General features: G+C 36.8%; 1 protein-coding gene across 3 annotated transcripts; it reads left to right on the top strand.

Annotated features, from left to right (window-relative positions):
- The first annotated feature begins 19,784 nt into the window (after window positions 1-19,784).
- Window positions 19,785-51,650, top strand: LOC122018510. 3 transcript variants are annotated; one of them, XR_006121800.1, is made up of 2 exons: window positions 19,785-20,270; window positions 50,865-51,182. XR_006121800.1 is itself a non-coding variant. In XM_042575847.1 (2 exons), the coding sequence occupies exons 1-2, from the start codon at window positions 19,962-19,964 to the stop codon at window positions 49,689-49,691; spliced, it is 483 nt and encodes a 160-aa protein (XP_042431781.1). In that variant the 5' UTR covers window positions 19,797-19,961; the 3' UTR covers window positions 49,692-49,886. The 3 variants fall into 3 exon arrangements, 2 of the variants coding, with proteins under 2 accessions (XP_042431781.1, XP_042431782.1); XM_042575847.1 differs by lacking the exon at window positions 50,865-51,182 and adding an exon at window positions 49,518-49,886 and having other exon boundaries at window positions 19,797-20,270; XM_042575848.1 differs by lacking the exon at window positions 50,865-51,182 and adding an exon at window positions 51,217-51,650 and having other exon boundaries at window positions 19,798-20,270.
- The last annotated feature ends 20,439 nt before the right edge of the window (window positions 51,651-72,089 follow it).

Below are 72,089 nucleotides of genomic sequence, written 5' to 3'. Positions count from 1 at the left end.
ATACCCCTCAGATCAGGAATAAAACACCACGTCGTCAACAACGATAACGAATTCTGATCCAATATCCTAGGGATATCCAAGTCATCTAGTCCATGGAAACATCTAAGGCTCCGCAAGCACTAATGGTAAAACCAATACACATAATGTCCGTATCACAGACATTCCCAATCCATAAGATCCTCGACAATAAACAGATCTGATCACCAACGATATAAATCACCAAAGAATAGATCCTCCAGTGTGAGAGCAACGCTCCATCACAGAAAATACCATATATGTGGGAGCAACGCTCTACCACAATAAATCCTCAATACGTGTCTACAATATATATAAGGGAGCAATTCTTCACTACAAGAAATCCACAATATGTAGGAGTAACACTCCACTACAAATAATCTATAACATGTATCTGCAATAGATATGGGAGCAATGCTCCGCTACCAACAATGCGAAATATGTATATGTGGGAACTCCGCTCCACCACAAACGATCCATAAGTGTCCAAGGCACCTAACTATCCAACTAGAGGCTGCACGAGATCACTCAACCACATATCATTGTGGGCAGCCAAAGGTATAAACAACCTAGTAAACAAATCAAACTCATCCTCAAATCTATCAACATCGTAGTGAATCACTCACTGATAAGAATATGGGTTGACAGGGTAATCCAACAGATAACATAATGCAGACACTCTACATCCTGCATTCAACATAAGTAGAATCATGCTGCTACCAACAATACACCTGACACACTTGCTCACACAACATATGTGTGATCGACATAATCCTCCCATTTGTACACACCAAACGCACTCATAGCACAGGTATAAATCAGTGTGATACCTCCAACAAAACCTACCGAACCCATGTGCATATATCAACATAGGTATAATTGACAATACACCTCAAACAACCTCACATGACATATATACACCTATGCCAAGAGTATAATCAACGTAATATTTCCAACAAAACCTAATAGACACAAGTGCATCCACAAATCAAATATAATCAATAAAATACCTCGAATATTACACCAACACATCTGCACATATCACAACTCAAATTAAATCAATAAGATACATCCAATAAAACACTCAACATATGTGCACATTCCACAACATAATTTTTAATTGACAAATACCTCCAATAAACAATCAGACATGTATGTCTAACCACTCGGGTATAATCTACTAAAACCCACAATAATCATATGTATAAAGGTATACGACCCAAAAGATAAAGTCAGAATTCAAGAACATCAAGACACTCTCATTTTTTTTTTTATCCTCAAAAATATCAGCCCACATAATATCAGATGAATCAGTCTCTACTCCTCATGAGAGCAAGTTAACATTCAAAACATCAAATCACTATTTATCAACATAGTCCAATATCAGAGAAAGTAAACATCAATTTTATCATCCTGTTAACTAACCACAACTAACTAGATTTATTAAAATCTCATAGACACACTCAACCGTAAACTCTCTAGCACCCGATCTATATCTGATCACCAACTATAATCTTCAAACATGTGAATATCATACATGACACTCACTATGTCACCATCAACGATAACCCAAATAATAGATCATCAAAATAATTATCCACTAATAGATCATCAAAACAAATATCTAGTAATAGATCATCAGACAACCACATAACATTTACTCTCATAAATCATTAGAAATCAACACATCACAATATCTGATCTCACAATGTTCCTCAACCTCAAATCATTCTCAACAATGATCAAACATGATAACTCCCCAAATGACCAATTTTCATCGTAACGGATATCCTAATATCCAAAAGATATGAGTATAAAAACTCTACTAGCTAAGTCAACAGGAATATGTAGGTATCATCCATTAGCTAGCTAACAATAGCAGAGGCTGGTATGTCCCTCCATCTCCTACTAGTAGTAACAGCAGCTAAAACTACTTATGGTATGATGGAAAAAAAAATCATTAGAGACTATAATCCTTGATCTCTATTAAGGTCAACCCTGCTCAATGGCTAACCCATCACATGTAATATGGCTACAACAACCAGACAGGTAATAAAGATAAAGTGCTAATAGATGTCCTAACTATCATAAAATAAACATCATACCTATTTGCTGTCTGGAGATGTTCCATCGCTGTCCAGTCCCCAACTTCTGACCTCAAAATTCCGAACGAGAAAATCGCCGGAAGTCCATATAAATCAGAAACAGAAGTCCGAAACATAACCATAACGGAAATCCGTACAAACTGAAATAGACATCCAAAAATCCAAAACACCAAAAGCAGGTATCCATAAGCTGCTCTGATACCAATAAATTGGTATCAGATAAATCTCGAAAATCCAAAATACAAAAATCCAACAAGTATCGCCAAACTTGGCGCTCTGATACCAAGTAAATAAATTGGTATCAGGTTATCCCAAACATCCAACATACGAAAACAAAAGATCGTATACCTGGGCTCTGATACCACTAAATTGTCACGCCCCCATAGGAGTCCCTGTCCGAGAAAATTTCGGCAGCATCTCCCCTGTATGGCGGACAATCTGAAACTTTCTACATATCTCCATACCTCAGCCACATGCGGCTGGAATAATAACAATAAATATAACACAACCACACAAACATTCACGCAGTTATATATAATCAAACAAAGCAGTAATACTCTGAATCGAAAACCACCCTACTCAACTACACTCGTAAAACACAAATCCGACAAACTTACCTCTTCTGCCGTCCAGGCAGGCATGTAGTAAAAACATATCAAATAGAACATCCATCAATATCAAAAGAAAAACATACGATGTCCAAGTATCCAAAATAACCAAGTACACACATAATCAAATAAGAACCAAACTAAATGATAAATAAAATCATCGAGGTCTGCAGGGTTCTAGCACTACGTGCAGTGAGGACTAGCGACTGGAACTCCCTCCGGACAGCATCAACCTGAAAATAACAACAATGGAGGCGGGGTGAGTCCAACACTCAGCAGGTACAATTGATATGCAAAGTAAAGAAATAACTGTTGGAATGTATACTGAAAGCCTAAGCTTTGTAAACATTTATTATGAATAAAGAATCACATTTGGTCTAATTGATTACATTTGTTTGTAGTTGTTCATTTAATTTATATTGTAGATAACATAGTATGTGGTGTCACATACAGAAGATGATGTTATCAGTACCTTATAAATTATAAACAGTAGCTCACGACCAAAATGGAAAAGGAACAAACCATTAGAAGGTCGTAGTGTAATTAGATGATAGTTTATCTTGACTATATAATTACACTAGTACACTCAGAGTGTATTGAGTAGGACCATTTGAGGTCGTTTCTTTTATACTGACTTTATAAAGGAACAAAGACCTCAGTTATTATGGAAGTGTGTGCTCTTAATCCTAATATAATAACAAGCACATATATTTGATATTTATTTCTTTAATTTATCAATGGGTGAGATTTAGTTCGTTGAATCAATAAACCCGATAAGTTGGGAAATGGTATTACTTATAGTGTGTGTTGTTGATTATAGAAGAAGCTGTGTCCTAGAGATACTAGGTTGATAATGTCCTCAAGAGGAGCTCATAAAGATTGTCATGTTAAACCCTGCAGGTGGACTTAGTCCGACATGACAATAAGGTTGAGTGGTACTACTCTTGGACTTAGATATTAATTAAATGAGTTGTCAGTAACTCACTTAATTAGTGGACATTCGATATCTTAAACACAGGGAGACTAACACACTCATAATAAGAAGGAGCCCAAAAATGTAATTTGGGATTGGTGCGGTAGTTCAATGATAGTTCTCTAGTGGAATGAATTATCATTGATAAAATTAAGTTGTGTGTTCGGGGCGAACACGGGATGCTTAATTTTATCGGGAGACCAAAACCAATTCCTCCTCTCGGTCCCTATCGTAGCCTCTTATTTATAGAGTTCTATACCCACCTATACCCATCTTCTATACCCACCAATAAGGGGCCGGCCAAGCTAGCTTGGGAACCAAGCTAGGGCCGTATTATTGGGTGGTCGGCCCTAGCTTGAACCCAAGCTAGTAGGGCCGGCCAAATTAAAATAAAAAAGAAATTTAATTTTAATTTTTATTATTATGTGGAAGATATATTTTAAAGAGAATTAAAATTAAAATATCTCTCTTGTAAAAGATCTACAAAAGATTAAAGAAAGAGATTAGATCTCTTTCCTTATTTGTAGATTGGAGAGATGTTTTATTTTCTCTTTAAAATTATTCACATGTTAATAAAATTAAAATTATAGATATTTCCTTTTATTAACCATGAAGAGATTTTAAAGAGAAATTTTATTTTTTAAAATTTTCGGAAACAAATTAGGAAGTTTTAATTGTTGATTAAAACTTGTCCTCTTTTGTTTCCAATGATGTGGCCGGCCATCTCAAGTTAATTGGGAAATTTTGTTTTATTTTTCTCAATTAATTCATGTCAAGAAAAATTAAGAAAATTTTATTGTAATTAAATTTCCTAATTTGCCTAGGCCAAGGAATATAAAAGAAGGGGTGAGGGTGCCTTCATAGGACACAACCTCTATTGTTTTCTCTCCCTTTTTCCTTGGTGTTGTGGCCGGCCATTACCCTCTCCCTCTCTTCCTCTTGTGGTGGCCGAATACTCCATCTCTCTTGGAGTTCTTGTGGTGGCCGGATACTACTTGGAGAAGAAGAAGAAGAAGGAGAGAAAGCTAGCATCTCTTGGAGCTTGGTTAGTATTTTGATTTTCTTCTTTGGTGAAGTTCTTCCTTTGTGGCCGAACCTTGCTTGGAGGAGAAGAAGGTGGTTGGTGGTTTCTCATCTCGGTAGATCGTTGCCCACACAACGTCCGAGGTTAGAAGAGGAATACGGTAGAAGATCAAGAGGTTTTTCTACAAGGTATAACTAGTAATTTCTATTTCCGCATCATGCTAGTTATTTATGGAAATAATACCAAATACAAGAGGCTTACGTTCTAGAATTTTGAATATGTTTTTTCGAAGTTGTGTTCTTTTGTTTTTTCTTTTCCTTGTGATTTGATTGTTCTCTTTGGTTAACCTAAAGTTATTTTAGGAAATTAAATATTAGCTTTCTATTAAAGGTTTTGTCTAGTCGGTGGTGGTTGCTCCCATATCCAAGAAGGCCATGTGCCTCGCCACGTCGATCTTGGGAACCTTTATGGAAATTAATATTTAATGAAATTAATAACTTAAGGAGACTTGGGTCTAACGTGTTAAGTTCCGCAGGAGATCCAAGTCAAAACCTAAAGAACAAATAGATTAAGTTTTGGATCAAGCGTGTTAAGTTCCGTAAGCGATCCAAAATTTAATTTAAAAGAACACATGGTAGCTAGGAAAGGTTCGACCTTTGTACAAAATTTTTGCACAGGAACTATAGGTTTTCAGTAGCAACCAACAATTGGTATCGAGCTAGGGTTTTACCTCTGTGTATTTGGTATTTAGTTTAATTATGCACATGTATACATAATTTAGGCGGGATAATAGTAGGATGTGCTAACTTTGTGGATCGAGGATCCAACTATTATGGCTTTTAGTTATTATGTGTGATTGGACCCTTGGACATGTCAAGGGCATTTAATGTGTGTGCATGATTGTATTAAAATACAGGAGTGTATTTAGTTTTATTAGGATTTTATTTTTGATCTAGATACATGTACATTCCTTTTATGGAATATAGGATCAAAATGTAAAATTCTATTTATGTCATGGATCGAATCTTGCAAAGCGTGGAACCTTCTAAGGACCAGAGGCGCAGCGGAACTAAGAGCAAGATGGATGCGGTGGCGGTGGCCAAATATGGCAGCAGCTTGGGATGACAACACACGGAGGAGAATTAGAGATAAAAGCCATAATAGTTGAAAATTAAATTTTCTATTTATTGCTTTTATATTGTGCTATGTTAGTTTACAAGTTTAAGTAGGCTAGCATAATTAAAATTCCTCATTTATAAATAACTAAGTGGGAGAGGATTTTAAATAAATCCCATGGTCTCCATTCTTGGTTTGTAAGTGATGCAAACAAGCTTGCGTTGGCTCGAGTGCCTTCCTCCATAGCGGATGAGCTTGTTTGCGGATCACTAGAACAGACTTATTTTGGATGACTATAGGAAGTTAATTAAGGCGTGTGATCTTCCCCAGCGGAAGGGGCATAATCTTATTAATGGACTTAGTGTCAGTAATGGTATACACTTAGACACATCTAATAGTATCCTCCCAACGGAGTCACTTTGTGTGACCAAATGATACCAACTATTATTTTTATTTGTCAAAAGTTAGGTTGACAAGATAATAAAATTAATGGGTTAAAACCCTCCTTTACAAATGTTGAATTTGTATCGTCCACACTAACGTGGCATACAAAATTCACGGTGTTATGAGGTGTTGGTTAATTTAAAATAGTATTGTTTGAGGAATCAATATTATTCTAAATTTAGAGTTCGACCAAAAGTTATTTGTGATTCTTAGGATGTCTTTCAACCCATTGTCCATCATACTTCAACAGAATAGACTTACTGGACCAAACTACATAGATTGGAAAAGAAACACGGACATTGTTCTTCTTTGAAAGCTATAAATATGTCTTGTTGACGGTGCTGATGCACCCTCTTGGTGAATCTACAGAGAGATTGAATATCATAGGAAATGGGTAAAAGATGAGATGGCGCGGTGTTACATTTTGGCTTCAATGTCGAATGTATTGCAACATCGGCATCAAGTTTACCAACGACCTATGATATTATGAACAATCTCAAGGAACTCTTTAGTCATCAGGATAGGGCTTCAGGCAAGAAGCCATGAGAAAGATAATAACAGCCACCATGCAAGGGTACTCCTGTGAAGGATCATATCCTAAAGATGATGGCTTATCGGAACGAGATACTGATCCTTGGAGGAGAAATTGATGGGAAACCCGGATCGATATGATCCTCCAAGCGCTACCTAGAAGTTTTGAGCAGTTTCGCTGAACTATAATATGAATAAGAGGGTTTATTCATTAGCGGAACTCTTGTGAACTTCAGCGTGAAGGATTATTTAATCACAATGCTCAATTCACTATCTTTGAAAGCGGTTCTACTTCTAAACGAAAGGAAAGAAGAAGAAGAAACAATTGGTTCAACAAAGAAAGTGAATAAATCTCAGAGTACGGGATTTAAAGCTGGAATGAAGAAGCCGAAGGGCAAGTGCTTCATCTGTAAGCAGGCAGGACATTGGAAGGCGGATTGTCCTCGTAGGAACCAAAACAAAGGTATATCTCATACTCTAGTTGTTGAAACATGTTTAGCGGTGTTATCTACCAACACCTGGTGGGAGCCACTGATCATGTCTGCAATTCCTTGCAGGGGTTCCAGGAAACCCGACGACTATCTGAAGGAGAAATTACAGTCTACATGGGCAATGCTACTAAGGTGGCAACTGTTGCAGTGGGAGGCGTCTACTTATCTTTTAGTAGAAATAGGAATTTGGTTTTAAGAAATTGTCTTTATGTACCCAGTTTTAGAAAGAATTTAATTCAGTTTCTAAACTGTTTTTAGATGGATATTCGGTTTCCTTTAATAACGATGTAGTTATTAAAAGAAATAAAGTGATTATCTGTTCTGGTGCATTAGTTGGCAATTTGTATACTTTAAATCCAATTTCTTCCACAAAGCAAAACATGAAATTTATAACTCATCTTCTAATTCTAATAAGAGAAAAGAACCTTCAGAAATGAACCAAGCATATCTTTGGCATCTAAGACTTGGTCGTATTAATTTAAGTAGGATTCGAGGCTTATAGCCGATGGACTTTGAGTTCATTAGAGTTGGAAAATTTTCCAACTTGTGAATCTTGCTTAGAAGGTAAAATGACCAAGAGGCCGTTCAAGGCCAGGGGTATAGAGCCGAAGAAGTGTTAGAGTTGGTTCACTCGGATTTGTGTGGTCCATGTCTGTCCAGGCCAGAGGAGGTTTTGAATATTTTGTCTCTTTCATGAGCGATTATTCAAGATATGGATACATTTACCTAATGCGCCATAAGTCCGAGTGCTTTGACAAGTTCAAAGAATACAAGGTGATGTGGAGAAGCGATTAGGTAAAGTATCAAGACACTATGATCGATCGTGGTGGCGAATACCTCTTAGGAGAGTTTAGGAATTACTTATCGAAGGTGGGATTCAATCCCAATTATCTGCACCGAACACCCAGCAGAATGGTGTGGCGAGCGAAGGAATAGGACTCTTATGGAAATGGTTAGATCGATGATGAGTTATTCAGAATTACCAAATTCGTTTTGGGGATATGCTCTGGAAACAGCAGTATACATTCGAACTTAGTACCTTCTAAATCGGTTTCTTCTACTCCCATAGAATTGTGGAATGGGCGAAAACTCGGTCTAAGACATATTCGAATTTGGGATAGTCCGCACGTGTCTTTGAAACGGAATCTTGATAAGTTAGAATCTCTGAAGTTCGGCGTGTTTGTAGGATATCGAAAGGGCGAAGGTGGTTTATTTTATAGTCCTAAAGACGAGAAGGTCATTGTTAGCACCAATGCCCGGTTTTAGAAGAAGACTATATAATGGATCACAAGCCCGATAGTAAAGTTGTTTTAGAAGAACTTAGAGAGGACATGTCTACTTGAGTACCAACGATACAAGATGAAGTACCACAAGACTGCAACACGTGTCACATGATACACAACCGCAGACGGTGCCTCGTCGTAGTGGGAGGGTTGTGAGGCGACTGAAAGATTCATGTTTTGGGAGAGTCTTGGACTTGATCCGGGTAAACATGAACCTGATCCCGATCATGATGAAGCACTCCAAGATATAGATGCAGCATCTTGGCAAAAGGCAATGAATTCTGAAATAGAGTCCATGTACTCTAATAAGGTTTGGGAGCTTGTAGAACCACCTGATGGTGTAAAAGCCGTTGGATGCAAGTGGATCTACAAAAGGAAAAGAGGGACAGACGGGAAGGTAGAAACCTTCAAAGCTAGGCTTGTTGCAAAAGGGTACACTCAAAAAGAGAGAATCGATTATGAGGAGACCTTTTCACCGGTAGCCATGCTTATGGATTATGAGATTTGGCAAATGGATGTCAAGACAGCTTTCCTTAATGGAAGTCTTGAAGAGAACATCCATATGAAGCAACCAGAAGGGTTCATTGAAAAAGGCAAAGAGCATCTAGTGTGCAAGCTCAATCGGTCCATTTATGGACTGAAGCAAGCTTCAAGGTCTTGGAACATCCGGTTTAATGAAGTAATCCAGTCATATGGATTTATTCAAAGTCCGGATGAGTCTTGTGTATATAAGAAGTGTAACGGAAACGTGGTGGTATTTCTTGTACTATACGATATTTTGTTAATTGACAACAATGTCAAGGTATTATCAGACGTAAGGGTATGATTGTCCAAACAATTTGATATGAAGGACTTAGGAGAATGTGCACACATTCTTGGGATCAAAGTTATAAGGGATCGTAAGAAAAGAATGTTGTGTCTATCCCAAGCTTCATATATAGATACAATCCTTGCTCGTTTTAGCATGCAGGATTCCAAGAAAGGTTTCTTACCTTTTAGACATGGAGTAGCTCTATCTAAAGAGATGTCTCCAAAGACATCAAAAGAGATAGAGGACATGAAAGCAGTTCCTTATGCTTCGGCTGTAGGAAGCCTAATGTATGCAATGCTATGTACGAGACCCGATATCCGTTTTGCCGTGGGCATGGTCAGCAGATATCGAGTAACCTGGACAAGGACATTGGACTGCGGTAAAGCATATATTGAAGTACACGAGAAGGACTAGAGATTATATGCTAGTTTACCAAGCAGATGATCTGTTACACGGATTCGATTTCAATCAGATAGGGATAACATAAGTTTACATCGGGCTATGTGTTTACTTTAGGGAGGTGGAGCCATTTCATGGAGGAGTGTTAGCGAAAATGCTTTGGACTCAACCATGGAAGTTGAATATGCGAGGCAGCTAAAGAAGCAGTATGGCTCAGGAGCTTTCTAATGGACTTAGATGTGATTCTGGTTTGCCCAAAATCATCACAATTTATTGTGATAATAGTGGTGCAATTGCAAACTCGAAGGAACCACGAGCTCATAAGGCAAGTAAACATATAGAGTGCAAGTACCACATGAGATATTGTGGAGCGAGGAGAAGTTGTCATCGCCAAGATTGCATGCGGATAACCTGGCGGATCCTTTCACTAAGGCCCTTCCGGTGCGATCGGCATATGGAGGAATGAGAATCGGATGTATGGTAGAAGATATGGCGACTTAGTCATTAGTATAAGTGGAGATTGTTGGAATGTATATTGAAAGCCTAAGCTTTGTAAACATTTATTATGAATAAAGAATCACATTTGGTCTAATTGTCTACATTTGTTTGTAGTTGTTCATTTAATTTATATTGTAGATAACATAGTATGTGGTGTCACATGCGAAGATGATGTTATCGGTACCTTATAAATTATAAACAGTAGCTCACGACCAAAATGGAAAAGGAACAAACCATTAGAAGGTCGTAGGTGTAATTAGATGATAGTTTATCTTGACTATATAATTACACTAGTACACTCAGTGTATTGAGTAGGACCATTTGAGGTCGTTTCTTTTATCTTGACTTTATAAAGGAACAAGACCTCGATTATTATGGAAGTGTGCTCTTAATACTAATATAATAACAAGCACATATATTTGATATTTATTTCTTTAATTTATCAATGGGTGAGATTTAGTTCGTTGAATCAATAAACCCGATAAGTTGGGAAATGGTATTACTTATAGTGTGTGTTGTTGATTATAGAAGAAGCTGTGTCCTAGAGATACTAGGTTGATAATGTCCTCAAGAGGAGCTCATAAAGATTGTCATGTTAAACCCTGCAGGTGGACTTAGTCCGGCATGACAATAAGGTTGAGTGGTACTACTCTTGGACTTAGATATTAATTAAATGAGTTGTCGGTAACTCACTTAATTAGTGGACATTCGATATCTTAAACACGGAGACTAACACACTCATAATAAGAAGGAGCCCAAAATGTAATTTGGGATTGGTGCGGTAGTTCAATGATAGTTCTCTAGTGGAATGAATTATCATTGATAAAATTAAGTTGTGTGTTAGGGGCGAACACGGGATGCATTTTATCGGAGACCAAAACAATTCCTCCTCTCGGTCCCTATCGTAGCCTCTTATTTATAGAGTTCTATACCCACCTATACCCATCTTCTATACCCACCAATAGGGGGCCGGCCAAGCTAGCTTGGGAACCAAGCTAGGGCCGGCCTTGGGTGGCGGCCCTAGCTGAACCCAAGCTAGTAGGGCCGGCCAAATAAAATTAAAAAGAAATTTAATTTTAATTTTTATTATTATGTGGAAGATATATTTTAAAGAGAATTAAAATTAAAATATCTCTCTTGTAAAAGATCTACAAAGATTAAAGAAAGAGATTAGATCTCTTTCCTTATTTGTAGATTGAGAGATGTTTTATTTTTCTTTAAAATTATTCACATGTTGATAAAATTAAAATTATAGAAATTTCCTTTATCAACCATGAAGAGATTTTAAAGAAATTTTATTTTTAAAATTTCCGGAAACAAATTAGGAAGTTTTAATTGTTGATTAAAACTTGTCCTCTTTTGTTTCCAATGATGTGGCCGGCCATCTCAAGTTAATTGGGAAATTTTGTTTTATTTTTCTCAATTAATTCATGTCAAGAAAAATTAAGAAAATTTTATTATAATTAAATTTCCTAATTTGCCTAGGCCAAGGAATATAAAAGAAGGGGTAGGGGTGCCTTCATGAGACACAACCTCTATTGTTTTCTCTCCCTTTTCCTTGGTGTTGTGGCGGCCATTACCCTCTCCCTCTCTTCCTCTTGTGGTGGCCGAATACTCCATCTCTCTTGGAGTTCTTGTGGTGGCGGATACTACTTGGAGAAGAAGAAGAAGAGGAGAAAGCTAGCATCTCTTGGAGCTTGGTTAGTATTTTGATTTTCTTCTTTGGTGAAGTTCTTCCTTTGTGGCGAACCTTGCTTGGAGGAGAAGAAGGTGGTTGGTGGTTTCTCATCTCGGTAGATCGTTGCCCACACAACGTCAGAGGTTAGAAGAGGAATACGAAGATCAAGAGGTTTTCTACAAGGTATAACTAGTAATTTCTATTTCCGCATCATGCTAGTTATTTATGGAAATAATACCAAATACAAGAGGCTTACGTTCTAGAATTTCGAATATGTTTTTTCAAAGTTGTGTTCTTTTGTTTTTTCTTTTCCTTGTGATTTGATTGTTCTCTTTGGTTAACCTAAAGTTATTTTAGGAAATTAAATATTAGCTTTCTATTAAAGGTTTTGTCTAGTCGGTGGTGGTTGCTCCCATATCCAAGAAGGCCATGTGCCTCGCCACGTCAGTACTGGGAACCTTTTATGGAAATTAATATTTAATGAAATTAATAACTTAAGGAGACTTGGGTCTAACGTGTTAAGTTCCGCAGGAGATCCAAGTCAAAACCTAAAAGAACAAATAGATTAAGTTTTGGATCAAACGTGTTAAGTTCCGCAGGCGATCCAAAATTTAGTTTAAAAGAACACATGGTAGCTAGGAAAAGGTTCAGACCTTTGTACAAAATTTTTGTACAGTGGAACCTATAGGTTTTCCGAGTAGCAACCAACAATAACCCCTAACACTAATCATGCGTACAGTCTCCTAATATAAGAAAGATAAAAATATGCATCTGAAGTAAACAGGAGAGGAACTGTACTAACCAGGACCTGTGTATAAGGACAAACAGTCCGAGTGGTATAGGAATCCTGTATGCATGTCAAACATAGGTATCCAAACAATATGCAGCATATAAATGCAGCAAGCACAAACACAAGCAATAAATGCATCATGCATATGATGCCAATGATGCGTCCTAGTCACCCCTGACGCCAGTCGATCATCTCACACACAATAGTGAGGCCGAGTGGGTAGGGCTGTGACAACCGTGCACTCTGTCGTCACTACTCCTGATGAGTGACCGAGTGGACGGGATGCTGTCGGAGTACACCTATCCTCTTACCCCAAATCATAAATGGGGGAGCGCAATGCTCTCATCTCCCGGTACTCAAAGACGGGGAGGAATCCCTGCCGGATAACACGTTGTGTCACACTACCCATGAGCGGACCAACGGTGCCTAACAGAGTCCCAACACACTCAACCTGAATCGACCACTAACCCATGAGTGGTGGTGTGTGCAGATCCATGTAACTGGCGATGTGCTCAACAATAATGGAGCGGACTATCGCACAGCATGCAATCATGCAAATGGTGCATGACACTAATCACAAAATATCCTGACCTAATCCACATGTATATAAAAATGCATCATAGGTCAACGAATCAAAAACAATCCAAAGGTACTCAGAAGGTATAAAACCTAGGTCCTGAACATGGTCAAGCATGGTATATCACTACCCCTATAAGCATGTATAAACAGGTAAAATATACATGAGATGCAAAATCAATCAATCAATCAAGCATATACCAAGATTTGGGTAGTGATTAACCGAAACAGATAAGAGAACACAATTAATGCAAATTGTTAATTTCATTACTAAGCATATCAAAGACAATAAGTCAAAAGTACCCGCCTCCGAAAATAGAAAGGTCCAATCTGACTCCGAGATACTCGTCTCGCGTCAAAGTCCTGTGTTAAATCGCACAGTTTAGCTAATTTAATTATAAACAAATAGCTAAACTAATTTCTAATCCACTGACCAATTAGGGTTAGTTTCATTAACCCCAACTACACCGTTATACAACTTATAAACCTAAATCAATAATTATTGCTAACACAACTAGCAATAATCTAACACAAAGATCAAAACCATAAACCTTACCTCAAATCAACCGCTGTTGGAAGTCACAAAGTTGTTGCCCAATTAGGATTGTTTACAGCCAGCAAAGATAAATTGTTGCTGGAACAAAACGAACAAACCAAAACAGTAATTAATCCACATTCTTATACATACAGAATTTCCAACCAAGCTACAACAAGGACAATCCATTTTCCTACATCTTACCTAGGTTGACACCCATTGCAGAAGCCAGTAGATACCGAAAGGAGTGGCTGTCCAACCACAGCACAACCCCACAGCAAGTTCTAATGCACCTCACGATCACAATTACAGCCTTGACTGCAAACCCACAGCATAAAACTTCACCTCACGGCTGAGATCACTGCTGGATATAAAAATGCGACAGGAAGGGTTGCTGCTAGAAATCAGAAACACCCCTCAAAGCACATAAACCCCTCCAATCCGTGACCTAGAGTGGCAGTAAGGAGAGGGTCAAGATCAAGAGTAGAGATTACTGTCAAACAATAACCTAATTCCGACCAAACTTACCTCCAAGAATCAAATAGGGCACGCGGCTGGAGACTAGGGCAGAAGCAAGGAATCGGCTGTGTCGCGAGCCCAAAGAGGAGGAGTCGCGATGACCGATTCTCGCCCAAGCGTCGCCGGCGTTAAAGCACAAGGATGGTGGCGTCGACAAGGCACAGGGGTGGCAGCCGGCACTAGGGCTCGGCTGGATCCGCGTCGATGAAGGGAAGAAGGCGTCGGCTAGGGTACAACCCGCGGAATCTAGAGTAAGGTGGCGGCGGCGCAATGAAGGAAATGAAGAAGAGAAGAGTCGGCCTTCCGTTTTGTACACTCGGAAAGGAGCAACCACCGCCGGCGGTTAGGGAAAGGAAGAAGAGAAGAAAACGCACGAGGAGAAGAGGCTCAGGCGCAAAGCTTCGACGAGGAGAAAAGAAAAATATAAAGAAAAGAAAAAGGAAAAAGGAAAAGAAAATAAAACTTTTCCTTATTAAAACTGGGTAGCCTAAACAGGCTTTTTTCCGGGCCCTATCTTGATCCCCGTTAACTCATCCGTACGAGCTCTGAAAATTTCCCGAAAAATTTCCAAAAATTCCGGAAAATTCCCTTATTAATATTCGTCTATTTTCCGGTATTTTACATGGTTAAAGCCTAATTAGTAGTCACTAAGTGCTCAAGGTTTTCCTTGTGTCCAAGTGTTCTTGGTGAGTATTGTGGTGATGTTTCTCCACCCACAAGGAGGTTTGAGTTAGCCGGAGCTTCTGGGGACTAATCCACCGATGGATTGAGGGATCGCCCACCTTACGGACAGCCGTAGAGTAGGAGCAAGTTATCTCCGAACCACGTAAACGAACGTGTTAGCAGTTTACATTTCTTTCTTGTTTATATTTGTATTCGTATTAGTATTTGTTATTGTATTTCCGCTTGCGTACTAACGAATACGTAGGAAGCAATCGATTTGTGGGCACCATCCATTCAACCCCCCTTCTAGTCGGCTACCGATCTCCTACATTAATCTCTTGTAGCTAAGTCATCAACCGAGGAACTTATTGAAGGATCGATAGCAAGCGATAGAGAGGGGGAATGAATATCACTCTTTAAAAACTTTTCTTTTTGTATCGTAAAATCAAATAAAGTAAGCAGCGGAAATTAAAACAGACGACTCAGGTGGTTACTTGGTTCGAAGTCTACGTCGGCTCCCACTCTAAGACCCGCGATCCTTGACTGCATCGTTGGGCAATCTGTTAGTTAGAGCCCTAGAGCCAATCATTTGATGATTGTATTATGGACTTATTGTATTATATTCTTATATAAATAAAGACATTTGTTTTTGGTTATTATACTTACTTGTATTGGTGCCAAATAAACTAAGTATAATAGCGTCCTTGAGTAGAAAGTTCTTACCTATATCAATCGGTTAGTTGAACCGATAGTGAGATGATATTGGGAACACTACTCTTAATCATTCCTAGTCGAGTATTAACATTCAGGGACAATGTTAATGCAATAAGACTAGCATGTAGGTCAACTCGATGACTTGATCTCACAAGTCATGGATATAGAGATATCATGTTGACACATGGGTATGCATTGGAGAATGTATACTGAATGACCCGCCATGAGAAAGTATCATGGATCGTTATATGAGTGTCATATACTTTCTCATGTGGCTATTAGTATAACTACTAGTCCTTGGACCTGAAGTCACCATGGATCCCTACATAAGGAGTTATGCACTTTGGTTTCGTCAAACGTCACCCGTAACTGGTTGGACTATAAAGGCGATTACTGGGTATGTAACGAATTATGCAGAGGGATGTGAGTGATGTAGATGGGATCTATCCCTCCTATATAACGGGAGAGACATCGATATTCTTGATAGAGTGAGACCATGAAGTGCATGGTCATGCCCAAATGAGTCAATATGAGATATTGAACTCATTTGATTTAGTGAGTCTACTTGGAGTTCAAGATTTAGATTGATTAGAGGATGACACGGTCTATGCCTCACATTGATCAATCTAGATGTCTAGGATAGAATGACAATGTCATATATTGTGAGGAGTCACAATTAGTAGTCACAAGGTGATGTTGGATCTCAACATTCTTGTAACTTGGGTAGTAATGATGTGTTGCTAGATACCGCTCATTACTTATGCTTCTAAATGGGTTTAGGAGCATTGCCAACGTTACAATAACTTATACGGTCACACACTTAGGGCAATTAGATGGAGATTAGGTTCATTTGATGAACCTAAAGGATTTGGTTCATGTGATGAACCAAATTGGATTAAGAGTAATCCAAAGTAGGCTAATTGAGTTGGACTCAATTTGGTTCATGTATTGGATGAGTCTAATTTGGACTTAGGCTCATTGAATTAATTTAATTCAATGAATAGAGATTCATTAAATTAAAATTGACTTGAACCAATGGTTAAATTTGATCAACCATGGGAGAGAAGTGGTTAAGTTTGACTTGACTTGAGAGGAAGATGAAGGGTCAATTTTGACTTGACCATTTGCCACCTCATTGGTGAGTTGACAATGAATGGGCCAATGATGATGCTCCACATCACCATGGTTAATTAAGTAGGATGCCACCTCATGGGAGTTACCAAGAATTGTGACTCTTGGTATCCCATGGAGGTTAAAACATCTCTTAATGTGGTCGGCCACATTCAACTCTTGTGAAGTTTCATTTTTGTTTTTGAAACTCCCATCTTCTTCCTCTCTAGTTTTCTTCTTGCTCTCCCTCTCCTCCGTTACTGATCTTTAAGGTTGCTAGCACATCCTTAGAGGTTCTTCTCCATCTCTTGCTTGTGTGGATACACATAGAAAAGTGTCTACTTTGACATTTTCGAGATCCGGTGAACCGAGGATAAGCGGGATTGCAAAGGGCTTCGCATCAAGGGTATATTCCTTCTCCTTTATAGATCTACTGTAGATTGAGGTTTAGAAACTCGTACTCATAATGTTTTTGATATTTTTATCTTCGCACGGATCCGGTGGCGGGGGTTTCGGGGTTTCCGCGAAGCGAAAAAGCGATTTTCGTGGCCCGAAAAACCCAACACAATCCACTATGATTTTTCTTTCTGAAATCTTTGGAAAGAAGCAATCCGTACAAATGCAAGTAGAAGATAGTAACAACCTACTATCTTCTTTTCAATTTAAGTACAAAGCAAACTTAAATAAATATATCGATAAAAGTGGAAGACGAAATTCGGTCGGCACTTGAACGACGTAACAGCTTGTTTGAAGACGAATAGTAGAGTAGCAGCACGAGTAGCTTTACACAGCGATGAACCGGTGAATTGATTGGTTGCTAAGCCTCGGACCTTGATCTCCTTTTTATAAGAATCATCAATGTTCGGTCGATAGATCCTTGGGTTCGGTCGACCAAACCCGCTCCCTTCCTTCTTCGTTGAGATCCGATATTCGGGCATTGATGACATTTAATGGTTCAGTCGATCGATCACCTTGTTCGGTCGAGCAAACAGTGAATTTCTCTGCTCGTCGAGATTCACACTTAATGCTTCATTAATGTAGTGATCATTCGGTCGATCGATCTCCACGTTCGGTTGACTGAGCAGCTTGACCTTCTTTGCTTTGGGTCGAGTCTGCTGTCTGCCATGTCATCATTGTTCGGTCGATCGATCTGCTGGTTCAGTAGACCGATCAGGTTTTGATTGGACTTTGCCCTGTTCTGCTCTGGTATGATTTCTGATCTGAATCAACTTGGTTCGGTCGACCAATCCCTGAGTTTAGTGGACCGATTAGGTTGAACCTGTAAAATAGAGTTAATAAAAAATATATTCCTGCAAAACAAATATTAGCACAATAATATAGTAAGATGCATGAGTAGTAATTGGCAGTAACACTTACTTGATCTCAACTTGGAAATCTTCCCGGTTTCTTCAGTTGGATCAGCCACCTAGGGTTTGTTTCCCTCCGAAACACGACTTTACTGTTGTTTCTCCAGTTGCTTACCTCAATCTACTTGTTAAACCTTGGTCATCCAGACCTGTTTGGACTTTGTCGCTTAGCATTAGATCGATCACCCAGGACTTTTCCTCGGTCTTTGGTCCTCCAAACCTATTGAGCTTTCCTGTTAAGTGTCGAATCCTCTCGACCCACTTGGTCTTTCCGCCTGACTTCCACGATCTGCAAAGTCTTTCATGCTTAGTCGCGACTAGGACTTTCCCGATTGAGTAAACAGCCTGTACATTCAGTTAACTTATTAGATCACAACAAGACTTAACTTGAACTTTTGATAAGATCAAAACTTAGGTTTGATTCTGGTGCACCTTGTACCAATACTTATACCCTTTTTAACTAGAGAAAATGTTGCTCTTACTCTTTCTGAGAATTAATATCGCCTACCTTAACTACTTATTATTAATCATTTAGTTGATGGGGAAAGGGAACAGTCCGATAAAGTAAAAGATTAGTCTCCGTCATTAATTATACAAGTATTATAGCTACATTAAATACATGGAAGAAGAAGAAACAAAATCCTCTGTACTTACAACATCATTAATTAGAGGAATCAGAAGAGTCCCATCAAAAAATAAAGTATAAAAGAATAACGCAAAGGCAAATGAAGAGAACTTTTCTTCGGAGAAAAAAGTGAAATCTAGGTCAATCTTTGGCATTGTCTCTGACAACAATCTCTTTCAGAACCATCAATCTTCTGATGAATAAGTCGGCAAGTAAGCTTTGAGAATCTTGGCGTAGGGTCAATATATATTTTAAAAAGAAATATTTTTTTGGTGTCTTTTAATTAGCAATTTTTACGAATTATATACATATTATTTTTAAATAAGACCTTTAAGTTTCATATAGTCTATCTTTGACGTTTGACGACCATCTTTAATCAAATTTCTCACGAGTAAGTCGATAAGTCAATTTTGAGAATCTTAAAGCAGGATCAATATATATTTTAAAAAGAAATATTTTTTCGTGTCTCTTAGTTAGCAATTTTTATAAATTATACACCCACTATTTCTAGATAAGATCTTTATGTTTCATATAAATTTTTAAAATCATCAATATTCCCAAGTTTTGTTTATTAAATTTTTAATACATTTATTTATATCAACATAACCTCTTCGCTAGATTTAATTTTTTTAAAAAATATATTCAACTATCCACCGTCTTTATTTTGAAACAATCTACTAATTTTTCAACTTTTCTAATTTATCTTAAATTTTTAAGTAATAATAGAAATAATAAAAATAATACAAGTTTAATTTGACGGGCAGCTATCTAGTGATAAGGTTCTGTCCAAATCGGGGTAAATTGCATAACAAAATAGTTAAACGGTCAGTCTAAACCGGAGCAACTTACATAAAAATATAAATGATGATACGATATCGATTCAGGGGCGGATTCTTTGGTCCACAAAGGTTAGACCAACTAATGATCTAATTTTATATCGATAGGGGCGATGATCCTTCATCTGTTAATAAATGAGGGTCATAACTTCCTATCAATCTCTTTATTCCGGTCAAAAATAAATCAAAATAAGAAGATCAGATCCGATCCCTATTCCCTCTCTAAGCACTCTACCATCTAAATTAGCCCATGATAGATGATTATTATATTATTGCTTTTGCTTTTTCAGAAGGAGCACCAAGAAATCCGTCATGGTATCTCCGCCTTTGCCCTCGCCCTCCACTGGTGGCCTTCTCCTCTTCGATCCCGACCTCCCAATCCTCTTCCTCCCTGTCGCAGAGGACGGCCGACGCAGTGGTGGATGAAAAGAATTACTTTCAATGGCGAAACCCCATCGATCGCTCCGGAAAGCATTGTCATTCGTGTTCCTGGCTGGCCACCTGGAGTCCAGTCTCCGATTCTCCCTCGAAGATGCCTCTCTTCCTCCAAAGGGAAAAGGTACTCGTTTCAGAGAAATCACTAGTTTTCATTTCTCTTTTATGAAAATCAATTAGAAATCCCTGGTATTCATTTCAGAGATTGAAATGATACAAATTTTAGAGATTTTACAACAATGCACAAATCTACAAATGTAGCTTAATCAAGGAGGAAACTTGGCAATGACAAGGAATTTTCTGTAAAACTGTGATCATTAAACCTTTTTAGATGTGGAAGTAGTAGATTTTGAATAAACAATCACTTGTCCTTTCACTTTGTTGGTTGCTCCCCTGCAAACTGTTCATGATTTGCATCAACCCAACACATAACAAGAAGGGGATCTTACACCAAACCATCAATGCAAATACAGATGAATTGTGAGGTTACTTGGCTCCCTTTGGATTGTTTTACAAAGCCAGTAGAAATTTGAAGTTGCAGTAGATTTAAGCCTGAATGACTGAAACTCAAATACCTTTGTGTTACAACACCTTGTACTTGGCAATGACAGGACTTTACTGCAGAACTGTGATCATTAAACCTTTTTAGATGTGGAAGAAGTAGAATTTGAATAAGCAATCACTTTTTCCTTTCATTTGTTCATGATTTGCATTGACCCAACACATAACAAGAAAGGGATCTTGCTCCAAACCATCAATGCAATTGCAGATGGTTACTTGCTTCCCTTTGGATTGTTTTACAAAGCCATTAGAGAGTTGAAGTTGCAGTAGATTTAAACCTGAATTACTGAAACTCAAAACACCTTTGTGTTAGAATGACAGGAATTTAGTGTAAACGGTGATCATTAAACCTTCTTAGATGTGGCAGAAGTAGAATTTGAATAAGCAATCACTTGTCCTTTCATTTGTTGGTTGTTCCTCTTGCAAACTGTTCATGATTTGTATCGACTCCCTAGCGGGTACAAAAATACCTCGCTGGTGTGACCTTCTCTATGCAAAGGGTCGTTGCGCTAGGACAAATGCCCCCCGTGATTTACCTCCTTCTTCTATGAGTGCATGGGCTGCTCTGGAGGAGTTGCTAAGGTGCTACAATGATTTGTATCGGCTCAACACATAACAAGAAGGGGATTTTGCACCAAACCATCAATTGTGAGGTTACTTGATCCCCTTTGGATTGCTTAATAAAGCCATTAGAAATTTGAAGTTGCACTAGATTTAAGCCTGATTTGCTGAAAGTCATACACCCTTGTGTTAGAACACCTTGAACACAAGGCAGAACATTGATGTCGGATTATATAAATGCAGATTGTTTTTCCATATTGATTGGGTTAATGGAAACAACTGTTGACTACATTTGACCTTTCAACAAGGCTGCATACGACATAATGACCTTAAAAATAATTTACTAAAGCTATTATTCGTCATCATCATTGATTGCTCACAATTGTTTTATATGAATCTTATTTGTTCATTGTGCTCGTTGTGCATTCTTTAGTCTCCAACTATTCTTTTATCTTCCATTCTAATTTGCTATTCACTTTCCATTAAGATGTCCGAACCTATGAGAAATCCCTAATATTTCTAGAGACATGTTTAAGATGATATGTAGTAACATGTACTTAGACGACCAATAAATACTCCGGTTAGGCGATGTGAAACTATGACAAATACGTACATCAAATGAGGAAGAGGAAGACAAAAAAAAAATATTTGGCTAGCAACAATAAAACAAGATAAAATTTATTTAAATATAGATAATGATATAAATAGGGGATAGAGCCCAATGACGTAGAAAGATCCATATAGCCGACCTCACCTAGTGGGATAAGGTTTGGTTGTACATCTAACTACTTGAATAGTCATATGTTTTGGTTTTTATTTTCTAGTAACCTCAGGTACAATGATATTTCTTGATACCCCAATACATATATTTATATAGTATGATATTGACACATGATAATCATATAAAATTTTCCTTAGAGATTAGTGGATAGAGGACATCACATGAGACTTCGAAAATTCCTCTCAATTCAAACATAGTTGTTAAAAGAGTTCGCTTCACTCACTTAAGCGCAAGGCACAAGCTTCCCTCTTCTGAGAACTCAGAAGTGCAAGAGGTCTGGGAAATGTGCACTTCGCTATGCCTTGCGCAAAAGCGTAGAACTTTCCTCTTATGTTCATTTTTTTTTGTTTTTTATAATTTTAAAGCCCTAAACCTCTTTATTTTCGTTTGCTTTAAACTTGCTGCCTCTTCGTTTGCCTCTCGCCGCCCGTGCTTCTTCGATCGCCTCTTCGAGGTAAGTCTTTGTTAATTTCTGTTTATCTGAATATTTCCAACGTCTTTGGCATCCCACAAGTATCTCGTGATGCTTCTGACGGCTCGGGATGTGTCATGCCATCGTGGGACGGTTTCGGTGACGCCAGAGTCGTCCGACGACGCTTTCGGCACCACGGGACGCTTCCGACGACGTGGGAAGTGTCGCGGGATTCCTTCGGCGACGTCGGACGCATCTGGCTACACCAGTAGCGTCGCTAGACACCTCTGACGGTGCCGAAAGCGTTCCACAACGCCTTCGGTGCCACCAGGGCATCACAGTCGTAATCACAGTACTGTATATGTTTTTTTTTGAGGATTTAATAAATCAAACAACTCTTAACTTAAATGGAGTATTTCGAATAAGTTTTTATAAAACCTACTTAAATTATCCCAATAAAATATATAAAAAAATATTTAAAATAAAAATTCTAATAAATTTTATTAATTAATATAAATCTGATTTAAAATTTATAAAAAATATATTTTAAATATAAAAAATATGATTCATTTATATAAATCAGATTTAAATATATAAAAATAAAAAATTGATTTTTTTTATTAATTCAAATAAATCAGAAATCAGATCTAAAATTTAATTACATAAAAAATATATTTAAAACTCTGAATTTTTTTAATTAAATTTAAATATATAAAAAATATATTTTAATTAAAAAATCTAATAAATTTTATTAATTCATATAAATCAGTAAATCAAATTTAAATATATAAAAAATATAGTTAAAATAATTTTTTTAATAAATTTTATTAATTCAAATAAATCATTAAATCAGATTTAAAATTTAAATACATCAAAAATATATTTAAAATAAAAAATCTAATAAATTTTATTAATTAGATTTAAATATATAAAAAATATATTTAAAATAAAAATTCTAATTAATTTTATTAATTCATATAAATTAGTAAATCAAATTTAAATATATAAAAAATATTTAAAATATTTTTTTAATAATTTTTTTTAATTGATTAATTCATATAGATCAGATTTATATTCTATAATTAATTTTTTTTTTCTGTTTTATATTTTTTGTATTGATTGACTATTATTGATTTCTTAATCTTAACCATATTAAATGCAATAATTTTATCAACTCAAATAGATATTGCTTTGAATTATGCAACATGTTCCTAAAAATCTAAATATTGTCAGTTGTATTTTTTGTGGTAAAATAACAAATAACGGAATTTATTGGCACAAGCTACATTTAGTTGGGGGCAATAGAAATGTGAAAGTTTTCCGAAATATCTCGAGCATGTTAAAGAAGAAATTAGAGAGTTCATGTAAAAAAGGTGTAATTTGAAGAATCAAATGAATGAAATTCCTCGTTATGATGATATTGATGATTTGGAAGAACATGAAGATGATCATCAAACTAAAGTGAAAGGGAAACGACCAATATCCGATCCAAGCATCCATCCTATGGTCCAAGGTAAAAAGTATAAATAAACTGGACCTATTAATCTTTATTTAATGAAAGATGTTGATGAAATTGTTAAACAAAGATATGCAAAAAACAAAGGACAATTTGATGAAAATAAAAAGAAGTTAAGAGATATTGCAGTTGAGAAATTTATAAGATGGGTGTATGATGTTGGAATTCCTTTCAATGCTATTAAATATGATTCTTTTGAGCCTTGTATTGAAGCTATTGGACAATTTGGATCGGGGATGAAACCTCCATCATATCATGAAGTGAGGGTTAAGTATTTAAAGAAGGAGTTGACATATATGAACTCGCTTCTCAAATCCCATGAAGAAGATCATACTAAGTTTGGGTGCACAATCATAGAAGATGAATGGAAGGATAAATAGGGTAGGACTCTTATAAATTTTTTTGTGAATGGTCCCAAAGGAAGCGTATTTGTTGAATCAATTAATGCTTCAGGCTATTCTCACACAATTGACAAGATGTTTGAGTTACTTTTTAAATTTGTGTATCGCATTGGAGAAAAAGATGTGGTTTATATTGTAACAGATAATGCAAGCTACAATGTCAGTGCAAGTAATATTTTAAATTTTTATTACTTTCAATTAATAATTGGATCATATTTTTAATTTTTTTTGACTAAATTTATTTATTTGTTTAGGCCGTCTTTTGGAAAACCAATTTCCACACTTGTACTGAACTCCTGTGCAGCTCATTGTTTAGATTTATTGCTCGAGGAAATATTCAAAATTCGTCATCTTAGAAAATTATATGAATGAGTGTTGATGGTAAATGATTATATTTACAATAGATCACTAGTATTGAGCATGATGAGAGAGTTTATTGGACAGAGAGACATGGTAAGAACCGTAAAGACACGTTTTGCAATTGTTTTTTTTTACTTTAAAGCGGTTTCATGTACAACAAGCAAATCTGAGAAAGATATTTATATTGGCAAAATGGGAAAATAGTCGATTTTCTAAATAGGCTGCAGGAAAACGTGTAGCAGAAGAGATATTGATGTCTTTATTTTGGAAAAATATGATTTTTACATTAAAAATTGGTGGTCCATTGGTGAAAGTATTACAGCTAGTAAACAGTAAAAAAAAGTCTCCTATGGGTTATATTTATGAGTCAATGGATAGGGCCAGAGAAGCTATCGTTGCATCATTTAAGAATAATGAAGAGAAATATGGTAGTGTTTTTGAATTCATTGACAAAAGATTTTCAACTCCATCGACCTTTGCACACAGACGGATATTTCTTGAATCCAGAGTGTTTTTACTCAAACCCTGGCATAGAAAATGATATAGAAGTGATGGAGGGTTTGCACAATTGGATATCTAGATTAGTGAGAGGTAAGGATTTACAATATAAAATCACAAATCAATTGAAAAAATACATGCCAATGGTTATCTGATAAAGAACTTTAAAATCACCAAATAAATTTGTAAATAATATATTGTGCAATATCAATATTGGATGGTTATAAAGTTAATCTTATAATTTATATGTTTTTGTATTTCAAGCTGATTGGTGGTTTCTTATGGTACATCAACGCCTGAATTAAAAATATTTGCAATGAAGATTTTAAACCTCATATGCTCTTCTTCATGCTGTGAACGTAATTGGAGTGTTTTTAACATTAAGTTGGAGTTTTTTAATACATATTAAAATTTATATTATGGACTTAACCTTTTACTTTTTAACTTTTTTTTTGGATACATTCTAAGAAAAAGAAATAAATTGTCTCAACAACAATTGAATGATTTAGTATATATCATCAAGTACAACAGAGCTTTGAGGCGAAGATATGACCTGCGAAATGAGATTGATCATATTACTTTGTCAGAGATAGATAATAGTAATGAATGGTTGTTGGAAAAATTGGATGACAGTGATAAAGATAATGATAATGATTTTATCTATGAAGGTAAAGATTTGAGTTGGAGTGATGTAGCATGAACATTTGGGATTAGTGAAAGTGCATATAACTTTCGATCTCTAAATGAGTCTTCTTCAAAAGGAGCATCATTATCTGCTTCACAAAAAAAAAAAGCAATTTTAAGCTCAGACTAGTATTGTAGATGAAGAGATTAATCTTGATGTTGAAACTGAAGAAGAAGATACTGATGAATACAAATCAAGCGATGGAGCTGATGAGGTAGATTTGAACAGTGAAGTTAAAGAAGATGATTATTTTGATATTTGATATTTCATCTATTACATTTTTAAATGCTTTTGATTTTTTTTTAGTTTTTGAATAATCTACAACTTCAACGAATATTTTATTTATGGCTATTTAGTTTTTTAGACATTTTCAAAGAATTTTAATAAATATAATAGTTCTTTTGTTTATTATATTTTTCCGTAAAACCTGCTTTCGCCTTGCACTTTAAGCCCCTTTTTTTACGCTTTACGCTTTTGACAACTATGATTCAAACCATCCCTCATCTTATATATGACATCTCGATTAATATCTCCTTCCTAATGAGTAATAGATTCAAGATATCTAACACTTATAGGAATTTATTGTCGATTCACTTAGTTACCCTTGAATCTTTTGTTTCATATATTTAGTTTTAGTTCTCTGAACTTAAGATCCTTCACACTTAGTCAATTATTTCGTTATCTCATGGCAGATGATAAAAGTCATGGACATTATTTATTTTCTCATAGTAACTTCAATGAAGCTAATCATACAGTTTTTTTTTAAATTTTTTATTTATTTTAATCGAAAAATAAATTATAACTATTAGGAATTTTGATGATTGATTTGTCAATTACTACTGGAAGAAACTATCTGTTGTCGTAAATTTTCGGGGACTTAGTTGAATTTAAATTATACGAAATAAATTCAACTTATCTGTTGAAATGACCTGAGCTGATAATCTCAGGTTGCCAGCAGTGACTGGTGGTATCTGGTAAGTTCCAAACGAAGGCAGAATAGTGGTCGAGCGAGCTAGCTCCCGAGCAAGCTTGAGACTGGCCGAGCGTAGTGACCGAGCGAGCTTACAGCCTGTTGGGTGAGTAGAAAGATCGAGCAAGTTGAAGGTCGGTCGGACAGCTTAGCCGAGCGAGCTTGGCTATCGAGTGCCGAGCGAGATTAAGGTCGGTCGGGCAGGGCAGCAGAGCTACCAATCAAGCGAAAGGGTGAGCGATCGAGCGAACTAGAGGCCGATCGGGCGAAGAGGCCGAGCGAGCTAGAGGCCGGTTGGGCCAAGAGGCCGAGCGAACTGGGGGCCGGTCGGGCGAAGAGGGCGAGCGAGCTGATCGACTGGGCGAGTTAGAGGTCGGTCGGGCAAAGACTAGAAAGCGACCGGACGAGCACACTTTTGAGTGATTGAGCGGCTGGATGAGCAGAGGAGCTCGAGCGAGCGAACAACCGACCGGGAAGCTCAGTTCGTGAATAGTGTCGCCCGAGCGTGAAAAAGGACCGAGACTTTCGAGAGTCACAGTTTCCTTGAAACATATTTGCCCTTACCTTCGGCTGTGCTTCGAGGCTTAACTAGGGTTGTCTGTTCCCAGGATACAACGGTTGACCGTAATTCTCACCAAGCACTGGTGGTCACGGCGAATTGAGTGACACCCGATTGCTATCACGGGCACTCTGCCGAGCAGGAGTTGCACGACAGAGGAGGGGAATGAAGGGGAGAGCTTCTGTTTGTGTGTCTCCATGTGTCCTCTGCCTGTGATCATAACCTCCTTATATAGAAGCTCAGGCTAATGGGCAGCGTTAATGATCATTATTCGCCGAGCAATAAAATGCCCATCGTTTCACTCGTTATCACTCGACCATTTCGATTCTGCATTAATCTTGAATTTAATGCATCCGTTACACAACAGCAAAAGGTTTACGTGACAAAACGTTGATTGTTCCACTTGGGCAAATTTTGCCTTGACCGGTCCGGCATTCGGCGCGCGCAGGTCGTGTTCGCACACGATTCAACATGGTTCAGTGCAATCAGGGCCCTGGATTTGTACCCCCTACGCACCCACACGTGAGAGAGAGTCTCTCCCCATGTATTTGTTCACATCCTCAATGCATGTGAATCAATATAAACCAACCAACAAGCCATGAAACTCTTAATGTGGGACTAAAGTCCTATTCATAATGGAGTCTTTTTTATCTTCCATCTATTCTCCATTCACATCACTTATATTCAACAATCCCCCACACGAATGGAGATAGAGTATGTGATAACATTCAGTAATTGAGTCTAAGTATAGGATAGGTTGATTTTACCCTTTGAACCTTCCCTTGTGAAGATCTGGTTGCTTAAACATGATGTTCTTGAACTATACTATCGTTTGTATAAGCAGTGACAAATCTTACCCAAGACTCTCCCTGATACAACTCAATTCTCATGAGTGTGTTTGTTCTTGGCCATGAACACGTTTGGTTCTGTGAGAAGCTCTAAGCATTGTGTCTCTAATTCTCTTCGAAGCGGCCCCACTTCTTTTTCACATAGGTAATTTTTTAAGAGTATTCCACATTACTCTTCTTGGATCATTAAAAGTCGTGTGCTTAACCTCCGTCCTTCACTGATTCATTGGGTCATTCCCCCATAGTGTGTCTAGTCAGTGCAAATTAGTTGTCTCTTTGAGCCTAGTTCTTGGGATCTCCAGTCAGCATAGGTTGGGTGTCCTCTACATTGATCGCTGACAACATTAAGCCTATTTCTCGTGATGTGCTCTCAACTAACTCTCGATTTTACCCTTTGGTTAGTGGATCCGCTAGATTATCCTTTGACCTCATATAGTCAACAGTGATAACTCCCGTTGAGAGTAGTTGTCTAATGGTATTATGTCTACGACGTATATGTCTAGACTTACTATTATATGACTCTGTGCCCGACCAATTGCTAATTGACTATTGCAATGTATGCAAATCGTCGGCACATGTTTCGACCAATCTAAGAATTGCCGTAACCATTCAACCTCTTCACATTTGTCAAGAGCTACAAACTCAGACTCCATTGTGGATCTGATTATTATGATTTGCTTAGAAGATTTCTAAGAAATGACTGCACCTCCTAGAGTGAATACATATCCACTCGTAGACTTAGAGTCTGTTATATTGGATATCCAACTGACATCGCTGTATCCTTCAATCACAACATAAATATTTCGTATAATGCAGTCTATATTCACGAGTATACCTTAAGTACTTTAGTACTTTTGTTATCCCTTTCCAGTGCTCAACACTGAGATTACTCATGTATCTACTCAGTTTACTTACTGCGTAGGCCAAGTCTGGTCGTATACAACTCATCAGGTACATCAGACTTCCAATCACTCGAGAGTACTCTATCTGCGAGATACTTTTACCTTGATTTTTTGATAGATGTTGACTCGTATCTATCGGCGTTCGTGCCAACGCAGTATCACCCTTCGTGAATTTCTCAAGAATCTTGCCCACGTAATGAGACTGACTAAGAATAAGTCCTTCTATTATTCTAAGAATTTTGATTCCTAGTGCAAGGCATACAACAAACGGGTCATCCTTCGCTCCTTCCGAGTAGGAGACTTCATCTGGAAGAAAGTAAAGTCTATGAGAGACGTTAGCAAGCTGGAGCCATGCTAGGACGGACCTTATCGAATCACTCACTGACTCGATTGCGAGTCTTGCTACTTAGATGACCCTTAAGGAAAAGAACTCAAGCGACTTTAGAATTCGACACATCTAAGGTCTTATCGTGTCTAATCTTGGGTACTACCGTTCTGTATTTTTTTTCCTTGTGATTCGTCTTTGAAAATATTCACGCACTATCAAGTAAAATTGTAGCATTTTGCTTGCCTATCTCTTCTTGCATAACAACCTTATAACAAGCTCGGAACGCCTAGCTCCATGCTAGCGATTCAGTCTTACGATATGCCAGAGACTCATGACCCTCTTAGCCCCTCGTTAAAAGCTCCGCCTTACGATAGACTCGGAACTCTTAGCCTCGCATTAGCGACTCAGTCTTACGACAAGATCGAGACTCATTGCTCTCTTAGCCCCTCGCTAATGATTCCGCCTTACGACATGCCCAGAATTTCTAACTCTGTGCTAGCAACTTAGCCTTACGACAAGCCCAAGACTCATGGTTCTCTTACCATCTCGCTAATAGCTCCGCCTTACGATAGGCTCGGAACTCCTAGCTTCACGCTAGCGACTCAACCTTATTACAAGCTCGATACACATTGCCCTCTTAGCCCCTCGCTAACGGTTCCGTCTTACGATAGACTCGGACTTCTTAGCTTTGTGCTAGCGATTTAGCTTTACAATAGGCTTGAGACTCATGACCCTCTTAGCCCCTCGCTAAAGTCTCCACCTTATGGAAGGCTCGGAACTCTTAGCCCTGCACTAAGAACTTAGCCTTGCGACAGGCCTAGAACTCCTATCCATACTCTAGCGACTAGCGATTCAACCTTACGACAGGCTTGATCTTGGACAACTTAGCCTTGACTGTTGGTGCAATATCTTTTTGGTCAAGGTTGACCTAGTTGACTAAGCTTGAGTTGGCTCACGCTTGAGTCTTGATATTTGAGTTTCGATGTTTGATAATATGTGGAAATTGCAGGTGCAATCGTTCGATTGGGGAGATTGCTAATGCAATTCCCCTCTGGTCAGGGTTTGACCAGTTTGGTGTGAAGAAGAGTCAAGTAGGTCAAGGCTGACCGGATACTTGACTGGGAAAAGTCTTAACTGGAGGTCAGGCAGATGGAAAGTTATGGTGAGTGAAGGTAGGCAGATGGGAAGTCTTGGTGAGTGAAGTCAGGTGAAAATCCTAGTGAGTGAAGTTAGGTGAAAGTCCTGATAAGTGAAGCTAGACATGTGAAAGTCCCGGTGAGTGAAGCCGGGCAGTGAGAAAATCTTGGTGAGTGAAATCGGGCAGTGAGAAAATCTTGGTGAGTGAAGCCAGGTGAAAATCTTAGTTAGTGAAGTTAGGTGAAAGTCCTGGTGAGTGAAGCTAGACACGTGGAAATCCATGTGGGTCAAGGTTGATCGGACATCTGGTGTTGGGAAGTCCAAGTAGGTCAAAGGATTGACCGGATACTTGGCACGAGAAAATTCAGATGGGTCAAGGGTGACTGGACATCTGGTGGAAGTTCAAGTGGGCCACCGAGAACCTGACACTTGGCACGAGACGATAAATCTAAGTGGGTCAAGGAGGACCACACTTGGTGATCAGAAGTCCAACGAGAAGTTGGCAAAGAGAAAGTTCTGATGGATCAAAAGTTGACTGAACACTTAGCGGTCGTAAGTCTAATAGGGAGTTGGTATGGAACTAGGAAGTTCGGACGTAGTAAACTTCCGAAGGTCATAACTTTTGACTCGGATATCAGAATGAGGTGATCTCGGATGCGAAATGAAGCTCATTTCAAGCTCTACATAGTTTTTCTACTTGCCAATCGACTGACCAATCGATTGGGGGGGGGGGGTTTAATCGATCAACCAATCGATTGGTTGACGCGATTTTGTGTAGAAACTGTCTTGATCGATTGGGTAATCGATCAAAACTTCCCCAATCGATTGGTCAATCGATTGGGAGAGTTTCTGAGCGAACAATGAGCTTCTGAATCGATCAGCCGATCGATTGAAATCTCCAATCGATCAGTTGATTGATTGGGAAGCTAGAAATCGCGCGATAGAGGCTGAATCGATCGACAATCGATTCAGGCGTTTTCCAGAGAGCACAAAGGCGCTCTGAATCGATTAGCCGATCGATTCAAAGCCTCCCCAATCGATTGAGAGTCATTCAATTGATTGGGATTCGACCGTTGCGCAGGTTATAGCCGTTGGCGAGCGTCTTCTTCGTGATCCCTCTCCAGCGACAACAGTGCATTTTAGCGACGATTTACGGGCTCTCCACACACTTTCACAGCCAGTTCTTGAAGGCGCTTGGAGACAAGTGTAGTTATACTTCTAAGGTTCAAGAGACAACAACAAGTAAGCAAAAAGAAAAAGTTTTCATTTGTATCTTTTGTATTTTCTTCTTATGGGTGTTGTATATTGTTGTGTGAGTTTGTACGAGGTTTCTTCGCCTCCGGCTGCGACTGAGGAGTGTTTTGATTAGTGAAGTGTGTGTCGCGTGTGGATTATTGGATTAGTCACCTCTTCTTGAGGTGGATACCAAGTAAATCCTCGTGTTAGCGTTGTAATTTTGTTTCATTCCGCTGTATATCATCACCAAGAAAAAGCAACGAGCTATTCACACCAAGCAATATTTCGACCCTAACATTTACCTCGGACATCTTAGCCTGGCCATACAAGGCACCATCCCAAGTAGCTCATCCTTCCCTGTTTGGCAGCTTGAGATTATCAACACAGGTCACCTCTACAAATAAGTCTGAAATTGATTTTGTGTAATTTCAATTCAATAAATTCCATCTATCTCTTCAAATATTGTCACATAAATTGGAGCTTTACAATGTACCTAAACTCATAGCCTCATGCTATCGACTTAGCTTTACGACAAACCCGAAACTCCTAGCCTCGTGCTAGTGGCTAACAACTCAACCTTACGACAGGCTTAATCTTAGACAACTCAACTTGGCCATACCAGGCTGTTGGTTGCTACTCGGAAAACCTAGAGGTTCCACTGTACAAAAATTTTGTACAAAGGTCTGAACCTTTTCCTAGCTACCATGTGTTCTTTTAAATTAAATTTTGGATCGCCTGCGGAACTTAATACGTTTGATCCAAAACTTAATCTATTTGTTCTTTTAGGTTTTGACTTGGATCTCCTGCGGAACTTAACACGTTTGATCCAAATCACATAAGTTATTAATTCCATTAAATATTAATTTCCAAAATTGGTTCCCGTCTTGGCGTGGCGAGTGGCATTACTTGGATATGGGCCACCACCGACTACAAAACCTTTTAAAGAAAGCTAATATTTAATTTCCTAAAATAACTTTAGGTCAACCGAAGAAGAAACAGAGGAAAAGAAAAATAAAGAACACTATATCGAAAATAAATTGAAACACTAGAATCGTATGCCTCTTGTATTTAGTATTATTTCCAAAATAACTAGTATGATGCGGAAAGAAAATTACTAGTTATACCTTTTAGAAAGACCTCTTGATCTTCTACCGTATTCCTCTTCTAACCTCGGACGTTGTGTGACGATCTTCCGAGATGAGAACCACCTAGCACCTTCTTCTTCCTTCAAGTTTCGGCCATCAAAACTTCTCTAGGATGAAGAGGTTCGTGACCACCACCGTGCTCAGGGATGCTAGAAAGAGGCTTCTTTTCTCTCCTTCTTGGTTCGGTACAAGCTATCTCCATAGAAGGTTTCGAGAGAGGAGAGGAAAGAAAAGGAAGAAAGAGGAGAAAAATAATAGAGTTGTTCATCATGACCTCCTCCCTCTTTTATAATCCTCGATCTTCGCAAATAAGGTAAATTTAATAAAATTTCCTTAATTCTTTTCCATTGAAAAGGAAAAATTATTTAATTAAAATAATTTTCTTTCTCAATTTTATTCGGTAGACACATAAAAGCTTGAGAGTTTTAATTAATTAAAACTTCCTAATTTGTCTCCAGAAATTTATCAAAAATATCCCTTCATGATTGGTTTATAAAAAGGAAATTTAATAAATTAAAATCTTTCTTTTAAGCATGTGGATAAAAGAAAGTTATCTAAAAATTAAAATCTCTTTTAATCTACAAATAAGGAAAGATATCAAGTCTTTTCTTAATCTTTTGTAGAAACTAATAAAGAGAATTATTAATTTTAAACTTTCTTTAAATCGTGAGCATGGTTAAAAGGAAAGTTTTCTTAAAATTTAAAATCCTCCTTTAATCAAAAAGGAAAGATTTAATTTTAAACTCTCTTTTAAACGTGTAGATGATTTACAAATAAGGAAGTTTACCAAAAATTAAAACCGTCCTTTTAAATTATAAGGAAAGAGATTAATCTCTTCTCTTAATCTTTTGTAGAAAGCTATAAAAGGAAATTTTAATTTTAAACTCTTAAAATCATGATATCCACATAAGAAATAATTTTAATAAAAATCCTTTTAATATTACAGTGGTGACCACTAGCTTGGGACCGAGCTTTGGCCACCACTAACTCGTCCACTTGATCTTGTGGCTTGGGTTCGAGCTGGCTGACCCGTTGGATGGGTAAGAAGGTGGGTATCGGTGGGTATAAATCTCTATATAGGCTACGATAGAGACCAGGAGGAGGAATTGGTTTTGGTCTCAAATTAAGCGTCCGTGTTATACAGAACATGACTTAATTCATGATAATAATCATTCAAAAAACTATTATTGAACTACTGATCCCAATTACATTTTGGGCTCCTTCTATTATGAGTGTGTTAGTCTCACGTGTTTAAGATATCAATGTCCCTTAATTAAGTAAGTTCTTGTCACTCGTAATTAATATCTAGCTCAAGTAGTACCACTCAACTTCATCGTCACGCCGGATTAAGTCCACTGGGTTTAACGAACGCCTTAAGACTTCGATGGGGATCTCCGCGTTTCGACGGACTGGGGATTTTCCTTTTATACATGTTGCTATAAGTGATATCGTTTCCGACTTATCGGGCTTATTGATTTATCGAACTAAATCTCACCCGTTGATAAATTAAAGATAAATATCAAATATATGCTTGTTATTAGGATATTAAGGAATGCCTTTTCTTTTGTTGTAGTGTATATAAAGGAGCGACCTCGAATGGTCACTCTGATACTCTAGTGTACTAGTGTAATTATATAGTTAAGATAAACTAATACTAATTACCTACTAACCTCAATAGTTTGTTCCTTTCCATTGTGGTGGTACCGCTTATATAATTTATAAGGAACCGAACATGATCTTACGTACGCACTGCACTACGTATCTGATATAAATTAATTGAGCAACTACATTTATATAAATGTAGACGTTTGACGATGTGATTCTTATTTCAGATAAATATTTATACAAAACTAGGCTTTTAGTATACTCTATAATCTCCACTTATACTAAAAAGTAGCCATGTCTCTGTGCCATACGTCGATTCCACCTTACAGCTCTTTGCCTTGGTCCTTGGGTTATCGTCGATCTGATCTGGCGTGACTTCTCCTTGTTATCTGATTTCTCGTATTGGGTAGTACTTGTGCTCTGTGTGTTTACTTGCCTTATAGACTCATGGTTTCTTGAGTTTGTTCTTGCACCATTATTATTCTGATAAATTGTAATAATTTTTGGATAAATTAGAAATCGTATCTAAGTCATCTTGAGGTAATTAAGTCATTCGACTTTTATGGCTACCTTAGCTTGCCGTATACTCGACACATGGTGGAGTCGAGGAAAACACTATGCTTATCACTCTTCCATAGTTATGACTTTTCCTCTAAAGTAAACCTGAAACCCAAAGTCGACTTATTATTGTCCTGTCAGGTTGGAGTCGAAATCCGTGTAACCGGGGACGAATTAAGCGCCTTGTAAGCTAGCGTATAATCTCTAGCGCCTCTCAAGATACTTTAATATATGCTTTCTGCAGTCCGATGTCCTTGTCTAGGGTTACTTTGATATCTGCTAACTATGCCTTGCAAAAGCAGTTCGATCTCGTCATGTAGGCGTCATTAGGTTGTCTAGCTGAGGCGTAAAGCTGCCTCGTGTCCTCGATCTCCTTTGATGTCATCGTAGACATCTCTTTAGATAAAGACACTCCGTGCTTAAAAGGTAAGAAACCTTGTATGCTTAAAACGACAAGGATTTTCCGATGTATCGAGCTTGGGATAAGTAAAATATATTTTTCTTTCGATCCTTATTACTTTGATCTCGAAAATATATCATTCTCCCAAGTCCTTTATATCGAATTATTTGGACAATCATACCCTTACTTGACGTTTTGATATTGTTTCCACTACCAAAATGTTATCTCGTATAATCTGAGAAATACCACCGCGTTTCCATCACACTTTTGTATACACGAAGACTTATCCGTTTACTGATAAATCCATAGAGTGCGGATTACTTTGATAAATCGGATGTTCGAACAGAGCTTTGCCTCGATCCGTGGGCGATTGAGCTTCATCTGAAATGCTCTTAGCCGCTGCGATGAACCCTTACGGTTGCTTTATATGGATGCTTTCGTGAGACTTCTTAAGGAATCTTTGTCTTGACATCCACTAGCGAATAGATAAAAGAATCACGATAGACTTAAGCGTGGCTACCCGTGAAAAGTTTCCTTTTCATCTGAGCCTTCTTTGAAATTCTACCTTCCTTTCATCCTCTTTTATTATAGACCTTTTTACCAGAAGGCTTTTACGTTTGGTGGTTCTACAACTTCAGTTTTATTAGAATACGTATATTTTAATTACATTTATTTATTACTCTTTGCGAGATGTTGCGTCTTTATCTTGGAGTGTTTACGTCGTATGTCAGGAGATCGGGGTTCGTGTCTTACAGGGATCGAGTCCAAAATTCTCCCAAAACATGAATCTTTTGGGTTGCTATGACCTCCCCTTCTGACAGGCACTTTACTGGATTGTGTATCGTTTGTGATCGTGTTGCGGTTTCCTTGTGGTATCTCGTCTTGTACGATTGGTACTAGATTAGGCATGCCTTTTATTATTTCCTTAAACAAATTTTCTTATGGTAGCGGTTTATTCATAGTCCTTTTAAAAATCGGTCGTTGATGCTATGACCTTATTAAGACTATAAACTACTTTCGTTTTACTAGGATAACCCAGCAAGTGAATTCTCGACTTATCATTGTCTCTCTTACTGCATATGTTTGAATCATCGAATGGCATGAAATAAACACGCTATTGATCTATATGAGTAGAGAGTTACGATTTTAGAAGTACTATATTCACTCCGTTTCCGAGTATATCCTTAAAATGATTTTGATAATATTCTTAATAACTCATCAATCTACTTATTTCCATAAGAGTCCTATACCTTCTTTCTACAATATACCTAGGTGTAGTTAGTTTGGATTGAATCCTACTTACGATAAATGACTCTAAATTCTCCCGAGAGGTACTTGCCACTACGATCTTAGTGTCTTGATACTTTACTTTGTCGTTTCTCGCATCACCTCGTATTCTTTGAAATCAAGGCACTTGACTTACGACCGTCAGTAAATATATCAGTATCTCGAATAGTTATCATAAAATAGATGAAATATTTGAAACAACCTCTTGCTGGATGCTCATAGGATCACACAGAATCAATTTCAATATATCTTTGACTCCATACCCTTAGACTTAAAAGCTTCTTGTTTTTCCTTCAAGTAAGACTTGTAGGTTGGAAAGATTTCCACTACTTAATGAACCCAAAAGTTCATCACCTACCAATGAATCCTACTCGAGTTAATATAACCTAGCCTTAGAAGTCGAAGATATAATTGGTTCGTTTTCGAAGGTTACTTTCTCTTAAAGTTAGAAGATGTGTTACTAATTTCCATTTGTTGCATCGTGAGAGTTATTGGATTTATAAATTGCCATACTAACGTGCGAGCGATAACTTTCCTCTTTTTTAATATGACTTTGTTATTAAAGAGAAATATCAGTTCTTTGAATAGTTTAAGCGAAAACTAGTTCTTTAAACTTGGTGCGTAAAACAATTACTCAAATCCGTGTTTTATTCTTATCGAAAGATAAACATCTCCCACTGCAATTACAGTAGTGCCCATGTGAGCGGTGTTTTAATTTTCATTTAGTTGCGGGTTTCACGGAACCTACGATGATCGATGACGTGATTAATGACATACATATCTACGCTCCAGGGTTACGGTAGATAACACCTTTAAACGTGTTTATTACTAATGAATTAAATACACATATTTGTTCTTGGTTACAGAAGGCAGTTACCTTAATGTCGAGTCTATTTCGATCATTCTGATTGGGATTACTAAGTCTTTCTTATAGTATGACTCTTGGGGATTGTGAACATTTTAAATCCTAAGAATCACAAAATACTTGGTCGAGATCGACTCCTTAAAATCCCGTGAATTTTGTATGCCGCGATAGTGTGGACGTATCTAATCGAAGAGGAGATTTTATTCATTAATTTTATTATCTCGTCGACTTTACTTTATGATGAATAAAATTAATAGTTGATCAGTCTTTGATCAAATATTTGGTCAAAACTTTTGAATTTAAAAATATTGATTCCTCAAACAATATTATTTAAATTCACCAACACCTCAAAACACCGTGAATTTTGTATGCAGCGTTAGTGTGGTATATCAATTGACATTTGTAAAAGGAGGGTTTTAACCCGTTAATTTTATTATCTTGTCGACTAAACTTTTGTGAATAAAATTAATAGTTGGTATCGTTGGTCACAGAATAATAGCGGTGACTCAGATGGGAGGATCTTATTAGATGTGTCACAAGTGTATCACGTTACTTGACACTAAGTCCATTAATAAGATTATGCTCCTTGGTTGGGAAGATCACACTCTTAATTAACTATAGTCGTCCAATGAAAGTCATTACAGTGATCCTGACAGACTCGTCAGTTATGGAGGAAGACTTTCGAGCCGGCCTTGTGACTTGTTTGCATCACCTGAGCCGATAATGGAGACCGTTAGTTTAAAAATCTCTCTCCGCAGTTATTTATAAATGAGGAATTTTAACTATGCTAGCCTACTAAATATGTAAACTAACATGCGCAATATAAAAAGCGATAAATAGAAAAATCTAATTTTCGACTATTATGGCTTTTATCTCTTGTTATCCTCAGTGTGTTGTCATCCCATTTCTTGTCATCGTTGGCCGTTCGGCAAGCTGTTATCGCGTCATCTTGCTCTGGTTCATTGCGCCTACGGTCCTTGAAGGTTCCGCTTTGCGAAGATTCGATCCATGACGTAAATAGAATTTCATTTGATCCTATATTCCTCGAAGGAATGCGTATAAACTAGATCGAGTAAAATAAAATTTACATCCGATCTATATTCCATAAGGTATATACGTATAACTAGATCAAAATAAAATCTAATAAAACTAAATCTGACATATTTTATAATATAATATTGCGCGATAAAATGCCCTGGCGTATCGAGGGTCCATACTACATAACTATAAGCCGTAATGGTTGGATCCTGCGTCCATGAAAGTTATACGTCCAACTATTAACTGCTACTAAATATGTCGTAATTAAACTAATACCAATCTGGCAGGCAAACCAGCTCACGATACGATTGTTGGTTCTCCGGAACCAGAGTTTTCAACATCATTTTATTTGTCCAATTTTGTCTGGTCTGAACCTTTTCACAGCTACCGTATGTTCTTTTAAATTAAATTTTGGATCGCTGAACTTAACACGCGTTTGATTCAAACTCTATTTGTTCTTTTAGGTTTGATTTGGATCTCTGCGAGAACTTAATTTGATCGAAATGGTTATTAATTCCATTATTAAATATTAATTTCCAATTGGTTCAGTCTTGGCGTGGCGGTACGGCTGACCTTCTTGGATAGGGGCACAGAGCAGATTTTAAGAAAGCTTTTAAAGTTAATTTCCTAAAATAACTTTAGTTAAAAGAGAACAATCGAAATCAGAAAGAAAAACAAAAGAATATATCGACAATTGAAATACTAGAATGGTACTCTTGTATTTAGTATTATTTCCAAAAATAACTAGTATGATCGGAAGAAAATTACTAGTTATACCTTTTAGAAAGACCTCTTGATCTTACTCGTATTCCTCTTACCCTCGGACGTTGTGATCTTGGAGATAGAACCACTAGCACCTTCTTCTTCTTCCTGAGTTTACCGTGAAACTTCTCTGGGATGAAGAGGTTCGTGAACCACCGTACTCGCGTGCTTAAAAAGCTTCTTTTCTCTCCTTCTTCTCCTTCTTTAGTCAACCATATCTCAATGCGAAGGTTTCGACGAGGAGAGAGAAAAAAAGGGCTGCACCGAGGAAGAAGAAGAGGAAATAGAGTTGTTCGTCTTGGAGCCTCCTCTGCCCCCTCTTTTATAATCCTTGATCTTGAAAAAAGGTAAATTTAATAAAAATTTCCTTAATTCTTTTCCATTGAAAAGGAAAAAATTATTTAATTAAAATAATTTTCTTTCTCAATTTTATTTGGTCTACGTAAAGCAAATCGGAGAGTTTTAATTAATTAAAACTTCTATTTGTCTCCGAAAATTTATCAATTTCTCGATAATTTAATCCTAACGATTGGTTTATAAAGGAAATTTAATAAATTAAAATCTTTCTTTTAAGCGTGTGGATAAAAAGAAAGTTATCTCTAAAATTAAAATCTCTTTAATCTACGAATAAGGAAAGATATCAGTCTTTTCTTAATCTTTTGTAAAACTAATAAAGAGAATTATTAATTTTAAACTTTCTTTTAATCGTGAACAGTGTTAAAAAAATTTCTTAAAATTTAAAATCCTCCTTTAATCAACAAAATAAGGAAAGATTTAATTTTAAACTCTTTTAAGCAGTAGATGATTTCTGAATAAGGAAAGTTTTACGAAAATTAAATCCTTTTAAACTATAAATAAGGAAAGATTAATCTCTTCTCTTAATCTTTGTAGAAAGCTATAAAAATTTTAATTTTAAACTCTCTTTAAAATCGTGATATCCATAAAAATAATTTTAATAAAATCCTTTTAATATTCTGTAAGCTGACCAAGCTTGGGACCCACTTTGGCGACACACTTCGACTAAATCGTCTGCCAGTCTTGGCGGCTAGCTTGGGTTCGAGCTAGCTTGAGCTGACCACAACGGTTCAGCTGGCTAACCGTTGGATGGGTGAAGGTGGGTATGTGGTGGGTATAAATCTCTATATACTAGAGGCTACCGAGAGGAGGAAATTGGTTTTGGTCTCCGGTGAAATTAAGCGTCCCGTGTTCGCCCGAACACGTAACTTAATTCGTCAATAATAATTCATTCCACTAAAAACTATTATTGAACTACTGCACAATCTCAAATTACATTTGGGCTCCTTCTTATTATGGGTGTGTTAGTCTCCTGTGTTTAAGATAACAATGTCCACTATTAAGTAAGTTACTGACAACTCATAATTAATATCTAGCTCGGTAGTACCACTCAACTTATTACGTCGTAGCCGGACTAAGTCCACTGCGGGGTTTAACGAAGCCTTATGAGCTCTATTAGGGGACATTCTCGACCTAGATCACTGGGACAGGTTTCCTTTTATAATCAACCACACTATAAGTGATATCGTTTCCACTTATCGGCTTATTGATTTATCGAACTAAATCACCGTTGATAAATTAAAGAAATAAATATCAAATATATGTGCTTGTTATTATATTAGGATTAAGAGCACACTTCCATGTGGTCTTTGTTTCTTCGTAAAGTCGATATAAAGGAACGACCTCAATGGTCTACTCGACACTTCTAAGTGTCTAGTGTAATTATATAGTTAAGATAAATTAATACCTAATTACACTACGACCTTCCAATGGTTTGTTCCTTTCCATCTTGGTCGTGAGCTACTGTTTATAATTTATAAGGAACCGATAACATGATCTTCTGTGTGTGACACCACACACCATGCTATCTACAATATAAATTAATTGAGCAACTACATTTATCATAAATGTAGACATTTGACCAATGTGATTCTTATTTCTGGATAAATATTTATACCAAAAGCTAGGCTTTTAGTATACACTCTAACAAGGCACCATTCCAAGTAGCTCATCCTTCCCTGCATGATAGCCTAAGATTATCATCTTAGGTTATCTCTACAGATAAATCTGAAATTAAATTTGTGCAATTATAATTCAGTAAATCCCCTTTATTTCTGACAGATTGTCACACAAATTAGAGTTTTACGACAATCCTGGAACTCCTAGCCTTGTGCTAGTGACCTAGTCTTACGAGAGCAACCCACAGCTGGATCCCTCAGTGCTCGACACTCCTTGAGGCAAACATGTCAAAAAAGAGGAGAATCATGCTACTCAACCAAGCTCTTAGTCACTTCTTAAACTCTTTTGGAAGAATCGCGTTACTTAGAGAAGCTCTCGGCCAAGCTCTTAGACGTTTCTTACTTAAGTTCTTTTGGAGGGAGCATTGCATTAGTTACTACCTCATATGTACATCACTCAAAAGTGCCACAGAAATACATTCAACATAGGCAAAAAAACAAGTCTCAAAAAAGGAAAGACTATTCATAATAAAGATTTTTCTAATTCATTACAAAAAGAAGGCAACATAAAGTTAATTACAAAAATAAAGACAACTAGCAATGGAATCAACATTGGAGGCAGGAAGTGATGTTAGTCGGCCTTCTTGAAGTTGGGTAGATCATCCCAAATTTTCTTCAAATTCAAAAATAATAGATCACTCCCTCTCGCGATAAGCTTTGATTGAATAAATTGGCAGGTGACGCATTCAAATTCGTACCTGAGCATGTTTCTAGTCCTCTGCCCGTGCAAGTTATAAAATTCCTTAAAGGCTAGAAAGATCTTCTTTCGATCTTCCCAATGATTTCTTCATCCGCTTGATAGATAGTCAGCTCAAACTAGGCGGTCTCCAACTTGGCCTCAGACGTCTCTAGCTCAAAGGTCATCTTCACATCTTTCTCCCTCGCTTCGATCACCTGAAGTAACAACCTTTCCTTAGTCAATGTTGTGGTGCGGAGATCAAACGTTGCATATGCTGACCCTCAAGGGTGGCCAACTTCACCTCTTGCACAACCAATTCGTGTTGGGCCTTATAGCAGCTCCTCCTGACCCTGTTTACCCGATTACTCTGAAGCCTGGGCCTATTTAGCCATCTTCTCTGAGGCTGGCGCATCAGCCTGGACTTGTGCAAGCTCTCACTTCAACTCGTGAACCCAGTTAGACTAAGTCTTGACCCTTTTTGCCACTTTTCCATCTCAGTCTCAGCCTTCTCCCTCACTAGTTGAGCCATTGCCGCTAAAGTCGCCGCGACCTTGCCTCTTGATAGGACTAGTTGAGTTCTCTGTCTTTCCAACTTGACTATTCGAGTCTCCATCCTTTTATGTTGTTCCACCACACTAAGAAGGCGGGCGTGCAACCCCTTATGCTCCACTTCAAACTGTACCGCCAAAATTAAGTTAGTAGATGCTTTACAGGTTTAATATTAATAGTAAATTATACCTTCAAAATGGGGCCAAACAAATTTTTGCTCAGGTCCAAGAGCCCCAAGTAAGGCATGACGCCCATCTCGTAAGTATGGAGTCACTTAGCTAGGAGGGGCTAGGCCCCCTTGGCCTATCACACCATTGAGCTCGGGGCGACAAGGTAGAACCAGAGCCTAGTTGCGATGGCTCAAAAGATGAAGGGGCGCGGTGCCGAGTCACGCTACTGAAATTTGATTGCGTCGACTCGAATGCTGAAGCAACAACTTTGCTAGTAGCAGAGGAGGTAGCCAAAACCCCGAACTCCTTGGTTCCTTCCCTAGCGCTTGCCTTAAGAGGGCAGGTCCTTATAGGTTGTGGCGCTAAGATACCTTCCTCTAAAGGTTGGGCTGATTTTCGCCTCTTTGAGGTCCGGATTTTGGTCGCTGACTTCTACTGTTTTTCGGCTTAGCTTGGACTTGGAGTAGTTTGGACTGTTTGGATTGGATTGGGAGGGCGTGGTTGCCTGGGCACCTAATCCCTCTTAGTGGGTCAAACCTTGCCTCGGACCTTAATCTTATGCTTGGTTGTCTTGGGAGACTCTCCCAATTCAATGATAGAGGTCGGCTTCTCGACAATAGCAAAGGTTGATCATGGAGAGGCAGGAAGCTAAGTCACGGTCACCACCACAGAGGCTTCATCTACAGCCGTGGAAGACTCGAATGCTATAGAAGGATGAGGCAACGACACTTCTGATAATCCCTCGACAACATCTTTCGACGTCCATACGTCTTCTATCGATGTTAGATTCCACTTCAAGTTTTTGTTGAGCGAAGCATTCAACATGATTTGATCTCCAAGTAAAAGATAAGTTAGTTAGTTATGAGAGAAGTTAACTAAAACATAGCCTTACTCAATTGGTCTTCCAGCGCGACTGGATGCGGATGTAGGCTGGCTCGGTAGAGTAAGCTTTCATCCTCCACCAGCAGATTGATGTTGAACTTCATGCCCACCAGGATCTCGACCGCCTCCCAGTATGCCCGCTCCAGTTTGTAGTGTCCAAGCGATGACTAAGTTGGTAGGTTGGCCAGGTTTTATTTTTTTGTTTGGGGGGGGGGGGGGGGGGGGGGAAAAGGAATAATGAAAAAGTCTAGGACCAGGAGGGACTTGGTATAGGCAAAAAATAGTGACTACACTACAAATCAGATGGTAGAAATTTGAGGCAAATTGGGACAAGGAGATTTGAGAGTAAGTGGCGAGGTCTTGGAGGAAAAGAGGGGATGGTAATTGGTCGTGGAAGTAGGTGATGTACCCCGAGGGCTGCTCATACAGTCGATGCTTCGGTGCCAGAATCAACATCTTGAAGAGATGGAGAACTGCAATCAAAGTTGTGGTCTTGCTCTTATGTATATGGACTGCTGGGTCACATACCAAGGGTCGGATGCCTCGTCGGCAACCATGGATTCGAAAATAAAGAAGATGACGAAAGGAAGGTCGGGAGTTGAAGGAGAAACGATGACAAACTTACTGTGTCATCGGAAGTAGAGAAGATGAAGACAAAGACATTGGCTCAGGCATAAACAAATGAAGGCATCACCATTTTCTGATGACCTAATATATCTTAGCGGTGACACAATAGAGTTGTCTCATTGGACTGTCGAATCGTTAAACGACAAGAAAAGAATGCCGAGATCTAATCACACTCGTCAGATCGCTTGGCCAAATGGTCGCAATGACGACATAATCTCTCCCTATTAAAGCATAACAATGGCAAGTTACATCGATCTTCGTGATGGTTCAAACGCAGCCGTCAGATGCCAAGACCAAATAGGTGGCAATGGACCATCATTGTCGGATATAGGGTCGCATTAGCAGCAACATTTCCACATGCCTTTGTAATTAATAAGGTAAGATGCTCTCACAGCTTGAGGAGAATACTGCATGCCACCCATTAATGCGACGAAATAGTGCCCTAATTATAAAGGTGATACACGATCTCACGTATCATGTTCATTAAATGCGACACTTTAACTCCTCGATGACCAAGATTCGGTCAGTTGTCCTAACGAAAAATCGACACCTCAGCTCAACATTCTAAAAAGATAATCTTAGAAGGCAAATGACAACTCAGTATAGTCAGTTTAGACTACGTCTCCTTCGACTAGACTTGAAGGGGAGACTTGTGATGTGACAGAATCTTACAGCTCCCACGTGACCCATATGGTAAAAAATTATGCTGAGCTATTAGTCAAAGTCAAGATAAGTAAGCGTGACCTAAACGGACTCAAACTCAGCTTAGAGGAGATTATGGTTTGATCGAACTTGATCAGCGCACTCATTCCAAGAAATAAAATTTGTCTGCAGACAAGACAGCTACTAAGACTTGGCTTTAGTCATCGACACCATCCCTATCTTAGCTCTGGACGTTGACATCATCCCTGCCTCCACCTCAGGTCCCCACATCATCCGTATCTCGGTATCAATCACTGACATCCTCTTTGCCTCGGTCTCAAATCCAGTTTCATTCATGTCTTGGCCTCATTTGTTGACATCCTCTCAGCCTCAGCCTTAGCTTCAGCCTCAAGTCGCGACATCATTCTCTTTTGGTCTCAATTGTCGATATCCTCCACGTCTCAGTTTTAGATCCTAGCATCGCATCTTTCTCAGCCTCAGTCGCCGACACCAACCATGCCTTGGACTCAGGTCTCGACATCCTCCTTGTCTCGGCCTCAATCGTTGACATCCTCTACACCTTAGCCTCAAATCCTGCATCCTCCCTGTCTCGGCTTCAGTCGCCGACATCCATATCTCGACCTTAGTCGTCGACATCCTCCATTCCTCGGCCTCAGTCGCCAACATCCTTCCTGTCTCGGCTCCAGTCACCTACTTCATCTATCCTCAAGGCCACTCAATATCAACGTCAACTCCTCATTCGTCCTCAGATCAAACCCACACTAAACCCTCATTATCTTTAAATTATGCTTGACCTTCTTCTATTTATTGGAGCTAAAATAGGAATCTTAACTCCACTGTATTTTTCTCTCAGGGTAACCCAGACAGCATGAGTTAATGGTCATGACTCATACTCAAATACAAGGTCATTTGTCATTAAACTAATCAATATTCTTTTAGTAATGGAATTATTTTTCACCCATGCCTTATAGATATCGAGATCACATCTATGTTATACTGTAAAACTATCAGTAGGTTCTTCCATAAACTGATTTACAACCTTTAGAACTTCTTGTTCCTCAAGAATATATTATATCTTGAGATGCCATATTTTATAATTATCCCCATATAATTTCTTTTTTATTGAGTTCAGCTATAATGTTCTTAGTAGCTATGATCTAACATAAATAAACACATTATTCAGTAATTTAGTGAATTTCATATATATATAATTTATGATTGACTCAATGTAAATTTGAGTTGGTTTACAAAATCAAGTGGTAACTTCGTTTTTCACTCATAATTTGTTGACCCAATCTAATCAATATTGATAAATTCTATTGCATATATCCTATCAAATGAACTAATTATTTTAAAATAAATTGAGAACTAGTCATTAAATGAATTAATCATTAAATTAAATATAAACTAATCATTTTTAAGTTTGTTAACACAACAACTTTTTTTATAAAATAGTACTATTCGTACATAACAACAGTTTCTACTACATGACTTTATTAAGTAAGTTAATATTGTTCGTACATAACGACAGTAACAACAATTGAACTCTAATAAGCTAGATAAGCTAACACCACTCCTATTAGAACAAATACTAGTACAGTGGTCAACAAAATACCATTCATCCTGGACTCAGTTAGGACAATCTCAAGTAGACTAGCTTCAGGATTCTCCATTGGATCCACATTCAAATTCTCTTCTGGATACTCCTCAAACTCTTTAGGATCCTTTTGCTCCACAATGTGAAGTAGCTCCATGCACAGTTCATAATATGAGATGCACCCTTTATAGCCCCCCATATACCTTGGGATGCCCCGACAATGATCGAATCAAAGTCCAAATCCTATAATTATATAGGATTGAAAACTTTTCCTACTCAAGTTTTCAGAATAATCGAGCCATCCAATATATCCCCTGACTCCGTGAATCGAGTCATATTCTATCTCCTGAATTACCTCCCTTAGTTTATTCCATCGCAAATCGCGATGAGTCATCATGTAAATCATTCGTGGAATCTAGAATTGAAAATAATAATATCAGTATAAAATTGACAAACTAGTAATAAAACGAGTTCAATTCAATTCACACATATGCATAGAAAAAATGCACAAAATCTATAAGCAAATAAGAAAGATAAATTTTCTTTATTTGAGAAGCTTTAGTTGACTAACACACCGGATCCTGAGTATTAGTTTTGCCTAGGGCTGTAAATGAACCAAGCGTTCGTGAACAAGCTTGGTGTTCGGCTTGGTAAGAGCTTGTTTATGTTCGTTCAATATGCATTAGATTAATTAAACAAACAAGCTTGAACAGCTCGTTAAGCTAAACAAACAAGCTTGAACACATATGTGTTCAGCTCGTTAACGTTCATGAACAATGTTCGTGAACAACATTCGTGAACAATGTTCACGAACAATATTTATTAATAAAATTCTTTTCAATATGCTAAATAAACAATAAAATAAAATAAAATAAATAAATAAATTTAAATTATCAATCTTAATAACCAATCAAACAATTAAAGTTTCAAACAATCAAACAAGCTTGAATTGAGAGCTTGATAACATCTAAACGAATCAAGCTCAAACCAAGCTCAAGCCAAGCTCGAACCAAGCTCAACCCAAGCTTGAATTGAGAGCTTGATAACATCTAAACGAACCAAGCTCAAACCAAGCTCAAGCCAAGCTCGAACCAAGCTCAAGCCAAGCTTGAATTGAGAGCTTGATAACATCTAAATGAACCAAGCTCAAGCCAAGCTTCAAACAAGCTCAAGCTCATAAAAAATAAACCAAACCAAGCTTGAACACTCATTTCAAAAGCTTGGTTCATTTTAAGCTCGGCTCGGCTCGGCTCGGTTATCTTATCAAACAAGCTTGAACACCCCAAAGCTCGGCTCGGCTCGGCTTGTTTACAGCCCTAGTTTTGCCCCTTGACCTTATTAGAACTGATCTAATTGGATAGAAATCATCTAAACTTATGTATTATTATCGTTTAACCTAAGCTCATTTAAGTTAAATTCAGATTTATTGATCAAACCAAGGCTCATTTGATCAATTTTGGTCCGTTCGACAATCTGACCCAATTTTGATCAAATTTGGCCAATTAGAATAAATCTGGCTCATTTGATCAAATCTGGAAAGATTTAGCCCAATAAATCAAATGAGCCAAATTCTATAATTTTGGTCAATCCAGTTTGATTAGCCCAGATCTATTTAATTAAACCATCCTAATTGGATTTAGTCCAGTTTGATTAAATCAAACTGATCTGGTTAAATCAACCAATGATTTGAACTAGACCGAGGTCTGATTGAACTAAACTGGTCTGATTAAACCAACCAATAGTTTGAACTAGACCTGGATCTGATTGGGCCAAACTGGTTTAGTTAAACCAACCAATAGTTTAAATCAGACCTAAATCTGATTGAACTAAATTGGTCTAATTAAATTAACCAATGATTTAAATCAAACTTGAGTTGACCTAATTATTCAAGTCCATGTCCAAGTCTAAGTCAAACTCAAGCCCAAGCTGAAGTATTGCATCATATTGCATTAAAAAAAAACATGCTAGCCTTTTAGCGAACACAGCTAACACCATGCAGTAAATATATATAACTGTTTCGCTGCAAAAGAGTCGTGTAACGCTGCAGACATGCCCTCGTGACATCGTCGTTTAATTTTTTCTAAAATCAAAATTTTCTCGACATGCCGTTTTCCTTTTTATTTTTCTACACGGAACTTTTCCTCACCAAATCCCTCCTTGCTGCATGACGCTAGACTCCTGCCCGCGCCCCTCGCCCCTCGACCCCGCCTATCGTCGGTTGCTCGCCCGCTAGGTGTCTAGTCACCCCACCATCTGTCCATCGCCAGTGGCTTTCGACCACTTGTCCTGACCCAAACTATAGCATGGAGGAAGGTGAACCCAAGAGAGATTATGACTAGATTACGACCGTGATCTGATACTATCACGACCGGAATTCGGCAACTGCCTGACCCCGATCTATTCACCACAAGATTGTAACCGGAATTTGACCACAATTGATCGCGATCCGGCCACGACGCTAGCGGCCGTGATCCGGCTGCGACGCTAGCGGTCATGATGGTGGCAGGAGTCAGGTTGGATTCTGGCCGCCATCCTACAGGAATCCAGCCAGGTCCAGCTAGGATTTGACCTTCCAGTGAAGACCAACGGCGAGGCAAACATGCCGCACGAAAATGTTGAATGTTCAAAAAGAAAAGAAAAACCACGCACTCATGCCATGAGGGCAAGTTTGCAGCATAATTTTTTTTTTCTCTCTCGATATATATATATATTTCTTTGTCTTTTATTCATAGCCACATCGTGTCCGCCTTCATCAGCATGACCAGCTGGCAATGACGGTTCCCTTCCGTTGTGAGATGGCCGCCTGGCTACGAGAGATAACATGGTTGCAGTTCTCACGGCTCACGAAGTCGTCGGCTCAGGAGGACACCACAACACAAAGTCGTGATTTCCTGGCGACTCGCTTGACGCGTAGCCGGCAAGGATTCTGAAAGGGGGCCACCATTCTTCTCCTCCACGGCTTGGGGCAGTGGATGACGATTTCAAGTGGATGACATTGAACAGGTTTATTGAGGCATTAGTGGATTTCATAGCAAAGGGATTTGTGAGTTTCATGCTTTAGAACTCGTATTGCTCTAATACCATTGTTGGTTCTATATCATGAAAGGAATTTTGAAAACTATAAACACTTAGTGGAATTTGCGATGACGATCTTGTGTTCTTCGTAATTGTTTTCAGAAGAGCGATCACAAGATTGAACCGCCCTTGCAAGTTCACAAATCAAATCCCTTGCCTTCTTGATGCTCTCTTTAACTTATGATGAACTGATCATTTTCTTCTCTTGTTTGCCTTGGACGTTTATATAGGAAAAGCAATTGGTAACTCGTGCTCTAATTGCACATAATGGAGGAAGATGAAAAGGAATGCACACTCTTTCATTTTCTTAACGTGTGCTGTCACTGCACACGTCCAACGGTTTCATCTTCTTTAATCGATCTTTTTTGGTTTCTTCTTCTTTAACAAGAAGCAAGGACATTCTTGAGTTTCTTTACTATGCCAAGTGCATATATTAAATTGGCATGAGTTTGGTACCAACCTAAATTAACTAGTACAAGCATCATAGCATGCAAGATTAAATTAGATACCGGTAAAGGATCATCTATAGTTGACAGTGATGCTTATGTACAAAAGTATTTTAAACTTTAAATCCAAACTATTAAAAAGTCGGCAATATAAATCTTTCCCAATTATTGAACTCTGAGAGACCTCATCTTCAGCCATACCATCTGGAGGCCTTCCTTTGCTTTTTCTTTTACAGTTGATCAAAAAGGGTCTTCTTTACAAGCCCCTAACCTATAGTATCTTAAGCTATATTCCTAACGTATGCCAAGTATAGAATGTGTTTGAAGTATGTCCTTAAGAAACATGTGAAATTCACTAAAGCATCATGTAGTACAATTGATCCTGATTCTGATAGTAAGGTTTCTGTTAAAAGGATACAAAGTGTTTAAGGTTCATTCCCTTGGCTTCATTTTTGGCTGCTGAGAATTTCTTGAGTTCAATAATTATTGAATACTTTCTTATTTCGGTATATCCTGATCAAGGAAAATTAGTTGATAGAATATAATTTTAGTTTTTTTTATAAGTTTGCACCCTTTTTGCAGCTCAACCACTTTATGTTCCTTAACCTAAATTTAACATTGTCCTGGTGATCGGATCTGCTACTGGTGTTAAGTTAATCAGAGAAAATTGTCCTACAATTGGTTATGAACCTCGCTTGAGCATTGATATTCATCGAAGGGGCCATGGCAGAAGGGTTTCTTACATTTATGATTGTGATGGTTTCTTTAAATGTTTTAATGGATCATTCTAGTCTATATGCTATTATTGTTTTGGTTCACATCGGCAAAGACTCACTCGCACATCATTAACTACACTACAGATCTTTTGTTCATATCAACATTTTATTGTAATTTTCTTTATCTCGTATGCTGGCTTTGCACCTTTTATTTTCAGGCTTTTGGTTGGGCATTTGCTCGAGATGATCATATAAGGTCAGAACATTTTGATTGTTTACTGGTTTGCGCCTGTTCAAGCACCTTATTGGCAGTGTGGACGTTCTGATTGCTCGCTGTTCCAAAGAGCAAAGAACGAAAACCCGAAGAGCACACGTTTAAATCAGAGTGAGCAATGTATTTTAAGATTCCACTCAGGGGTGTTTGATTGGATGGTATGGGAGTGGAGAAATGGGAAAGGAATGGAAAATTGATATTTGATTTGGAGAATTGGTGGTGGATCCTCCGGCTTCAATTACCCAAATATAGGAATGAGTCATTACTTAGCAAATTTGAAAATAATGAAACCTTTCTATTCAAATTCATCACTTCTATCATTTCTATTCCCAGAACCAAGCACCCCTTACTCATAACACACCAGACCCTGTAATTTCAAAGCGGTACACTAATCTATCATAGTTTAGACGACCTATAATTTATCAGTTTTTGCATGTTATTTCTATTAATCATTTTTCCAAGTTGAAATATGACTCGGATACATTGCCACCACATGTAATCTAGGCATGAACATCACAGAATCTGTGTTTATCTTCTGAGCCAAGGAGTGTACAATGAAAGTATCATGAATAATGATATGATCCTCCATGTGGATAAGTTTCCCAATGCAACAAATAGTTAATTGTGAACCAATTCATGCAAAAAATAGAGATATGCCGATGAAATGTTTAATGGATTATCCAAAAAATGATCTGGTAATGCAACAACCGTGGCAAGTAATAATAGAATAATCCCTCTCGAGCATGATACAATGGTAAAGCATTACTCTCAATTATTCACGGTTCAAATCTCAATTATGATGAACTACATAATAATGAAAAATCGAAGTTAACTATTGGATGAACCTGCTTGTGCGAAAGACCGCTCAATTCCAAGATAGTTAAGCCCGAGGCCCAAACACTTTGATTACAAAAAAAAAAATAAAATAAAATAAAAATAAAAAAAAGAAATAATCACAATATGTTAGTTCCAACCTGCATACTCTGGTTCAAAAAATGATATGCTTGAGTATCGAACGACCTAAAAAGTTGCCACAAAGATTATAGCCCCAAAACAATGATGCAGACAAAACGTACCTCAATTCAAGTTTCAGATTGTGAAAGACTGGAATTTGATCTAATTCCAACTATTGTTCGGGGAGTAGAGTGCTAAATTACGCATAAATGAATGACTGGCGTTAAACCTATCCAAACACAATGATAGTGTACAAGATTTTAGTACTGGATAGGCACACTTTACTCTGTATGTCTGAGACTTATTTTGCCATCATGATTTTGACAAACTTGTCGTAGTTGATCTGGCCAGCTCAATCCACATCACCTTCACGAATTATCTCATTAACTTCCTCATCTATTAGCTTCACGATCCTTGTCAAAACTGCCGAAGGCCTCCTTGAGCTCTTCCTCTGAGTCGGTATATTTCATCTTGCGAGCCGTTAGATTGAAAAACTCAGGAAAGTTGATTGTCCCATTACCATCTGCATCAACTTCATTATCATGTCCCAGAGCTCAGCTGCTTAGTAGCGATGCAACCTATGAACAAAGAACAAAAACCCATGAGCAGCTGGCACAGGTGCCTTATAGTGGTAAACCACTCCAGGAAACAACTAAGAGGAAGGGTTTAAATCCCACTAAGGTTGAATATTCTGAAGATCAATTTCTGAATATGCATAATTTGTGTTTCGAATTTACCCAGTAGGTGAAGAGGAAGACCGTTTACCTCGAGAATGAGTAGAGCAAAGTCCAAACACCTAAATTAAATGTCATCTCATCCATCACATTCGCAAGCCCATGCAATGAAAAATCTTTGAAAGGTACAGCTAAACAAATGCCCTTCTACTCCAGGTTGAAAACTAGCAGCTTTTTATTCCTTAAAAAAAATCAAGAAACTGACCAACTGTTCTACAACATACACACACTTGATTCACAAACAAAACCTGCTTCTACCTTGTCAACACTGTTTTATCCTGATTGCCAACATTTGATGACATTGTTTACTCCTAAACCAAGTTAACAAAACTCAGAAGGCACCCTCCAAACTACTGTTTCACAAAGAGATAGTGATGTAGCAAAAAAACTATCAATTCTATTAATTTGTGCACGAATATTTGAAAAAATCTTCTAAACTCTGTTGATTCTGTAGAATGTGCAACCAAACTCGGTACTTGGGAAGAAACGACACGACTGCAAATTCTTATTGATAAAAAGTCCCTTATATCAAGTCAAACAATTATTTATATAGACTCCAAACCCTAAATAAAAAAAGGGGAAGAAATCTTGACAAAAGAAAATTATAAACATACTAAAAATCTAAAATATCCTAAACGGACAAAAAATCCAAAAATATAAAAGACAAATTATAAAAAATATCTTAAATATCAAACTCGATAAAAAAAAATAATTAAAAGATTAAACTTGCTTTCTCGAACTGTTTTACTGTCCTCATCATTCTTCCCATGGTGGGAAAAATTCGTCCTCGAATTTAGAGTAATATCATGTGATAGCTCAACAGGAAGATCATCAAATCGATAAAATCTACTGGCAACTGGACTTTGGGAATCCTCGTTGATCCGTCGGCAAGCACAACATCGTGAACATTGCTATTGTCTAACTTAGCGTCATTCAAGCACTTCTCCATCAGCTTGGAGAAAGAATGGCCTAGAACCAAATCAACATCATACCATCAAAGATTAGCAGAATCTCTTCAACTAGGCATACAACATGTGGATCTCTTAATTTGGCAGCATCACATCAATGGATGAGGAAATTTCTGCAACATCTGTTTTATTTAAGGGAATGAAAATAAACCACTTGAATTTCAGGTTGCTTAGACAATCTTTCTCCCAGATACATTTTTTAGAACAATAAACTTCATATTTTAGTACCGCACTGTAGTGGTAAAAATAATCATCCACGTTTCTGACAGAATTTAAAATGGTTTGTCAAAAGCGGCACAACATTGCCCTTTTTGCCAATGTCAGGTCTTGCCATTGGAGTTCTTTTAGGTTTTGTAGCTTTCAGAACACCATCATCATTGATTTTAGGGGGTAACATTAGTAGGAATGGGAGGCGGTGGCAAATTATCGATGTTATCAGGGTCAAGTTTAACATGAGGATCCATCTTGTCTTTCAGTATCGCATGTGAAGAAGATCTGCAACTATGCTCCTTGCCATTCTGCGCCCTCGTTGGGGGAATTATAAGTGCTCGAAACCTACAACATGTCGTCACCAACTTTATCGATAACTTCTTCTACCTCCTCATCATCATAAATTGAATTATCAAATATTTCGATCTATCATCGTCTCTCTCATCGTTGTCGACTTCATCCACCTATCGCCAGATGAGCAGATGAATAGATTTGGTTGTAGTTTGAAACCCAAGGATTTCAGTTCTCATACCTATCTCCCAATGCTTATGATCCTCCTCTACTATTGCTCTTCATCGCCACGGAACTTCTGCTTCATAAACACCTCCTCCTCTCCATCACCCGGTTCGGCATCCAAGTTTGTCCAATGACGGTGTTGGACCAGATTTCTTCTATTTTGATTTTCAAACATCGTATTCGCTTCAATCCTATCCATAAACCGGTCAAAACGTTTGTCATCCATCTCTCGAAATCACTGCTCCATATCATGATCAAAAGTGTAGTCGACGCGTTACTGTCTTCTCAGCGACATGCTTCCACAATATCAACTCAACTTTGATACCAAATTGATGCAGCGGAAAACTATCAATTCTGTTGATTTAAAGGCAAATTCTTATTTTAATAAAAAATCACTTATATCAATCCAAATAATTTTTTATATAAACTCCAAATCCTAAAACATAAAAAAGGAAAGAAATCTTGACGGAAAGGAAAAATTCTAAACATCTTAAAAATCTAAAATATCTTATACGGACTCAAAAATCTAAAAAAAATCTAAAAATATAAAAGACAGAAATTATCAAAAAAAAAATCTTTTAAATACTAAATTCAATAAAAATAATAAAAATATTAAAATTACTTTCTCAAATTGCTCTTCTGTCAGCATTAGAGCATAGTTCTGTTTAATGAATTATTAATTTAGAAAGTGTTTTGTAGATTGAGTAAAAGAAATGAGAATAAAAGTGCATTTTCATCTCTCCTGACAATGATGTTAAGCCCAAGCACCATGATATTGCTGTACATCCTAATTGATCTAAAGTTTCAAGAGATATTCTCTAGCAAGAAGTGCCAAAGTTTGGAAGCTTTCCCTGATGCCAATGATGATACAGAATCATGATAAAGCTTCATCGATCATATCAACTCTTCACCAACAAATTCAAGTCTGTCATCTTTTCCAATCACTAATGAGGACGGAGTAATTTTAGTTGCAGAAAATAGAAGAAAAGTAAACTTATCGTAGGTTCTATAAACACACAAATTTCAAACTAAGAAAAAGAAACCATTCTCTAACCCTAATCAAAGTCGGAAAGAAGATCAGACGAAAGCTAGCATCAGGGGGGGGGGACATCGGCGATCGCCCCCCCTTGCCGGTAATGGAACCCCTAATAGTATGGGGTTCCACCGGTGGAGATAGAAGATACCGTCCTTTGTTCCACGTAAAAATCGCTCCTTCATACTTGAATTTCTAGATCCGCCACTGGCGAGCATATTGATAGGAACCCGGAGGCCTATCACGTGGAAAAATCGAAAGAGAAAAATGAAAAAGGGGATAGGGTGATCACTTCAAGGGGATCAACATCCAATAATCAAATGAAATTGATTAACTAAAAGGAAAATTACTTGTCCTCCAAAATTACATAACGTCTCTTTAAATAGAGACTTAAACTGTCTTTTCAAAAGAAAAGATTTAAAATAAAAATAAAATAAAAATACATTTTCAAGAGAAAATGTCTTATTAAAACTTATCTAGAAAAAAAGAAAAAGTCTAAAACTTATTTTAGAAGAGGAAATAAAGTTAAAGGATTTATTTGAATAGATCCATTAAAGGATCCTATCATTCCACCACCCTTCAAAACAACTTTGTCCTCAAGATTGTTTAGCAATAAACTCTGGAACATTTTCTCGAATGGTATCATATAATTCATAAGTACTGCTCCGATTCTAACTTCGAATGCATCAGGTTCAATGATAAATTGCTTATTAGGTAGTGCAAGAACTAGTGTTGTCATCATACCCTCCTTTAAATTCTGGAATACCTTTTTTGCTTCAAGAGACCATCTAAATGCACCTGCGAGACTTAGAAAATCACATAATGCCTTGATACTCTTTGGGGTGGACCACTCCATCATAACGAGCACCTTTGAGTGATCAGTAGCTACTCCTTTTTGGTTTACAATATGACCAAGGTATTCCACCTTCGTTGTCCCAAAGCTGCACTTGCTCTTTTAATAAAAAGAGAATGCTCACGTAAAAGAGTGAGTAATTTATAAAGGTGATGCAAATGATCTTCGAATGATGAATTATAAACAATGTTGTCATCAAAGAAATTCAAAACAAACTTACGGAGGTAAGGCCCGAAGATATCATTCAGTAAACTTTGGAATGTAGAAGGTACATTAGTTAAACTGAAAGACATGACTAAAAATTCATAATGACCATTATGAGTCTGAAAGGCTGTTTTTGGAATGTTTGGCTGATGGATTCTTATCTGATGGAAGCCTGAGTGAAGATTCAACTTTGAGAAGAATGAGGAACCTCCTAATTCATCAAGTAATTCATTAATGATGGAGATCGGGGTACTTGTCTTTCATTAAACTTTTATTGAGTGCTCGGTAATCTACACACATTCGCTAATTTCCATCTTTCTTTTGTACAAGCAGTACTAGAGAAGAATATGTAATTACACTTGGGCGAACGATACCAGCCTGAAGCATCTATTGTACAATCTTCTCAATTTCCTCCTGTATGTAAGGGTAGCGATAAGGCCTAACATTTGCTTTAGGATCTTTTTTGATGGAGAGTTGCATGAGAAAAATGGAGCAATCTTTCTTTAGTAACTACTTTGCCTGATAACTACTGATTGATGTGATAGTATCTTGTCTCTTGCCTCTAATACAAACTTCTTTTCCTTGATCTTGGAAGCGCATTGTTAGTTGAGAGAAATTCCATATTATGTCTCCTAATGTTCTCAACCATTGTGCTTCAAGTACAACATCACATCCATCTAGGGGAAGAAGAAAGAGATCTGTCATTAATTCATAATTTGGTAAGAAAATTTTAATACTATTGCACTTTCCTGGACTTGTAAGTGATCTTCCATCCGCCACCTTAACATCAAATGTAGATGCTTGCTCTATTTTTTGTTTAAGCCTTCTTGCCAAGGTTGAGTCTAGAAAATTATTGGAGCTTCTTGAATCTATAAGTATCATTACTAGTTGTATTTTAATGAATCCTTTTGCCTTCATTGTTTGCGGAGTTTGTAGTCCTTCTAAGGTTTGAACTGATATTGCCATAGAGTTATATTATACTTCATTAATATTATCTTGTGTTTCACCTTCATCGAAATCATCTTCTTCCTCAGAGTTCTTTATTGGTTCAATCATCAGTATCCTCTTTTGTTTGCATTGATGACCATGAAGGCGCTGGAATTCTGTTCTGTTTCAATTTCCCCTGTACAAAAATTGTACAAGTATAGAATTTTTCTATAAAATACCGAAAAAATGACTAATAATGATAAGGGAAATTTCCGGAATTTATAGAAATTTTCTGGAAAATTTTCGGAGACTATATGGACGAGTTTACTGGGATAATATTGGGTCCCGGGAAAACCTGTTTAGGCTACCCCATTTAAGCGAGGAAAAGCTTATTTATTTTTATTCTTTTCCTTTTCTTTTCTTTCTTCCCCAATCGCCATTTTCACTCCCTCACCGCCAAACCCATGCGCCCGACGCCTTCTCTTCTCCTCCCGATCTCTTGCCCTAACCGCTCATCTCCTCCAAACCGTCGCGACGCCTCGCCTTTGCCCCCGCTTACAAGACCTCTCGGAGAATGGAAACCTTGAGCCGATTTCTCCTCTTCTATTCTCCTTCTTCCTCCCCCGAGCCTGCCCAAGCGTCGGCAAGCGCGAGCCACTGCCGGTCGAGCCGTCGCCTGTGCCCTAGCACCCTCTGCCGATCTCCCTTCTTTTACGACGACACCACACGAGAGCCGGCCACCTTGCTCCTCACGCGCGCCACCACCGTCCCGGCGCCACTTCCTCTTCCTCTTCCTCTGCCCTAGCGGTCTCCACCGCCGATCCTCCTCTGCCCTATCAGTGAGCGGAGGCTTTCGATTTGGTTCTTCTTCTCCCTCATTGTGGTCACACTTTTGTTGCCACCGTGCCCTAGATCACCGACGTCGAGTGGGGCTCAGAGCACCAAGGTAAGAATCCAGATCTGGCGACTATCTCTGGAGATGGCTAATCAAGGTAAGGCAGTGATGAGAAGGTTAGGGATTTGAGGATCTTGTTTGATCTCGGATCAGTTTCTTGTGACCTTTTTCTTGTTCTGTTCGGCTTGATTCGTAGATTGTTTTGGTATTAGGATGTTAACAAGTATTGTTTGATTTGTGATCTTCTTGTCGGATCTCATCTTGTTTTGTTCAGTGAAGGAATCCAACAGAAACGACTGTTCTGTGGACTTTCTGGTGTCGGCAGCAACCTCATTTCCACAACAACGTTCCTTTTTGTGTGGAAAAGATAGGAGGAAGGGGGGGGGGGCTGAACTTGAGGTATGATGTAAGGATCTTGATACATTTTGTAATTGATGGGGTCTATGAATTTAGAATGGAACATGTGGTTGATCATGTTTTAGATTCATGTGTAGATTGATTAGGTTTATGTTTTGAATTAGGTAGGATTGGATTTTAAATAGTTAGGGTTAAAGAAGCTAACCCTAATTAACTTGTGAATTATATTTAATTAGGGATTTAATAATGGACTTAAACTAAGTTCGGATTAGACTCATTTATGAAGCTAACCGAGGTTAATGAATGAATTAGGGTTCCTGGTAGAAAGGGGATTTTTGGTTTAGCTATTTTGTTTATAATAAAAGTTAGCTAAACCGTATGATTTATTACAGGGCTCTGATTCGAGACAAGCATCTCGACGTTGGATTTGACTGGATTGGACCTGCTATTGGAGGCGGGTACCTTGACTTATCTTTGATAATGTCATGTTGATATGTTTAGTAGGTTATAGCCTTTAGTAATAATTATGTTTGTCCTTGTTTCGATATGTCGCTACCGGATACCTGTTATATACTTGTTAGCTCACCTATTATGCATTTTATGTTAGTACTCACATGATTATATATTTGTTCATAGAGGTAGTGACATACCCTGCCTTATGATGTTCAGGACCTAGGTTTTTTATTTATACCATACTTGTCTTGTGTACCTTAGATCTTCAGATATGACTTATTGATACTAGGGTACACATTTTATATATATGTGGATTGGTTCAGGATATTGTCATGCTTAGTGTCATGCATCATTTGCATGATTGCATACTGCGCGATAGTCTGCTCCATTATTGTTGAGCACATCGCCAGTTTCATCACTGTCGGTGCTCCGTTGGTCCGCTCATAGGTAGCGTGACGCAGCGTGGTAGTATGTCAGTTTGCTCGGTGGTGCTCTGCTGGGACACTCATGGGTAGTATACTGCAGCGTGGTAGCACGCCGGGATCCCTCCCCGTCATTGTGCACAGGGAGATGAGAGCATTACGCTCCCCCATTTATGATTTGGGGTAGGAGGATAGGTGTACTCCGACAGCACCCCGTCCACTCGGTCACTCATCAGGAGCAATGACGTCAGAGTACACGGTTGTCACAACTTTACCCACTCGGTCTCACCATCGTGTGTGAGATGGCTGACGGGTGTCAGGGGTGATATGTTGCATCATATGCATTTATGCATTTATTGATTGTGTTTATTGCACTTATATGCTTCATTTGGATGGATGCATATGTTTGACATGCATATAGGATTTATGATACTCTCGGTCTGACGACCTGACTATTCTGATAGGAGGCCCTGATGAGTACAGTTCTCTTCAGCCTATTCTATTGTGCATTTCCAGCTTTTGTCCAGGAGACTGTACTCCATAGTTATTACTGTCTGTTATATCTTACTATACATGTCAACTGGTATCTGCTGAGTTGTTGAACTCACACTACAAGAATATATGCTTTTAATGGCATTTAAAAGTGTCTTCATATACTACTTATACCGACACTTTTAATATAGTGACATTAAGTGAAAATGTCCTCTATAGTGATGTCGTCTAAAGTCTTATGATATTTCCTAGTGTCACTATAGCATAAAAATAGTCACACCACTAATGTTATGAATAATTGTTATAGTGACAAACAATGTCACTATAAGATTTGTAATGACATTGATACATGCCTTTATTATAGTAATAATGACAAATTTATATGTCCTATAAAATCATTTAACAGGACAACTATAAGTGTCGTGAATTTGTTTTATAGTGACAAGAAAAAATGTCCTTAATGATAGTTTATAAGGTTAATTTAAAATGCCTCATTATGTAATTTGTAATGACACTTACAAATGTCTTCTATACTAGTCTATAATGTCTTCTATACTAATCTATAAGGCCATTAAAAAAATATCATTAAAAGTTATTTATGATGACTTTTTTAAAAGTCTCCAATGGATTTGATGTTCTATTGTGACCTAAAAAATCCATATATTATGAAAGATGCCATCCATTTTCAATATTTTCATGATATAATATTCACGCACATAACAAATTAACATAAATACAAATAAAAAGTTTTAAAATAGAAATTAAAATGCTAATCAATAATTGTCATTAATTTTCTAATCCATAAGGATAATAAATTTGTCACATCAAAAATAGATATCTATATACCAATTACAAATGTACCCAATGTATTTAGTTTTAGAACTAGAAAAAATTTAAGTCTCGTAAAGCAAAACATAACCAAACTTGTGGTGCATCTTCATTCTTCAACCATCACATCTTAAACAAAATCCAATATTCTTGTCACCTACAATAAAAATTCATATATTTGTGTAAATAAAATAACATAAAATAAAGAGATTAAAATTTAATTTAAACTAGCAAATTTTTACCAAATGATAAACCGAGAAAATTCCACAGCATCAAATATAATTGGTTTAAAAAGACACTAACATTTACCTTACTATTGTGCCACAAAGCTCCAAATGCACCAAGTAGAAATCTTCTTCATTAACTGTCAACTGTAAATATAATTGATATTGGTATAAAAAAGTGTCATAACATGATGGGCATATACAATAAATAGTAGTTAATTAAAAAGTTACATATCATACCAGATGGCAAGGCCAAGCTATCATTCCTCCAAGTGCATCCTCAAACCTTTGTAAAAGATCAATTGGATCCATGCTATGAACAACTCCTTTTGCCACAATTTTCATCGAATCAAATAGACTTTTTATCGAGACAGAGCATCCAACCTAACAAGGCAAAAATAGAATGTCATGATGAAAACAAATATGGTATACCATCAGCAGCAACATTTATGCTAAATAAGATTATACGTTATTACTCAATCTAACTGAATTCTCAACTTCTCAATAAGCAGCAATACACATACAAGAAATCAATAAATGACTAAGTCATGATAATTATAATCTCACACAAAAAACATATATAGCTTGGAAGAAAGCAAACTAGATAAAGACTTTACCCTTAGAGATAAACTAACTGGATCAGAAAGTAATGGACTACTTGATAATGTTGTGTGTTGTATACTGTTGTAATTTGAACCAAGGTTTTGGTTTGATTGATTGCAAATCTTTGATTCTAACATTGCAATATGTTGGCCTTGCTTTCTAACTTGTTCATCCATTTTTTCTAACTTTGTCCTTTGCTCCGTCACTATTCGGTTGCATGTACTACGGCTTGGAACTTCTCCCCATAAATCAGATGGGTTAACACCATCACCAAACATACGTACTCGGCCTGGTCTATCTGGTCCAATGATTTGAGCAAATATGTCATTTTGACCAACTTGATCATCCTTGTCTTCAGGAAGTTGATTTTTTAGTTCTTTCATTGCAGCCTTTACCAAAAAAAAATCAAAAGTCATAATTTATACATAAACATGGTGAAAACCAATATCTTTGAAAGTAATATAATTGTAGTTTATAATGTAACTTACGAATTTTTCCGCCACAATGCTGCTTGAGGGGCTTCCATTAGCATGAGTAAAGCAAGCATGGAATAATTCGACTCGTGATGGAGGGCGCCCCCTTTCTTTTCCCTAAAATTACAGTTGTTAAAAGTTTGTAGATTCTAATGCATGTCAATTATAAGATTAATATGATAAATTACCAATTTTTGTTGCACTTGAGCAAAAGATCTTCTTCCAGTTGTCTGATTCATTATCTTTTGCTTCCGAGCAATCTTATTTTTTTCACTTCGTTCCTAATATATTAAATTCAAAAATTGATAGACGATACAAAAGTAAAAATGAAAATTTTCTAAATAGATAAAATATTATATACCTTTGATTTTTCTGAATTCCACTGAATAACTAATTTCACATATTGCTCTACCAAAGCTCTATTATCTCTTTCTTCCAGAAGAACTTGCATTGGCAACTTAGGATCATAATACTTCTTTTTAAGTTCCAACTTCCAATTTCTCCATTTTTTTGATATTGAACGTAGTGTCCAACTTTCTGTTCCAGGAGGAAGGTCATACTTTTCCTACACAGACATTTAGAAAATTTACCCAAATAATAAAAAATTATTTAATAATAAAATTATGCAATAACATTTCAATTACCTTTATAAAATCTAACATTTTTTTCTTATTTTCCATGGGCATTTTATGCCAATCTTCCACGTCAATTGGATAAAATTTACCATTTCTTGCTAAAGTACCTAAAAAATCAAATTTATTTCTTCTTGATCCTATAGGGCGTCCCATACCATCACATTGGATCTTAATACGTGGTAGCGTACTAGGTCGACTCCAAATGTCTTTCATAAATATAGTGTAACAACCCAAATTTCCTCATTTCGAGTCCTAATAGTACTTAAAAATATTTAGAATTACTTTAGAAAAATTCTAGAGATTTTTTAGAAATTTTTAGAGTATTTTTATGTAATTTTTGGAGTTCGTTTGGTATTTTTACCAAAAGAAACAAGTTGCAAAAAATAAAGAAAATTAGCCGAGATTCGAACCTGCAACCTCCGGCCGAACCAAGCCTTAAGCAAATCCAGCTGACCAAGTGGTCAAGCAAGCGGTTCTGTTTAGAAAAGGTAGCAAAATTTATTTAAGATAGTTAACAGAATATTGGATTATAAAAGGGATAAGTTAATGTTGGATTTGTCTGTTTAGAAAAGGTAGCGAATTTATTTAAGATAGTTAACAGAATATTGGATTATAAAAGGGATAAGTTGATGTTGGATTTGTCTGTTTAAAAAAGGTAGTGAATTTATTTAAGATAGTTAATAGAATATTGGATTATAAAAGGAATAAGTTGATGTTGGATTTATCTGTTTAGAAAAGGTAGCGAATTTATTTAAGATAGTTAACAGAAATATTAAGTTATAAAAAAGGGAGAACTTAGGGATTATTTTCCAAAACCTAAACCTCTCCTCTCCTTTTCTCTCCCGACGGAACAGCGTCTCCTGTTTAGGCGAAGGAAAAAAGGGGGGGATCTAGGGTTCCTCTCCGGCGGCCGGCCAAGGGAGATTTCCGAGAGATTTTCACATGGTTGTGATCTTCTCGTCAAGGGGAAACCGTGAGCACGAAGAAGGGGTCGAATCTTGCAATTCCCGCAAACCCTAGAAGTTTTATTTCCGGTTGTAAACCCAAGAACGCAAAGGTAAGTGCTTCTCACCTGTAGTAGGAGTAGTTTTGGACCTTTGTTCTTCTTGAATTCGAAGCATGAGAAGCGCTTATAGTACATATTTTAATTAAGCTTGTAGTGCAGATTTTTAATTAAGCCTATAGTGCAGATTTTAATTAAGTTTATAGTGCAGATTTTTATGTAGGCTTATAGTGCAGATTTTAATTAAGCTTATAATACAGATTTTTATGTAAGCTTATAGTGCAGATTTTAATTAAGCTTATAGTGTAGATTTTAATTAAGCTTATAGTGCAGATTTTAATTAAGCTTATAGTGCAGATTTTTAATTAAGCTTATAGTGCATATTTTTATCTAAGTTTATAGTGCAGATTTTAATTAAGCCTATAGTGCAGATTTTAATTAAGCTTATAGTGCAAATTTTTATGTAAGCTTATAGTGCAGATTTTAATTAAGCTTGTAGTGCAGATTTCTTAGAGCTTAAAATGCATATTTCTTTAGAGCAGATTTCTTTAGAGCTTATAGTGCAGATTTCTTTAAAGTTTATAGTGCAGATTTTTGGTGGAACTTGTAGTGCAGATTTTTGGTGGAATTTATAGTGCAGATTTTTGGTGGAACTTGTAGTGCAGATTTTTGGTGGAACTTATAGTGCAGTTTTTAAAGAAAAAGATTATAGTGCAGTTTGATTAAGTGTTATAGTGCATAATTTATGTTTGCATAGTATGCAGAAATAGTGTAGCATAGAATGCAGAATCTTGATTAGAATAGTATACAGAATTTTGATTAACATAGTATGCAGATTTTTGTTTATGCATTTCAAAGTTAGAATTTGTTTAAACATTTCAGTTTTTAAAGAAGCATTCTTTTATTAGAGGTATTAACAAGTATAAGAAAGATAAAGAAAAGAAAGAAAAAGGCGAAGGCCTTAAGTAGATCCCTAAGTCAAGACTTTAGGGATTTTGGCACACAAGGTGCTCGTTAAAATGCCAAGGCATTTAAAGAAGAAGTAATTAAGATAAATCAGCTTATAAATCAGTATTTTACTTTTATCAGTGGCACTGTGCTGGATTCTCAGTTGTCCTTGGGTTGGGCTCCCATAGTCGTCCCTAGGTTTAGATAACCTAGTAAACCCTACTAGATTCAGGACCAGCTATCTCGGTTCTAGTTAGGGATGCGCGCATAGCAAGTACAGTTGTTGGACCCAAGAAGAAAGTTGATTATTATTTTGAAGTATTAAAGTATAAGTTTTTAAACAAGTAAAACAAGCTTCACATAAGTTTAAAATCCTGCAAGTTTAGTTTTCTTTTATGCTAGCATGTTTAGCATTTCAGCCTGTTTGATTCCTTTACTATTGGATGAACATGAGTAGTCTTCAGTAAGCATTCAGTTAGTTCATGTTATAGATATATGTACATGCATATCGAGTTTTGTGAGTTAGATAGCGCTTACTAAGTAATTTTGCTTATAGTTGCATTTCCTCTTACTGCAGATAAAGGAAAGGAAAAGTTATAGCAAAGGAAGGCGACAAGGAGGTGCAGATGGATGTGTGATGACTGGACTATAGAAGCCTTGGGACCTAGCATAAGAATTTATTAAGATTGCAATTTATTAAGAATGTATTAGATGAGTCATTTAGTCTTCCGCTGCTAGTTAATTGTATGTTTTGAGTTTTTTAGAGTTTATGTATTGATCTTTACATGTGAACAACTCTAATTAAGTAAAGTTAGTAGTCCAGTAGCGCTCCACCCTCACAGTCCAGTAGTGAGGAGGGTGGGGTGTTACATATAGGGCCTCTGGTTTTCTTCTTAGCATTAGGAGATTCACTTTCACTATCTACATATAAAAAAAAAGGAGAAATAAATGATTGAATAAATACAGTGAAATAATTTATTACATTCTTTGCACAAGTTACCTTGATCAAATTCTTCATCCATAAAATCATTTTCAACAATCTTATTTGAAGCTTGTAACTCAATGTCTTTCTGATTTGAAGTTTCATCTATTTGGTTATTTGATGCATCTTGAATGTTTTGACAGTCTGCACAAGTATTGTTTGAACAAAATATAAACAGGAGCAGTTAGGTGTGATACGTTGAGAATAAATATGTAATCTAATACGACATAGATCATACAATTGCATAAATTGAATCAATTAGAGTTGCTATAAAGGTATTTGATTCTATTTGAAGCTATAAAAGACTATCTATTTGTTCAACTATTGTATCTAAATACAACTTTTCACTGAAAAACTATTTGTTTTTATTGAGTAAAGAGGACTTATGTTCCCTATTGCATACAAAATGGATAAAGGATATATGATTTATGTATTTTCAAAGTTACTTATATGATTTGGGTAATACAAGTTAAAACCACGTGATTCATTAATTTACCGTTGTTACAATGATAACAAACAATTAGTTAATTACTACAATACTGTGTTGATTATTATATTCTTATAGCAGTCATTATTATTCTCATTACTGTTTGTTTTTATTGAGTAATGAGGACTTATGTTCCCTATTGCATAGAAAATTCTACAATCTTCTTTTGCCTTCTTTTCTCCCTTTGCTAGGAGAAGTCAAAAGATTTAAAGCTGAGGAAAAATTGTTTTCTACCAGACAATTGAGATTTTCACAGTAAGCTGAGGAAAGCACATTGTTGGTAGCTCCTTTGTATTTTATACTGGCATAGACAATTGGCATAAAAACAGTTTTCTACCAGACAACAGTTTGTAGCATTAAAATTTATTTGAATTCATTTCAACATGCACTGAATAAAAAATGAGTAAAAGATATTTTATTCAACAATCTAATTTATACAAATTATTAAAAGTAGAGAATCAAAGTGAAAAAATATAGTAAAATCTAGCTAAGTTCATTTTGATATGTTGTATCATATGATGAAGCATGATAAGTATCATATAATACAATAATATTGTAATTTAATTTACTAAGAGATTATACAAAAGAAAATAATAGATTGCTGATGTATAAAATAAGATGCTACCTCTTTTTTTTGAGTTTCAAGTTGTGCAATTGCCAATCAAAATCTGTGATTGAGTATTTGTCCCATCTTGAAGTTGAACATGAAATTTTCCAACATTTTTACTTTTAAGGGGCATTCCTATTAAAGACAAGTTATATAAGATAAATAAAGCATGAAATAACCATTATACCAAACTATATTAAAACTTAATATTTTGAAATAAAAAATTCACAAGTTTCATACATTTTTATATCTAATACCTTGTACATCATTGTCTTTCTGATTTGAAGTTTCATCTATTTGGTTATTTGATGCACCTTGAATGTTTTGACAATCTGCACAAATATTGTTTGAACAAAATATAAACAACTTGAGTTTTAAATCATAAACAAGAGCGTTCTGACCTTTTTTGCTAGTTACCACATTCTCAGTTTCCCTTGCATGATAGACTTGAATAATGTATATAACATATAAAAGAAAAAGTCAAATAAGAGTTATACAAAAGAAAACAATAGATGGCTGATGTATAAAATAATATGCTACCTCTTTTTTTGAGTTTCGAGTTGTGTAATTGCCAATCAAAAACTGTGGTTGAGTATTTGTCCCATCTTGAAGTTGAACATGAGATTTTCCAACATTTTTACTTTTAAGGGGCATTCCTATCAAAGACAAGTTATATAAGATAAATAAAGCATGAAATAACCATTATACTAAATTATATCAAAACTTAATATTTTGAAATAAAGCATTCGTAAGTTTCATATATTTTTATATCTAATACCTTGTACATCATTGTCTTTTTGATTTGAAGTTTCATATATTTGGTGATTTAATGCACCTTGAATGTTTTGACAATGTGCACAAATATTGTTTGAACAAAATATAAACAACTTGAGTTTTAAATCATAAACAAGAGCGTTCTGACCTTTTCTGCTAGTTACCACATTCTCAATTTCCCTTGCATGATAGACTTGAATAATGTATTTAACATATAAAAGAAAAAGTCAAATAAGAGTTATACAAAAGAAAACAATAGATGGCTGATGTATAAAATAATATGCTACCTCTTTTTTTTGAGTTTCGAGTTGTGTAATTGCTAATCAAAAACTGTGGTTGAGTATTTGTCCCATCTTGAAGTTGAACATGAGATTTTCCAACATTTTTACTTTTAAGGGGCATTCCTTTCAAAGACAAGTTATATAAGATAAATAAAGCATGAAATAACCATTATACCAAACTATATTAAAACTTAATATTTTGAAATAAAAAATTCACAAGTTTCATATATTTTTATATCTAATACCTTGTACATCATTGTCTTTCTGATTTGAAGTTTCAACTATTTGGTTATTTGATGCACCTTGAATGTTTTGAGAATCTGCACAAATATTGTTTGAACAAAATATAAACAACTTGAGTCTGCACAAGTTAATACCTTAATATTTTAAAGTCTGCACAAGTATAGCAATACAACTACTATCGACAAGCAGACTTTACTGCTCCATGCTGATGGCAAGCAACACATTACGCAACAAGCAAATTTACCAGCAAGCAACTTATAGAAGTCTTGCTAGTAACCCAATGTTGATGGCCAGCAGCACATTTCCCAGCAAGCAAATTTACCAGCAAGCAACTTATAGAAGTCCTGCTAGTAACCCAATGTTGACGGCAAGCAGCACATTTCCCAGCAAGCAAATTTACCAATAAGAAAAAGATTACCATGCTTCTCATAATCAAGCATTTACCAGCAAGCAAATTATAGAAGTCCTGGATTTTTATCAAGTCTAACCACATTTCCTGGTAACCCAATGTTGGTATTACAAACTCCATCCATTTGTTGGTTGGTATATTACTTACACTAGCAGATTTGAAAACATGAACAATCTGCATAAAAATGACATATTGTCCAATCTGCAGAAAGAGATAGGCTGATAGAGTAAAAAATGGATTCCATGCTACCTCTTTCTTTTGATTTTTGAATCAATAGAAAGAGATGGCATCAAATCCAATCATACAAAAGAAAACAATAGATTGTTGATGTATAAAATAAGATGCTACCTCTTTCTTTTGAGTTTCGAGTTGCGTGATTGTCAATCAAAACCTGTGGTTGAGTATTTTTCCCATCTTGAAGTTTAAAATGAGGTTTTCCAACATTTTTACTTTTAAGGGCCAATCCTATCAAAGGCAAGTTATGTAGGATAAATAGCATGAAATAACCATAATTATAAGGAAGAAAGTCCTAACCTCTTTTTGAATTTCGAGCTGCGTGATTGGCAATCATAATTCGAGATTGTGTATTTGCCTTATCTTGATGTTGAAAATGAGGTTTTCCAACAGTTTTACCGTCACAAGCCATTCCTAGCAAGAGCAAAAGTTAAAATTTATAGATAAAAAGAAAGTTAGTTATATATCCATTGATATGATAAATAAAAGGTCCATAGTCAACAGTGAAAATAACATATATATATGGCAAATCTACTCTCCTACTATCACTTTATATCATATTAATTAAACATAAAAATTATATATGCTAGACAAAAATCTCATCATAAATAGAATCTCATCATGTATCAACATCAATTTCAACTCCTATAGCATCATCCCGAACCCAAACGATTTCTTCATGATCATGGTCGTCTTCAGGATTACAAATACAACTTTGAAGGTATGTATCAACATCTTCCACAGGTTGCATTTATACTGTCCTCGTGCATCTGTGGTGATAATTACATGACAATTACAATCAACTGGATCTTCCACATAAAAAACTTGCATGGCTTGGGATGCTAAAATATAAGGCTCGTTATGGCGCTTCACATTTGTAAAATTGGCCAACATAAAACCATCCTCATCTAGTTTTAGTCGTTTACCTTTGGAGACCCAATCACATTCAAATAAAACAACTCTTCGACCTCCCTCGTAATCTAACTCAATCACATTTTGCAAAATTCCATAATAATCAAGTTCACTTGATATTGGATTCTGATCTCTAATACTTGAATAACTTGAAGTAGTAGCCCGAACAATAACACCACAATTATGAGTTTTTCTCTTGCGTTCCACTTCTTTTGTATGAAACCTATATCCGTTGGAAAGGAATTTTTCATATTGTATCCCTATGAAATTCGGATCTCTGGCAAGTGATTTCAGATCATTTGATATTGGATCATCCTGGGAAAGATTTGTATTTTCGATCTATCACACAAAAAATTTGATAAAATATGTATAAAAATCATAATATATAACTTTAATGACAATTACACCACAAACTTACATGTTTTTCAAACCAAGATGCAAAAGACTCACTATGCATACGTTCAATCTGGTGAGGTGGAAGACCAGAATGACTAAGATTCAAAATCTGACGGTGTTCACTGAAATTAAGAATAACGATTTGATAAACATTGATGATTATATATTTAAACTCGATGAAATATATATTAACATACTCTATATAAGATTGTACGTGATGACAGTTGAATAACACATATTGATGTGCCTTCTTTAATGTCTCATCATCAAACTTAGTTGCAATGACCTTTCCAAGTGCATAACCAGAGGCTGTAAACACATCCAATGCAAATGTTGAACCGATAGTTGTATCATCATTTCTCATTGATTGATTGAATCTTGTCTCTACATAATCAGCTAAATATAAAGAACAGAATGTTAAACATTCCTCAGCCAAATACCCCTCAGCAATGGATCCTTTTGGTCGACTTCTATTTCGAACATATGACTTTAATGTCCCTAAGTACCTTATATCAAAAATATAAATTTTATATTATTGAGTGAAAATAATAATTTAAATAAAACAATATCATTAAGAGAATTGTTTATTACCTTTCAATTGGATACATCCAACGATAATAAACTGGTCCAGCAAGTTGTACTTCAGTAGCCAAATGTACAGTCAAATGAATCATTATGTCAAAAAATGATGGAGGAAAAATTTTCTCGAGTTGACAAAGAATCACCGCAATGTCTTTCCTCAGACGAACCACATCAGTAGGAGAAATTACTTTACAACATAGCTCTCTAAAATACCTACACAATCTGATCAAAGGATTCCGAACTGATTTAGACAAAGTTTTACGTAGTGCTACCGGCAACAACTGTTGCATCAAAATATGGTTGTCATGACTTTTTAGACCAATTAATTTTGCTGGTTTCAGTTGAACGCATCGTGAAATGTTAGATGCATAACCATCTGGAACTTTAACTTTTTTCAAAACCTTGCAAAATGTACCCTTCTCTTTTTTCCCCATTGAATAACAAGCTGGAGGTAGGCAAACTCTACTCGGTCCCTTCTCAATAGGATGAAGTTATGATCTTCTCCCAATTTCTTGCAAATCAAGACGTGATTTAATATTAGCTTTCGTTTTCCCTTCCATATCTAGCAATGCCCCACAAATTGATTCGCACACATTCTTTTCAATATGCATAAGATCAAGATTGTGACGTATCACATTATCTTTCCAATATGGTAAATCGAAGAAAATACTCAGCTTTTTCCAATTGAATGGTAGTTCTGGATTATCATCAACTATTTTTCCAAATTTCAATTTAAATTTTTTTAACTCATTGATCACTGTGTCTCCTGAAAGTATTGGTGGTGGTCTTCCATACTCTTCTGTGCCATCAAAATGTTGAGAATCTTTGCGAAACTCATGGTCACTGTTTAAAAATTTGCGGTGACCCATATAGAAATATTTTTTACAATTTTTTAACCACCGTGAATGTGTAAATTTGTGGCACACTGGGCATGCAAATTTACCCTTGGTGCTCCATCCAGATAGGGTTGCATATCTAGGAAAATCACTTATTGTCCATAGTAATGCAACATGCAATTTAAAATTCTGCTTTGTTGATGCATCATATGTTTGCACTCCTACTTCCCACAAATCCTTCAAATCTGCAATAAGGGGCTGCAAGTAGATGTCGATGTTATTTCCAGGAGCAGATGGACCAGGTATTAGCAATGATAACATAAAGTATGGTTGTTTCATACA

Source organism: Zingiber officinale, chromosome 9A (assembly GCF_018446385.1).
Source record: "Zingiber officinale cultivar Zhangliang chromosome 9A, Zo_v1.1, whole genome shotgun sequence".
Lineage (NCBI taxonomy): Eukaryota > Viridiplantae > Streptophyta > Magnoliopsida > Zingiberales > Zingiberaceae > Zingiber > Zingiber officinale.
The sequence above is the reverse complement of the archived record's forward strand: the minus strand, read 5'-3'. Positions and strand labels throughout refer to the sequence as shown.

Coding starts and splice junctions, on each gene's coding strand:
- LOC122018510 (XM_042575847.1), top strand. CDS start 19,962: ATGATAGATGATTATTATATTATTGCTTTTGCTTTTTCAGAAGGAGCA. Junction 20,271..49,517: donor TCTTCCTCCAAAGGGAAAAG/GTACTCGTTTCA, acceptor CGCCTTCATCAG/CATGACCAGCTGGCAATGAC.